At 33.0% G+C, this 72,089-nt stretch overlaps 2 protein-coding genes and 1 long non-coding RNA gene across 8 annotated transcripts; 1 reads left to right on the top strand and 2 right to left on the bottom strand.

Moving 5' to 3' along the window:
- Positions 1 to 1,130: 1,130 nt before the first annotated feature.
- On the bottom strand, positions 1,131 to 6,235 carry LOC130967556 (uncharacterized). 4 transcript variants are annotated; one of them, XR_009081371.1, is made up of 7 exons: positions 5,788 to 6,235; positions 4,468 to 4,561; positions 4,154 to 4,272; positions 3,945 to 4,025; positions 3,315 to 3,459; positions 3,043 to 3,133; positions 1,131 to 2,143 (listed from the first exon to the last, which is right to left on the bottom strand). XR_009081371.1 is itself a non-coding variant. In XM_057892466.1 (7 exons), exons 1-6 carry the CDS (start codon positions 6,073 to 6,075, stop codon positions 3,077 to 3,079), a joined length of 729 nt encoding a protein of 242 aa, XP_057748449.1. In that variant the 5' UTR covers positions 6,076 to 6,235; the 3' UTR covers positions 1,865 to 2,143; positions 3,059 to 3,076. The 4 variants fall into 4 exon arrangements, 2 of the variants coding, with proteins under 2 accessions (XP_057748449.1, XP_057748448.1); XM_057892466.1 differs by having other exon boundaries at positions 1,865 to 2,143; positions 3,059 to 3,133; positions 3,370 to 3,459; XM_057892465.1 differs by having other exon boundaries at positions 1,870 to 2,143; positions 3,370 to 3,459.
- Positions 6,236 to 6,496: 261 nt separating this feature from the next.
- On the top strand, positions 6,497 to 15,019 carry LOC130969365 (DEAD-box ATP-dependent RNA helicase 17). 3 transcript variants are annotated; one of them, XM_057895043.1, is made up of 12 exons: positions 6,497 to 6,821; positions 7,121 to 7,263; positions 9,217 to 9,412; positions 9,583 to 9,655; positions 9,763 to 9,872; positions 10,539 to 10,682; positions 10,950 to 11,058; positions 11,186 to 11,538; positions 11,642 to 11,715; positions 12,097 to 12,401; positions 12,985 to 13,231; positions 14,288 to 15,019. In XM_057895043.1, the coding sequence occupies exons 3-12, from the start codon at positions 9,241 to 9,243 to the stop codon at positions 14,534 to 14,536; spliced, it is 1,836 nt and encodes a 611-aa protein (XP_057751026.1). In that variant the 5' UTR covers positions 6,497 to 6,821; positions 7,121 to 7,263; positions 9,217 to 9,240; the 3' UTR covers positions 14,537 to 15,019. The 3 variants fall into 3 exon arrangements, with proteins under 3 accessions (XP_057751026.1, XP_057751027.1, XP_057751025.1); XM_057895042.1 differs by lacking the exon at positions 6,497 to 6,821 and having other exon boundaries at positions 6,958 to 7,263; XM_057895044.1 differs by lacking the exons at positions 6,497 to 6,821; positions 9,583 to 9,655 and having other exon boundaries at positions 6,957 to 7,263; positions 9,783 to 9,872.
- A 33,128-nt stretch (positions 15,020 to 48,147) lies between these two features.
- LOC130970629 (uncharacterized) lies at positions 48,148 to 49,349 on the bottom strand. The gene is made up of 2 exons (XR_009082081.1): positions 48,990 to 49,349; positions 48,148 to 48,445 (listed from the first exon to the last, which is right to left on the bottom strand). It is a non-coding gene; the product is annotated as an uncharacterized LOC130970629 (long non-coding RNA).
- Positions 49,350 to 72,089: the final 22,740 nt, after the last annotated feature.

Raw genomic sequence — 72,089 nt, 5'->3', positions numbered from 1 at the left:
TAAAAAAAATTAATACACAGATCAGTTTCTAACATTTTTTTCCTGCCGTTCACACGAAAGTTCTTCCTCCATAATTTTTTTGTATTTTTTAGACAAAAATAATAATAAATTTATTCATTAGATATATATATAATCACTCAATAATAATAATAATAATAAAATTATTCTACAAGAAATTCAGTTAAAATTTTTGATATTTTTGTATTTAATACAATCAAAAGATGTCCTATTTTATAAAACATGTGTATCAAAAAAATGTTTTAATTTAAATTTTAAAGCATCATTATTCACCTTACTTGTCTCTAATATCGTATTGTCATCGTTTACATGCACAAAGCTAAGCTAACAATAATAAAGGTTGACATATAATAAAAGTAAAATGGACGAAAAATATTATATCTAACAGAAAAATATTAGAGATTAATCTGTATAATAATTTTTTAATGACTAAAATATCCATTTTTAAAATTATAGGAGATTGATTTAGGTAATTGCTCTTTTGGTTTTATTTTTCAATCCAATCTAATTCAAGTAGCTTCAAATGATTGTTATTCTTCTATCGATTTTGACACCATCAATAAAAAAAGTGATAGAAACAAAGTAATAAACTCATAGTTTTTACCTCGACTCGAAAAATAAGTACAAAATAGTAAGTCATTGAATCGTAAGACGAAACGTAAACGTGACTCGTAAAATATAAAATTATAAATTATAAAAAATAAGATAACAAATTCACAAGTCACAAAGCTCAATCACAAATTAAAACACAAATTTACAACTCACAATTATATACGACATAAAATAAAGTTAAGTAATAAATAAAGCAACTAAACTACTTCAATGAACAACTAATTACGACATAAAAGATCTGCTACCTTTGCTTGTACATTACACCATAATATAAAATTTTCAATCGTCCTTCATAGAGTGTATTCGTTCACTTTGTAGCAGAAGTATTTGGTTTTTGAGGAACTATGTCCAATGCCATAATAACAAATTAACAATTCAAGTTTTCGGTTAAACAAAATTCAGCCAAAAAAAAAAAACCTGCAAAGAAGTGAAGAACAGTTTTGTTGTGACTTGTGAACACAAACCACTAAAATGAACAATCACTAAACAGGAGAGGCAAAAAAGATTTAAGGAAAATCACTAAACAGGGAAGGCGAAGAGCGCAGAAAGCAACAACAATCAACCATGAACACCGGCAGCCAAGGACACAGAGCAACAGCAACACTAAGTTAGCAACCTTTCAATGCAGTCAGAGAGAGTCAAAAAGGCAGAGATACACTCACAGACGGCATCACAACAAGCCTCACAGGTCACGGTAACACAATTTTTCTTCTCCGATTTGGTGATTTCAGAAGGGAGTTCAAAGTTTAGAGGGAGGGAAAGTAATAGATTGAATAAAGTGAAAACTGAAAAGGAGGTTAAATTGTTAGGGTAAACGATTCAAAAAGAATTTGCAGGGGCATTTACCTTCACCTTCTTCACTTCAGATTGGGTTCTAGGGTTTGAATTAGTTGCAATTTGGGGCAAGAAAACCGCTTCTGGAGCTTTCTTGAAACTGGAACACAACCTCGATAGAAACTCGCGATTTCACTGTTTGAGCGTGTTTCCTCGGCAACTCAGCACGGAGTTGCTTCCTGAAAGACGAGAAGCATAAACGAGACGGGAGGAAAAAGCGAAATCGCAGAATCGTGTGTGATTCTACAAGTAGAGTCGCGATTTTAACTACCTTGGATAGAAGCACTACCATGACTAATTTAAAATCTTTAAAAGATAAATTTAATTAAGAAAACCTTTTGGAGACTAATTTGAAGAACGAGTGATATTTCAGAGACTAATTTGACCATTTACTCTATAAAATAAAATAAAATTAAAATGGAATCATTGATACATCATACACACTAGTATAACAATAAAGGTATTTCTTCTTTTCTTTTAACATTAATACACAGCGCAATTAAGCGCAATTTTACACAAGAAAGTACAAATTTAAACAATGATGACTAGCTATAATGCTTAGCGTGTCATCAATAGTTGCATGGGATGTTATTATGTTAATAACGTAGCAATTAGGCTTGGAATTTGGAAGAGTCAGGAGACTGATTGAGGATTTGAAATTACCCGATTATTCCATTACCTGCATCAGATAATCAAGACCCGATTCACCATCCCTATATCTTCTCTTGCAGCAATTTTCAAAAAGATCTACCAAAAGTTTCTAGTGACAGAAAGGAAAACAGGAAAAGAATGTTGGACAAAAAATGGTAAAAGACCTGCCTTATGCTGCCGGTTTAGAAAGAAATGACTGCCTGGTATTGCTTGAAATTTAGAAATCTTAGTGTTCTCTTCACTCTTTAGTATTTTTTTTTTTTTGTACATTAAAGTAAACAATCTTATACTCACATGCAGTGAAGGGAATCATATTCCGAGAAAGACGAAGAACGCCAAGTGGATCTCTATGTTTTACAGTATTAACAAACCATTTTATTTCCCCATAAATGTAAACAATAAAGGTTTCGCTAACAAGTGTTCACTCCTTAAGAATACACAAGTGTAAGAATTTTACTCTTCTTATGGATTTAATTTCATTGAAAACTTAGAACTCTAGCTTTTTCAATCCTAAACACGTTTTGCACCCTTAGGTCACTAGTTAGCAAAATCCAAAACATAATAATAGATAAGCTAATGCAAAATTTTATTGGATAGCTCAATAAAATACTAAAGAGAAGTGCACCAATTCTTTAGAAAGCCACTAACAACACTGCAAAAATTGACATGGGCAAATATTTTTCCTAATATTTGTCTGTTACTATTCTTATCATTTTCTGTAAGCAAATCAATAACAATGTTAGAAATAAAGAAGATATCATATAATCTCTTCAATTTATTGATCTAATAGACAAGAAAATCTTCCCAGTTTAATAAGTAAACGGATTATATGCAATCATCACAGATATGCTTTGATATTCTATGATATATTTAAGATATAATATGATACCTTCTTTAATTATAACACCTAAAAGTGTTTATCATTACCTGGAAAATAGGTTACCTGAACTTTTCACAAACTTCAATCTGTAGATTCTGCTGTATGAGATTGTTGCTCCTCAAATAAACACTGAATTTTCTGCAGTGACCATAAATCACCAGTGCTTAGCCAAAAGAATATAAACCAAACATACAACTAAATATCTTTTCTTCTTTCTTTCTTCTTGTTTTTCCCCGTCTTTTATTCCCTATTTTCTTTTTAAGTTTTTTTATTTCATTTTCTGTCTCAATCCATACTTAACCTTCGTGTTTCTCCTCACCCTGAAGTTCATGCAATTGACTACTGCACATATAATATTGTCTTTACTTTTCTACCTTGACAGAGTTTCCAACTTCCTCTAGTTTCTGCAACAGCAGCAGCTCTCCAGAAGTGGAATCTTGTCTCAATGACTTTGAAGGAGACATCTACAGATGAAAGAAACGAATGACAGAGTGAAGGAAAAAAAGAGGATGGATATAATAAGCAAACAACAAGAACAATGGGAGCTATAATCAACACCCTTTAGCAGGTGTGGTTTGTGGAATGTTTTCACATTCCTGAAAATCTTACCTAAAAAATCTTCCCAAGAAAATGAAAACATTCTGCGAACCACACCCTTTAGTTTTATTGGGTTAAACTTTATCAATGGTTACCGACAAGAAAAAAAGGACCAAAAATAGTGGGGAATTCAAGTTATTTATTACCACAAGCCAGCACACAGTATGGAACAATTGCATGCGTTGAAAAAAAAGAAACCTTTCTTCAACATAGCTATCACCATACATTGAGCTGACATACACCCATGGATCAATGGAGTCCACACCTCATCCACGTTGGATGGATGGTAATGTCAGCATAGAATACGATAATAACTATGTTCAATAATGTTACTCTAGAATAAATAACCTACCATCATATGTGGAACATCTAATGTAGAAACCTGTGTAGAGAACATCTCATTTCTCATGTTTGATAGGCGCATCATTATGGCCTGTAAAGAAATCAAAGGATGCAAAAAGCATTTTCACTTAACCCATGTTATCAACTTATAGTGACACAAAAAACAAGCAAAAGAAAAATTATTTTATCACCGGTGCATGGTTGGGCACTACCAAATACCTTCCTGAAAGCATGTGGATTTGCAACACCCTGGATTTTAACATCATCACTAGGTGGTCTTCGTACACCAATATTTTCAATTCTAAGAGAATAAACACCAAAATGTGACTGCAAATATCCTGCGAATAGATGAAATCAGGCAATAGAAATAACAGAAACGAAAACCATAGCACCCCCCGAAAACGATTGCTGAAGGTCAGAAGGCCTAAAACAAGAAACAGGGCCTACCAAAATAGACAGTTTGAAACTAGAACCACAAATAATGTGGTCAAAAGCTTAGTTGCACACAGAAGAGAACTCCAAATTCTACACACCTTGTTCAACGACAACATCAGCTACATTCTGCAATAAAACATGCTTCTCTTTCTGCAGGACCCCAAAACATGGAAATGGTACTGGCCTCGTAACCTGGACTAAACAAACAAATATATGTATAAAACACATCAAGGGATCAATAAATGCAAACGTAATAAATTGACATGTGATCAAAATCAAGTTTATTCTTTTTTCAGCCTTCCACCATACCTCAAGGTCACGGATTCAAGCTGTGGAAACAGCCACTGATGTAATTATTAGGTTAGGTTGTACACATTACACCCTTTGGGTGCTGCCTTTCCACAAACCCTGCATTAATGCGGGATGCTTGCACTGGGTTTCCCTTTTTTTATTGATGAGTCCAAAAAGACAAACTGCTTGTTTGATTCATGTAATTGATCTCATCTAATATGAAATTGCGAGGTTGTTTCGTTACCAGTGAGACTAATTATACTGCCAAAATCCCAACTATTTACTACGTACTAACCACTACTAACTAGTAGACCACCACTCAGAAAGTACCTACTCCATGCAGAAAGCAAAACCCTTTTCCCTTACCAAAATCCGTGGAGAGTAAAAAAGTGATTATAATTATAACTAAATCTGTCAATTCTGTTGAGACAGTCAAATCTGTTAGTCACAGGCTTTTCAATTCTGTTACTTAGATTCTGTTATCTGTAATAGATGTGTAACTATCATCTCCAATACAAGGATATTTGTACTATGTATTTTCCAACTCAATCATGATAACAGTATTCAGATTATTCTTCATCAATTCTTCACCTCTCTGTTATGTCTGTTATGAAATCCTTCCTTTCAGCTTTTAAAAACTAATAATAATGAAAAGAGAACAAGTAATTTACACTCATTTCCCTTGAAAATTGAGATTAGGAATATGACACCCCATCATTTGTAGCAATATACATTGTCCTCCTTTTATAAGAAGTGACACTGGTCTTCCCTATAAACACTCCAAATTTTAACTTTTAAATCCCTAACAACCTAATTTGCCTCATGAGAATACGATATATAATGCACTCCGAATTAAATTTCCTAAAGATAAAGACTACATGATTACCAAAAATAAATAAATAAAATGAAAATTTGAACTAAAGGTTTTAGAAAGATGTAATTGTAAACTAACTCAATATTCGTCAAAGACAAGATTAGTTGAACAAAACAATCCGATGGATAATTCATTGGATAGTTTTGTCGAATATTTTGGATAATTTTGTGAACTAATCTAGGTATAAAATTAGTTGATTCAAAGTCCAGAAAAATTGGAAGAAAGAAGAAGAAGAAAAGGATTTGAATTAGACCTTGTAAACAATGGAATTAGGAGTGAGGTAGAGCTTTCTGGAGCGTATGTCGGTTCTGAGCACAAACCTCCTAACAGGAAGATAGAGCAACATGAGGAAGCCAATTCCCCATGCCAATATGAGAAGAAGCGAGTAAAGCACCCATTGCACTGTGTTGTATTTCACAAACCTCTCTTCGCTTTCTACAAACGACGCCGCATACAGCACCGCTTCACTCTCACCGCCCTCCAAGTCCAATAACCTCGCCTCTAACCCATCCACTTCGATTACTTCGTTTATCGTCCTCATCTCAACAAAAACGATTCTTGATTACCAAGGAGTGAAGGAACAAAGAAGTGTGAGCTCAAAATTTTAATTGTTTCACAGCTACCCGTCTGCCCCTAGCATTGTACATCATCTAACAAAAAAATTTTAAAAAAATGTATTCTTTAATCGAGTTTTTTTTTTTTCGCAACCAAAGAAAATACAATTTATATTTTAGGATCCCACTAAGAGACAATAAAATATGTATAAGCCCATTTAAAATTAAAGTAAAAAATTAATTCTAATTTTATTATTTCTGTTTACTTTAACACATCACCATATTTTTGCTATTTCTACTTTTTTTTCCCAAATCTCTAATCCTTTTTGTTTCTCCGTTTCTCCCCCTCCCCCCTCCCCGCTCCCCCCACCCACTCAAACCCTCCCAATTCCTTGCAGAGACCCGTGATGGCGCTAGAACCCTGAGTCCCGAGAGAGCACAGTACGCAGGAAGTACCTATTCACTGCATGCGCGACACGCGTTGCTGCCGTGCAGACACGTGACTCGTTGCGACTCCCCCCTCTTTCTCCAAATAGGTCGCGCGCTCTCACTCTCGGCATTTCATTCACTTTCGTCACTCTCGCTCTCACTTCCCTCTCACTCATTCACTCTCAAACTTTCCCTTTCCCTTTCGAAAACAATCACCAGCCACACTTTTTCACCTCCAAGACCCACCAAGCAGCAGCAGCGGGCAATAATCAACTGCGATGCCAAAATTTAAAAAATTAAACAAGTAAGTTATTTAGTTAATGTTAGTAATAATTAATTATTATATATTTATTTTAATATTTTTAATCTGAACTAAAAAGAACATATTTGTGATTTGCGTATAGTAATATTGTTATTCTAATAAAAGTAACCGGTGAAAATTTCTCTACCTTTTGTGTTTAGAATTTTGCTTTTATGTTCTAAAATGTCAAAAACATCCCTGTCTAAACTATAATATTCCAAAGTTGCCCTTTTTTTTATATAACCCTATTTTTTTATCGCGTCTTTCTCCTAACGTGAACTGCAACTGATGAGAGAGACCAGCTGAGGTGTTTCGAGCTGTGAAGCGGTGAAGCCAACCAAACTGCAGTCGTGTCAGTGCTCCCTCCCCGTCGCCGCCGCTAGTGAATGCACCACTGCTTCGGTGCATCAACCGCCCCTTTTTTCGTGCGTGACTTCTCCAAGAGGCAAGTTTTGTGATCTTTTATATTTGTGCTCTTTATGGTGCTATTTGCTTGTGATTTCTGATTTCATGGTTCTCTTGAATTGGCTATTACATTATATTCTTACTTATGGTTCTCTTCAATATCTACAGTAGTAATTGATCTTTGTGTTGAATTCTCTTTTGCCAATATGTTTCATGCAGCACCTTTTGTGACTGAGCATCGAAGTCCTTTTCATGTTCGTTTTTCAACAAAAAAAAAAAATAGAAAAACAGAGAGTTTGTTATTAATATTTGTATGGCTGATATACATAGCATATTTTTATTAAAATGAAAGCTTTTTTTTTAACAATTAAAAAAATGGAACTGTCAATATGATAATCAATGAGGCATAATCAGAAAATTATACTAATACTTGTGTTTGTTGCAGCTTCGATTGTAAACTATAATTGAGAATAAATTCACGAGTTGTATTAGGTCTCGACCAAGCTTTATGCTGTTTTGTCATCTGAGTTGGTATGGCATTGGATAAGGGTTTAGGGTTTTAGAGTTTGTAGAATTGCTTATTGAGTTATTCTAGTTTTGATGATGGTGTGGCTATTGAATCAAATATTGTTTGTTCTTTTACTATTCTCTAGTCAATAATGTACAACTCCTGCAGCACAATTAAAGAATCTAAGAGGGGAGTGTATTACTCTGGCACAATGTTCATTAGCTGTCTGTTAGAATGCTTCAATTGATTTGCTGGGCAGTGACATTTTCATTTATTTTTTGGTTATTATTGGATTCTGAACAATGATAACTGTAGGAATCCTGATTATTATTATTAGGTTAAATTACACAGTTGGTCCCTATACTTTTGGTGAAATTGCAAATTGGTCCTTACACTTTAAAAGTTTCTAATTGGGTCCCTAAAGATAATTAAAATTTGTAATTTAGTCCCCGCCATTCAAAAAGTGTTTGATTTAATAAAATATTCTCAGAATATTCTCTATTTTGAACATGTGACCTGCACATGTTTACAATAGGGACCAATTTGCAACTTTAGTGAAAGTATGGGGACCAACTGTGTAATTTAACCATTTAAAAATGACCAAAAATTTCCTAGACTATCTGAATCCACCCTACCCCTCCCCAGCTCTCTCACTCTCACTTTCTCACTTTTCAAAATGGCACCCCAACCCCAACGCTCTCTGTCTCTCACCTCGACTCACCATCGTCGTGCCTCTCGCCTCCGTCACCACGCCGAATTCACTAATAAATTGAGTTACTATTTTTGTGTTGATTTGTTGCTATTTTTTTCTTAGACATTAAATTGTTCGATTTGAGCATGCTTGGGATTAGAATTGTTCTCTTTCATTTATCGTCGGTGTTCAGTATTGGGATTGGAAGAGAAGAAAAAGTTGTCGGATGAGAGAGGTGAGATGGAGAAAGGAGGCGAGACCCGACTCGTGAGCACAAATGCGGTGGATCCGGCATAGCGATGGTGAACCGAGGTGAGAGATAGAGAGCGGTGGGGTTCGGGTGTCGTTTTAGAAAGTGAGAAAGTGAGAGTGAGAGAGTTGGGGAGGGAAGGGTAGGTTCAGATAGCTTAGGGAGTTTTTGGTCACTTCAAATAATTAAATTACACAGTTGGTACTCATACTTTTACTAAAATTACAAATTGGTCCCTGTTGTCAAACATGTGCAGGTTACATGTTCAAAATAGAGAATATTCTGTTAAATCAAACACTTTTTGAACGGTGGGGACTAAATTGCAAATTTTAATTCTCTTTAGGGATCCAATTATAAACTTTTAAAGTGTAGGGACTAATTTGCAATTTCACTGAAAGTATAAGGACCAACTATGTAATTTAACCTTATTATTATTATTATTATTATTATTATTATTATTATTATTATTATTAAAGTCAAATAATCTATTGCAATATCTGCCATCTCTAATTTTTGTTAAACCCTTGGTGTAATGGTGCTATAGAGTTGAGAATTTGAAAGAAAAAAAATGGGGATGAAGAAGAGCGAAAAAGGCAGCAAGAAAGTGATGGAAAATAAGAATGAGAAGAAAGATGTTGGCAGTGCTGCCAGCAATGCAACCATAGGAAATGACAGCGTTTTTGCTTCTTGCTCCTTCTCTAGCCTTGGCCTTCACCCTTCCTTATGCGATGAACTGCGTGGTATTTCCTCTCTTGCTCTCCTGCTTTCTCTGATTTTTATTTCTTTCATAAATTTTCATTCCTAGTGTCACAGAAGCATGCCTGGTTAGATTGAGCTTAAGAGTAACCTACAATTTCCCCATTTTTTTTGTTCCAAATGGGAAAAGACTTTATATGTTTTTTGTTGTTAGAAAAATTGGGATTCGAGGTTCCAACTCTGGTGCAAGCTCAAGCCATTCCTGTTATTCTCGCTGGCCGTCATGTGTATCCTTTTTTCCTTCTCTCTGGATTTAGAAATCTTCCTTCATCTTCTTTGCTTTAGCACATGCTATATCTTCTTATTTCTGGGTTCCTTAATGATAAAATTTTAGACTTATTAATGCTGCCACAGGCACAGGGAAGACAGTTGCCTACTTAGCTCCACTTATTCATCACTTGCAGAATTATGATACTCGCATACAACGCTCTGATGGAACATTTGGTAAGTCTTTTTTTATACCTATTTGTTCAATTTCTCTCCATTTATTTGTCACAGACAGATAACAATTATGCATGCTTGTTACTGTGTATCATGTCACATTGCCCTGGATTTGAGTATACTGCTATAGCTTGAAAGTTGAAATAATGCTAATGCTTTCAAATGGGAAAAAGGTGAACATAGAAAGTTTCTCTTTTGGTTGGAGCACTATTGTCGCACCTTAAATTCAGACAAGCAAGTTTTATGGGATAAGATTAGACCTTCTAGCATCTATTTTGTATAAAACTCATAATATAAGTCTTTCCCTCCCAGACATGTTGAGAGATTTTAAAGCTACACTACGTCGATAGCTCTCCTTTGGATTGTTTTTGCTCTTATATGGAGGGCTCGTAAGTTTTTGATACTTCACTGAATATAGAGTTTTTGCACCCCCCCCCCCCCCCTTCTTTCCTCCCCAATAATATGTTGTTTGTTACTTCTATTGAGGAGCACATATGTGAAGTTTAATGATAATGCATCATCTGAAAGATTTGTGTTAATTTTTTTTATGGGAATGTTGTACACTTGTACTGACTGTGTTTTCCCCTTTTGTAACACAAAATAGTATTGCATTTCTTTCTTTAATTTAGTCTGAATCAGTTACAGATTTAATTGATTTGTTGGAAATAGCGTTGGTTCTTGTACCGACGCGTGAGCTATGTCTGCAGGTTTATGAAATTCTTCAAAAGCTATTGCATCGATTCCATTGGATTGTTCCCGGGTATGTTATGGGTGGTGAAAATAGATCAAAGGAGAAAGCTAGGCTACGCAAAGGTAGAAATCAAGTATATTTATCAATAACATTTTTAATAGGGAAAAAAAGAACAGCATTCCTATTATCTTTTCATATTTAAGGTTTTGTCCCTTTTTAATCTTTTTCTTTTGTTCATGCGATGGAATAATCAAACTGATAGCAACAACATTATGAAATAAAGCTGTTTCATGATAACATTATTTAAAATATGCTTTAGCTTGTCAGAGGAACAAGGTTGGACATTCACTGTACTTGGTCAAATTTGTAACCTGTGGTTATTATTTTAGGCATATCAATTCTTATAGCAACACCTGGGCGCCTTTTAGATCATTTGAAGAATACATCATCATTCTTGTACACAAAATTGCGCTGGATAATTTTTGATGAAGCTGATAGGTATGGCTTGCATCTATTGATGCTATAGAAATTATCATGTGTTGGCATAGTAAATGTGATAATGATTCTGCATATAGTTTTTTTTTTTTGGCAAGTAAATGTGATAATGATGTATGGTTTTCTGCAGGATTTTGGAATTAGGATTTGGACAAGATATACAGGAAATACTAGATCTTTTGGGTTCAAGGAAAGCAGCAAATGATTACAAGGAGAGTACAGTTCCAAGAAACTCTGAATTTCAAAGGCAGAATTTGCTTTTTTCTGCCACCTTAAATGAGAAAGTGAACCATCTTGCTAAAATAAGTTTACACAATCCAGTGATGATTGGTCTTGAGGGTAAAACAAGAAAACCAGTATCAACAATTGAAAGCATTGATCCTTCAGAGTCTGATGAAGATGATGAAGTCAAGTATTCCAGTAAAATGCCAACAGCTGTAGATTATAAAATCCCCAGACAGTTAATTCAGAGATACGTGAAAGGTATGTGATAATTAGTTTCTTTTTTATCTTTCCTTCACTGCATTTCGCGGTTAATATTCTTAAGATGCTGAGTACCTAATTGGAATACAATTTTGCTAAGCAGTGCCTTGTGGTTCTCGGCTTGCTGTTCTTCTTTCAATTCTAAAGCATCTTTTTGAAAGAGACACTTCACAAAAGGTTAGGCGTCACTTGCTCTAAAGATACTTTCCTTATCTATATTATATGTAGGTTGTTGGAGTTAGAAGATTTTTAACTCTCCGCATTCTCTCTTGCTTTTAGTAGCTGTATTTCTTATCATTGGCAAATATTGACATGACCGTGAACAATTTAATATTTCTGGTGTACTTATGAAGAATTATGTGGATGGGGACAACAAAAGCTTGTCGATATCCCTTGAAAACAGTTGACAAATGGAAGGCATTATTTTTTATTTATGTGACTGGAACTTATATTCGGCATGCATCGATCCTTAACTTTATTTTCCCCTTTTCAATTGAACATGCTGTTATTCAAATATTATGCTTTAAGATTCACATAATTGACCTAGTGATTTTATAGGTTGTGGTATTCTTTTCGACATGTGATGCGGTAGACTTTCACCATTCGCTACTAAGTGAGTTCCACTTCTCGACTGATCCTCAAACAAAAGAAAGGGTCATACAGATGTTTCTTGGATGCCAAACTTTTCGATTGCATGGTAATATGGAACATGAAGACCGGAGATCTACTTTTCAGGCTTTTAAAACTGAGAAATCTGCTTTGCTTTTGTCCACTGATGTTTCTGCTAGAGGCCTGGATTTTCCAAAGGTTCGATGCATCATACAGTATGATTCTCCTGGGGAAGCTACTGAATATGTGCACAGGTATGTATACCTATTTTTTGTTTTGGCTTCTTTTCCCATGTTTTTAGGGGTGGTTATGTGGAAGGCATTTTTTTTTTCTGATTTTAATTCTAGTTTTTTATGCTAATTGCAGTCCAAACAAACCTCCCCGGACCATTTTATATCGATTGTATAACTTTATTTTATTTGATCTTTTATTTAAAAAACAAGTGATCTCCGAGCTTCAATTAGTTAGATCAATGCTGTTAATGGAGAACTTTGTCACTCGTAAATATTCAGGGGCTAACAGCTATGCCACTTTAGCATCTTAAGAATGTCTTATCCATTCCATGAGGGATTTTAAAATCAATTAATATTATGAATAACTAAATGATTGTCATATCATTGTATCCAAATTTGCTGCAATAAATAGCCTAGAAGGACTCACTTTGAAAATGAAAAACATACATGATGTAATATCTATCAGGAAGTGGAATTTGTTTCATGGATATCTCTTCTTCTAGATTCAAAAGGATTCTCCCATGCTGTCTTTTATGTAATGTTAAAGTCTTAAAGCGTGATGTTAAGACTATGATTTCTGATCCTTGATGAATTCATGATGCAGAGTTGGTAGAACTGCTCGTCTGGGTGAAAGGGGAGAGTCCTTATTATTTCTGCAACCAGTTGAAATAGATTATTTACAGGACTTGGAGAAACATGGTGTTTCACTAGCAGAGTATCCTCTTCTCAAAGTGTTGGATAATTTTACATTACACGGACAGAACAAACACGTAAAGAAGTCTGTTTTCATCGACTTGCATCCTTGGGTCCTTTGTCTCCAGAAGGCACTTGAATCATTCATCATTTCCAAGGTGATACACTGCTGATCTTTCTGAGTTCTGGTTTAATATAGATACTCCATTTCCATCTAACTGAATGATACATGAGAAACCTGTATTTTAACATGTTAATCCTATTTTGATTTGGAAAAATGTGCCCAAATTTAACTCTAGAGCCATTATCGTTGTTTGGCTTAGAGTTTTTACAACAATGAAACATTTGGAGTTGCCAGGGTTGGTTTTATGCATATGCTAAGCAAGAGGACTTATGAACCGCCGACAATCTAAATTAATGCCAGATAGGTTTGAGTGAAAGGAAATGGAGGGTCTGACAGGGAAATGGATCATGGTTGTCAAAATCACATGTCAACTCATAATGTTCTATGATTTCTGCTAGGCTCTTCAATCCTAATCACAGCCACCAACTTGGTTTGGTGGAATTGATAAGGGAACTTTTTGAAGTGGTGGGATTGGATGATCCCTGCTGCTGTTGAGTCATTGTTTATGGTGGCAGATTCTGGAGAAAGATCCAACCTACTCCAAAACGATTAGACTTAGATAATGGTAACTATAAACCACTCTTCATCTATTTCCCCATATTTATGTCTCCTCCCAAATCTCTGCAATGGCCTTGTTTCCCTTTGATCATCATTTGTGCTGAATCCCACCAAAAAGGGCCTTTGTGCTGCATCTTAGTTGTTCATGTGAGGTGAGCTGCTCTAGGTAGGATGTTTGATCATTCACTATGCCTCGTTTACCTGGGTGGTTATACATCTAATGTATTAACAGAGGTTAAATTAGACTTGCAGGTTGATCTTATGACTTGTAACAGTAAACATCAATAGAGAAGTTGTACTCTTGATATGTCAACTTGTCAAGTATACAAATACTATTTCTCTCGAAATTGAGCCATTACATTAGTTTGAAATCATGTTACATCTAATAACGAAGAGGGATGATGATTTCCGAAGCGCAATCATCCTTATTCCTCATGATTTCACTGACAATTTTTGTCTACAAATACGATTCTATATAGGGATCTTAGTTTCTGTGTATCATAAGCTAACTGTTGCGTTGTCATTTTTTCAGCCCAAGATGGATGAACTTGCTAGGAAGGGATTTTGCTCTTGGGTCCGTGCTTACACAGCACATCGTGGTGAGCTGAAAAGAATATTTATGATCAAGAAACTTCACTTGGGGCACGTGGCCAAAAGCTTTGCGTTGAAACAACAACCGTCCTTAGTTGGACAATCCTTCCAAAAGCAAAATAAGAAGAGAAAGAGATTTGAGAAGAAAAGTGGGCTATCGAAAAAGAGAAAAGTTGCTAGAGTGACTTAATGAAAACCATGACAATGGCTGATGATGCAGTTTTGATGAAGCAAATGATAATGAAAATGACAACTATGGATGGATACCAACATACTGTGTCAAGCGAATCTGGATCATTATCCCCTAAAGCCATAGGATTCGATACAAAGCTGACACCAAGTGATCCGAGATAAAGTATCGTAAGGAGTCCTTCCTCCATTGGAGCACTGTTCTGTTGTCGACATGAGCTGAACAAAGCTTTATATGCTTGATGTTTGGTACTTCCGTTGTGTATCATTTAACTTGTACTATATAATATACGGTAATTATGTAATTCAACTCATAGTATTGCAGGAAAGTTTGAAAGGTGATGAAATGTATTCTTTTATTGGATCAATTTGGGATAAATTCCAAGAACTCAACAAGAATGAGACTGATCATGGGACTACAAACTGCTTTCTGGAAATGTAAGCTATATAGGATTAAGTATTATTTTGGCCTCTAATAAAGGTTGAAATCTAATGTTTCAAATGTTCTATTTCAATTTCAAAATGTTTCAAACGGATTTATTGTTATTTTACCGTTAAATTTGATTCGAATAATTAACAAAAAAGTTTACATTAGTAATTATTGGTGGGTTAATTTTACTTCGTTACTAAAATCAAACATTAAATGTTAATTTTTTTATGTTAAATTTAACTGTAGACAATATTGAATTCATTTAAAATTTTTTTGAATTAAAATATTGTAGATCAAATAAGAATCTGACTCAAATATTAGAACCTAAAATAATACTTTATTTATATATATTTTTTCTCACACTAATACCTTGTGTTAGATTATTTGGGATTTGGACATTTGTCATTTGGTGTAATTTTTTGGCCAAAAAATTCTGATATGAAAATACTTTTGGAGTTATGCCCGAGATAGGACCGGAGGGTGTTATGTCTGGGTGTGGTGATCTTGGTCTTCTCATTCATCGCTAAAAGATTTAATATAATTTTTTGTTTGAATTCAACTTATCTTGCATGGAGTGAGTTTTTTTAAATTGTAAAATTTTTTTTTTTTTGCTAATAACAAGATGATTTTTAGGTGTTTTTTTTAATTATAAATATTTTTTTTGCTAATAGCAAGATGCTTTTTAGGTGTTTTTTTAATTAAAAACGCAACGTTTCAGTTGCAAAAAGTTAGAAGAAAGTATTTTTTTTTTTTGCAAAAGAGACTATGCACAATGTTAGAAGCAGTTGATCTGATACCAATGATTCGCAGAGAGAGAAGCACTCTTTAGCAGATTAATTTAACAATTTTAGTTTCTAGTTGTATGTGAAATAGTAATAATATAATATTATTTGTAACTAAAGTTGACTATTTTATAGTGAAGAATAGATAAAAACATTTTTTTTCTTTCTATATAAAATAGATAACCCAACAGATGAGAGACATTCATACTTTCTTTTTTCTCATCATTGTGTTTTTTACCAATTCTTTCTTTTAACTTCAATGTCTCGGATTTTTAGTTTTGATAGGTGTAAAAATTTTTGTCGGAGTAATAGAAGGCAATGTGAGTTTATTATTAGTATATTTTGATGGTGACGTTATATTATATATAGCTAAAGGTGTAAAATTTATTTGTAGAAATCTGATAAATCTATATTATATATTTTTTAATTAAAAAGAGTAGAATTTATTAACTTGCACATATTTTTTGTGAATTTATGTTTTTGTGAATTTTCTCCTAGTTATGCTTAATTAATTGAAACATGGTTTTTAGGTCTTTAGAATCATCAAATAAATTCTACTTTTATTCTATTCAATTTTTTGGTATGTTTGTTTACGTTGTGTGAAGTTTAGGAGACAAGAACTTGGAAAGATGGAAGAAAAGCATATAAAAATAAAGATTTCATGAAAAAATAAAGAATAGGCAAAGCTGCTGAGATGCGTACGCATGAGGTGCGTATGCACCACATTTAGCGCGTGCCTCATTTAAAATGGCACGTGACTTGCAATTTGGGACCATTTGGCCCATTTCAAACCACTTTAAAGTCATATTTGAAATAAGTCTTGAGGGAGACACACAACACACTCATTTTTTCTTTTTCTTTTTTTTTTTAGGGTTTAGGACCTTGAATTCTAGACAGAGAAGTTCCAACTTTTTTCTAGAATTCAAGGGTTTCTTGTGAATTTATCTCTTGTTTTTAGGTTTTAGTTTGTTTTATTGTAGTTCTTAGTTTATAATATCTTATTTTGTTATTGTAGTTTCTTAGAATTTCTTGTTACTTTCTCTAGTTTGCTATTTTAGTTTATGAACTCTAGTTGAATTTTTAATTCTCTTTAATGAATTTGATGTTTTATGCTTTATTCTTGCTTACTTAAGATGTTATTGTTGCTTTCTTGAATTTGATAATTGAAGATTTTATAAATTCTTATAATTTATAAAGTTTTATGTTTATGCACTCTAGGCGTGTTTCATAAAATACTTAAACTAGTGATAGAATAGATTTTGCATTCTTGACTTGGGTTAAAAACTTGGGTGAACTTGAGTCATTAATGTCCAAGTTGATTGATAATGTAAATATATTAAATAATCTTATTTCCGCTAATGCTAATCTTTTACTAATTCAAGTCTTAGGCATTTTTCTCCTCTTTTTTCAATCATATATTGACTTAATTGCTTGAGGATAAGTAATAATTCAAGTTTCATATTGTGATGCATGAGCATCTTGTATCTATTTTTTTCTTGTTTTCTAGTCATTTTTCAGTTAGAATTTATTAAATTTTATTTTATTTTAGTACAAAAATCCTCTTTGGATGCTACTTTGATTGTTTCAGTGTTTTTATTTCAGGTAAAATTCGGAGAAATTTGGCAAAGTTTTGTGTAAAAAAAAGAAGATTGGAAGCTGCCTCTCTGGGTGCTAGCACCAGTAAGCCTCACAAACCAGAAACGTTGCTGCCTCTTTGGGCGCTAAACGCCCAACCAGCGTTTAGCGCTAGGCGTCCGGATCGCACTTGCACTCTTGGAGCATCTCTAGTTGGATTTATCTTTTATTAGTTATCTTATCTGTTATTTTTATAATTTTTATTTACAAACAATATCTTTTAGTTTTAGGATTTAATATTGTATTTTAGTTTCAAATGAAATTAGGTTAGATATAAAAGGGAAAAGATTCACCCTTCAGGGGGATCTTCGCACTTCCGCACGTAACACTTTTCAAAACCTTGTTTTCTCTATAAGTCATGAGGCACCAAACCTCCTTGGTTAAGTTTAGGAGCTCTGTTTATTTTTATGGATTAAGACTATTGTTTTTCTATTTTAATTAATGTATTCATTCAGTTTTAAGGATTACTTTCGTTCTTCATTTTATGAATTTGGGTGGAACGAAAGTATGATCCTTAATCTAGATGCGTTCTTGTGACCCTTGGAAGAGGTCTCTCACCTGGACACAGCTTGAAAGTAAACTCCTCCTAAATTGCTAATTACTTGGACTAATCTAGATACGTGACATATAATCCGTTTAGCTTTGGGTAATTAGGGTTTTTGTGGCCGTAAACTAGATTTGAACTTAACCATCTAATCGAAATCAAGTGACCAAAATATTGGCGGTTGATGAAGATTAGAGAAGACTAAATTACTAAGACATTAGAGTTTAGTCAACTACAGTTTGCCATGAAATAAATATTGCATGATTAAAAATAATTGGTAAGAAAACTTAATCCAGAAAAGTAAACATCTCCGATACTTTAACTGTTTCTCTTATTGATTTCTCACCAATTCTCTTATTTGCTTTCTTTATTCTCTGATTCACCGTTTAATGCTTTTGAAAATCACAAAACCAACTTTTCTGTCTACCTAAATAAACCAATCATTTGACTATTGTTGCTCAATCCATCAGTTCTCGTGGGATCGACCCTCACTTACCTGAGGTATTATTTGGACGACCAGGTGTACTTGCCAATTCAGTTGTGGACATTCTCAAATTCTGCACCAACAACACTGTATGAAAAGTAAACAACAATGACAGTGAAAAATAGTTCTTAGCCAACAATGACATGCTGGGAGAAAATGACAAAGGAAACGAAATCACAGACTCAAAAGATCATGCTTCAATAAACACGGTAGCAAGTTAACATTCCTTTGACGTGCCATCTTTTATGTGTGCTTTGAACCTTGAAGTTATATACGCACTAAAATTTATTGAGTTTGCAAACCTATGTATGTGTCTATTTTTTTTGTTATGACAATTTTACTCTCAAATTTTTAATTTCACTTATACATTTTAATTTTCAATGTTGAATTAAGAATCCAATTAAAGTGTGTTTTTTAAAAAATCTTAGTTATTTCAATACAATAAGTTTCACATGTTTTTCCAGCCGTTGTTAATAAGATTTTTTTACACCAAAAATTAAAAAGAAGTAACTTACGTTATTTTGATTGATATTGTAAGTGCTTGAATAAAAACATCTACAAATCAGTGATATTTTAATTCTGAATTAGATTAGATTTGATTTAGTTTCGTTTTGAATTAGTTTAAATTATGAATTAGTTTTTTTTAGGGTTAGTATAAAATAGAAAAGAGACACATGCTTTTCTTGCTTCAGCCATTTTCAATTCATTGTTGGGATTTTTCTTTAGCACCATGAGCTACTAATATCTTTTGTTAAAGTTAGGAGCTCTGTTCATCTTTTTATGGATTATTAATCTAAGTGTTTTACTTTATTTGAGGTTTATGATTTATTCATGATTGAATTTTTGTTCTTCATCCCTAAAGATTTAGAATTGTTAGAAAATATTCTAACTCCGTTTTGGATTCTAAATATTATTTTGGAAAAAATAATATCAAAATTTGTAAAATTCAACAAAATAATAAATAATTAATTAACAACTAATAAATAAATTAAATGAGAGCAAAATAAAATTAGAAATTTAAATTTTATAATTTAGAGAAGTAAAAATCTTTAAGATGCGAATTAAAACGCTTATCTTAAAAATTTTGGCACAAAATTGGGTGAACAGGCTAAAACAAGCGAACCGGATCCAAATGGGCCCAAGCCCCCATATATATACCCATATTTAATGAGTTTTCAGTGATCATTTCCCCCATTTGATGAGAGAGGGCTGAAATTCAGAGAAGGGAGAAGAGAGGAGAAAATCTAATCCTATCTCCACCTTCAAACCTCCATAACTTTTGCTACGAAACTCTGATTGATGAGCCATTTGTGGCTACATGAAACTTGTCTCCTCTTCTTTAATTATATTTTGATAGTTTGGTAAGTAACTTGAAATGTTAGACCCAGTTTCTCATTTAAAACTGAAATCGCATTTTTGGTTTGGGTGTTGAGGATTTTTGGTGATTTTGATGTTATAGGGATTCTCTAGCTTATGTTCTTAGTGGTATCTATCACTAATTTTAGTGGGTAAAAATAAGAAACCCTCTTTCCTCTTGGTTTATGATGAGTGAATATTTTGTACCCTTTTAAGTACCATTTTCTTAGTGTTTTTGAGCATATTTTATCAAGTTTTATTATGTTTTAGTATGTTTTAGTGCAAAAGTCATAATTTGGATGCTACTTTGAGTTTTTGTATTTTTCGTATGATTTTAGGTGATTTTTGGGTGAAATTGGCAAGTTTTGGCAAAGTCTGATTCAGAGGCAAAGAAAGGATAGCAGATGTTATCAAATTCTGATCTCTGTGCATTCCAACGAGCATATTTTGAGCTATAGATGCTCAATCAATGCGTTCTCAACGGCGTTGAAAAGCTAACTTTCAGGGCTTTCTAAAAATATATAATAGTTTATACTTTTCTTTTGGAATCACTGCCCAAAATGGGCGTTGAACACCCACCTTTGGTGTTCAACGCCCAAGAAGGACCAGCCTCCAAGTTAAACGCCCAAGACTGGAGTTCAACGCCCATAGAGGAGCAAGACTAGCGTTGAATGTCCAAGAATAGAGTTCAACGCCACCCAGGGAGCAAGAAAAAGCACGCTCACCCCCCTAATGGGCGTTCAACGCCCAAAAGCCCAAGTTGAATGCCAGGCATACGAAGCACATGACCAAAGTGGGCCCAAAGTGGATTTTAGCACTTCTTAACTTATTTTATTTTTTTTTTGTAATTTTAATTAAGAAAAATATCTTTTAGATTTAGTCTTATACTCTTATAGTTTTTCTTATAAATTAGGGACTTCTTTCCTCCTGAGGATCATGCCTCCCAAGAGGGAAGAAGTACAGACACATTACATTACACCTACTTATCTGTTTTCTTTGTAAAGCATGAGCAACTAAACCTCCTAAGTTAAGGATAGGAGCTCTGCTCATCCCCATGGATTAATATTATTATTTTTCTATTCTAATATATGTTTGATTCCATTCTATAATGTATTATCGTTCTTCATCTTTATAAATCTGGGGTGGAACGATAGTATGACCCCTTATTCTACATGAGCTCTTGCGAAGCCTTAGCCGGATAGTATTGAGCTACAACTTGAGAATATATCACATATTCTAACAAGTTATCTGGGCTAATTGGGATACGTGACATGAAATCTCATTAGTCATGGGTAACAGAGGTCTCTGTAGCATTAAGACTAGAATAATGAGCATCATTCTTCGATCCAGAAGATCTGACCTTGTCTATGGCATTTTGAGTAGGATCACCAGAGATTGAATTGCGTGAGCTTCACCCTCGTTCATATTGAATGACCATTAGCATCAGCGTTTGATGTGGATCAGAGGAGATTAATGACTACTAGCCCCGGCTTTAATCACTTACAGCCTTGCCATTAAATGAATCACTCATTGTTAAAGTAGTCAGTAACAAGTATTAATCCGGAAGAACAAACATCTGCAAGGCCTTAACTAATTTTCCATCATTGTTTCTACACCAGTTCGGTATTACTTTCTGTATTATTCTGTTTTATGCGCCTAAAACAACCACTACCTGTTCTATTCGCCTGACTAAGTTCAGCAAGATAACTATTGCTTGCTCAACCCAACAATCCTCGTGGGATCGATCCTCACTCACCTGAGGTATTACTTGGACGACCCGGTGCACTTGCCGATTCAGTTGTGTGAGTTCAAATTTCATGCACCAAGTTTTTGGTACCGTTGCCAAGGATTATTCGAGATTGACAAACTACCGGTTATCTTACTACTTAGATCAGGTATTTTTATTTGTTTTTGTTTAATTATCTTTCTCTTGATTTTCGAACATTGTTCTTGTTTTCTTTCTTTTTGTTCGAATTTTTTAGGTGTTTTGTATTGTTTGATTTCAAAATTTTAAGTTTGGTGTCTTGTTGTGTTTCTCTCTCTCCACTTTTTCAAAATTAGTGTTAGTTTAATTTCAAAATTTTTAAGTTTGGTGTCTTTTGGTGTTTTTTTTTTAAATTTAATTTTGTTTATCTTTCTCTTTTTCATATTTGAATTTTCTCGTTATCTTATTTTGATTTAATTTTAAATTTAAAGTTTGATGTCTTTTTTTTTTCTTTTTCTTTTTGAATTCAACAGTTTTTAAAACTTTTTCTTTTTAAAAATTTGAAATTTTAGAGTAATTTTTGCATCATTATCTTATTTTGATTTAATTTTAAATTTTAGAAGTTTGATGTTCTCTTTTTTTCTTTCTTTTTGAATTTAAAAAATTTTTAAAATCCTTTCCTTTGAATTTTTTAAATTTCTTAATTTTTATCTTATCTTGATTCAAAATTTTAAGTTTGGTGAGTTCCATTAGTGATCTTTTGTTTAATTTAATTTTCTTTAATCATATTTTGCTTATCTTTTTTGATCTTTAATCTTTATCTTATCTTGAGTAATTGGAAGCTTGGCTTGGTGGAACCTTGAAAAAGAAAAGTTTGGAAGTTTAGAATTGCAATATTAAGGTACGGGTGGTAGGTTTGAGTAGGCATTATGTAAGAGTATGTGAAAATCTAGGTTACTTGCCTCTAGGATAAGTTGAATGGTTTGATTGTTAATATGTTTGAATAATGATTAGTATGAGTATTGAGTTGGTTGATGTGTTTTGGGATGAAATTGAAAATAAAAATAATGAATTTTTGATGAATTGAGATGTGCCATATGATATTGTTGCAATTGGATATTATGATGTATGTTGGTGCTATGTTGCTTGAAAATGAGTATGTATATTGAGTTTCATTTGAGAGTCGAATGTATGAATATAGTAATTTGTCAAATTGGGTCAGAGGTCGTGATAGGGTGAGAAAATTTTCTATATGGTAAGTTGAGGTAAGTGGTGTGGATTGTTGTATGAGATTGTGATGATTAATTATTGGTTGATTGAGAAATTAGATGTATGAATGTTATATGTTGTTGATGGAATGAGTTAAATAAATAGGAAGTGGGTTGGTTTGGGCTTGAGAGAATTGAGTATTTATGAATGAGTATTTGGGATGTGTATGAGTGGTTTTGGAATGGTCCATAATTGAATTGAATTGAGAAATTCATAAATTTGAGAGGTTATGAGAATTTGGTAAAAACAGATTTTTAACTAATTTCGATGGGTCATAACTTGGCGCTTGGAGTTTGAAATTGAGAGGAAGTTGTTTTAAATTAAATCTTGTTAAAAGACCTTTAAAACCATATAGAGATGAGGAAAAACAGAATTTTGTAGAGGAGGTTATGAAAGTTTGAAAATGGGTGTGAAAAATTGAATTTTCTGCAACATATCAGCTTTTCTGAAAAACTGCATTCATGCGTACGCGGAGATGTCACACAACGCAAGGTTACTAGCTCTGCCCAGCACATCTCACATATGCGGCACTGGTTCACGTACGCGACTTTGTCATTTTTGATGCTAATGCGTATGCGACTTTTGAAAAATTTACATTCATGCGTACGCATAGCACCCTGTTTTGCTAAAAATATTTATTTTACCTATTTTAACCATTTCAATTGGATGTTTTACTTCCGTGACCCTATTTGAGATTCAATAACTATTTTCCATGATTGGGAATGAATCTTATGCCTCTAAACTGTTTTCGTAACGTTTTAAACTTCTGTAAATTAAAAAATGAGTATAGAGGATAATGAGAATGAGATCATACGATTTAATGATGAGATTGAGTTGTAAACTTATGCATTGATATTCTTGTATATAGAAAGAAAAAAGAAAAATGAGAAAAAGAAAAGAAAAGAAAAAAAAAAGAGAAAAATAATATGGAAAAGAAAAAATAGAAAAAGAAGAAAAAAGAAAGAAATAAAAAGGGGGCAAAATGCCCCAAAGTAAAGTCCAATAAAGATCAATGCACAAGTGTTGTGAAATGAAAAGAAAATGCATGAGTATGTGAAAAAGTGATAAAAATGGGTAGTTAGGTTAGAGCTTAATTGTATAGGATGTCATAGGCTAGGTGGGAAGTTTAAACTTATCAAAGATTCAAATTTTAAGCTCACTTGACCAAATATGCATCCTACCTTGACCCTAGCCCCATTACAACCTATGAAAAGACCTCATGATATATGTATGCATGCATGAAATATTTGTTGATTGTTAAAAGAAAAACAAATCTTGAAAAGCATGATTAGGAGAGAATTGAGTGAATCAACCATAAACACTTGAGTGAATAGAGTGCAAACACATCTGGTGAGGGTTTGATGCTCAATTACATGTTTCCACCTACAATCATCACTTTTCAGGCAAGTTTGTAAAAATATTTAATAACTCAATTCAATTGTGGATTAGACTTGCTAGTCCTTAGCCCTTGTGCATATATGCTTCTTGGGGATTGATTTATTTTGACCAAGCAATTGCATTCATGTAGATAGTTGCATATAGGTAGATTGCATTTAGTTAGTTTCCATTGAATAAATGCCATGCCCCTTACTTCATTCTTGGTTTAAGCATGAGGACATGCTTGGTTTAAGTGTGGGGAGGTTGATAAACCCCATTTGTAGGGTTTATCTTGTGCTTGATTTAGGGGATTTTATAACCTTTTACCCACATTTATTCAATGAAATAGCGTGGTTTTATAACTTCTCCCTTAATTGTGCTTAAGAGTGAAAACATGCTTTTTAGGTCTTAAAATAGCTAAATTTAATTCACCTTGATTCCATTAGATGCCTTGATATGTTTGTTAAGTGATTTCAGATTTAGGAGGCAAAGATTGGATCAAGGGAATGAAGGAAAAGCATGTAAAAATGGAGAACTCACGAAAAAGTGTAGGAATCGCAAAAGCTGTCAAGCCGATCTCTTTGCACTTAATCGACCATAACTTGAGCTACAGAGGTCCAAATGATGCGGTTTTAGTTGGGTATACATCTTGTATTTGGTTTGCCTATCTGAATAACTGTATCTATTTGCTATTTGATCTAATTGCTCTATCTGTACTCTCTATTTGTGTGTTCTTTGTATAGTCTTGTATGTGTTTGCACAATTGAGAGATCTCTTATACTGACGGTGGTGACGTTGAGGGTTGTTCTTGATGAGAGGTGATGATTTGAGAATTCTAGAAAGGACTGAGAATGAACTAATAATCTTGTATGTGTTTGTACAATTGAGAGATCCCTTATGCCGACGCACTTATGTTTACTATTGAGTGTGAACAATTGGCAAATTGTCTTTCAGTTGAATTTCAAATCTTTCCACAAGCTTCTAGTATAATATTCCTTCTTTTATATATATATATATATATATATATATATATATATAATCCAGCTTGAGTCGTAGCACCAAACCATAATTGAATAATGACCTAAGCATAATGCAATGAATGCTAGGTGTTATAGAATTAGCTTGAAAACTCTTTCTCACTATTTTTTATTTAACTAGAAATAGTTTTTCAAAGAGTGTACGACACATATTGATTTTCAATTGCTCTAATTTAAATAAGTGACATAAAATTCGGATTAGAAAACTCTTGGGAATCATTCTTTCTTTTAAGTTTCAATTATTTAGGAATAATCTTGAATCATATTTGAAATTGAATCAGAATTGTGCTTCACCTCTTTTCTTAAGTAATTGACTAAGGAATTAGCAATTAATTAGGTTAAAGAGAAATTGAATTACCAAGGAATTGGTATTTAACTATTTGTGATTTGTTATGATTAATCTTTGCATACCTCAAATAAATAAACACAAAGATTATTTTTCTATAGAGTGAATATCTCTAAAACCTTAACATTCTTACCATTATTGTTTATACTCACTATTTTGCTATTTGTCTTGCCCTTGTTCACATTTAATTTCCTAATCTCTCCATTTTTTATTTGTCTAATTAGAATAATCAATTAATCATTGTTGCTTATTCTTTTAATCCTCGTGAAAATGATAACTCACTCACCATGATATTACTTAATACGATTCGGTATACTTACCGAGTTGTAGTTTTGCACAATTCCGCATCAGGAATGTTGTTAGGAGGGATAATATCGATATTTTTCTTATTGGTACAACTCCATTAGTGTAGCAGTGGCTATAAGTAATAGTGTATGGAGACCTCCTAGGACATTTCATCTTTTCTGTGTCAAACATATTACGTTAAACTTCTTACAAAGAGTCAAGACACTATATTTGCAAAAACTCATCATAAATTTGGGTAAACATATTTTTCAGTATACTCGGCCATGTACACTGCTAGAAAGAAGGTGGGATCTATGCTTTGCGAGAAAAAGAATTGGGATTTATACAAGGTTTAGGGGATAGGAGACAGCTACACGTAGCATGCATGATGCACGCATGTCACCCTCCCATGCTTCTCGCAGGTAAAAAGAAGTCCTTTGTAAGGAAAGCAAAGCTCCTAGCTAGCCCCAAGACGTGTGTCTCTCCCCAGCTTCTTGCCCTCAGCGTGTTGATAGCGTCGAATCCTCGTCCACTGCGAGAAATTTTAGAGTACCAAACATATGTTTAACCCCAGTGCAGCCCACTCACTTGTACATCACCAAAACTAAACCAATATAAAAAATAATTTTTAGAGTCTTTTCCTTGGATCATATTTTCTCTATACATTAAATCATTCGTAATTTTAAAACTTTGCAAGACAATCAAGAGCTTAAGTACTTTTAATTGCATATTTTTTGATTTTGTTCCGACTCAGTATTTTTTTTTTTTTACAGTGGTTTTATTTTGATGTTCATTGTTCATGTCTTCTTGGATGCATTTGATTTTGAAAATAGAACAAAATAAGATAAGATACTAAAAACAGGATACAAAAAATATATATATGAAAATTAATATTTTTAAATTTTGTTTAGTAGTGAACTGAATATAAGATAGAACAAATAATAAAAAGTTTAATTGATCTTTATTTTTTTTTCTTCATACAAAATTTAGAATAAAAAATAAAATAATAAAAAATAAAACTATAAAAATGTAATAGTAATAATAAAATAAAAAATAAAAAAATAAATTGTGTCTTTATTTAATATTTTTATATATTTTTTATTAAAAAATATAAAATATATTAATTTAATATTTTAAAATATAATATTTTTATTTATATTTCACTTGTTAAATATAATTTTATATTTTTGTATTCATATTTTAAAATCCTGTTTTTATAAATAAGTGCAATCCTTAAGTATAAAAATAGACAATTTTTTGTGATTCAGCCAATTTGTACTAGCATTTCACTTGCACCTGTCACACTAACAAGTAATATCTGATGGGTAGAAAACTTCTTATCATAAGTAAGCTAAAGAGCTTATATTTTTATTTTGTATATTTATCTTTATTTTTCTGTGACAAGATTTTGTAAAAACAAATAATAAAATTCTACAATCTTAGAAATACTGAAATAGAACAAACTAAAACCAAACTAGTTTGAAATGTGTATAAATATGGGCTACTGTTAAAAATAAATCTATTCTGCTTTATGCATGTTAATAGCTATTAAAATCTTCCAATTGTCAGCATTATTACATTATATTGACATTGATTTAATTAAGAATAGCTAACGGTGGTATAAAATAATTATTATTGTGAAAATTATAACATAGAATATTATGATACATAATAGAACATAAAATACTATCATATATAATAGAGTATAGAATATTATTAATTAGTGGGATATGAATTTTTATAATCTATTTTTACTAATTAGTAAAGGAATTAGATAAATAATATTTTATTATTATTTAATTTAAAATTTTTATTTATAACTAAATTCTAAAAAAAAATTCTAACACACTAAGAATATCACATAACAGAGAATACAACACATAATTATTTATCTAAAATAGTCATTTAACTCTTTTAAAAAGAATATTATGTATACAATATTAGTCCGAATGTATTATATTATATTGAGTGATATATATTGAGAATTAATAACAAGATTTTTTACTCTCTCTTATAATTTTTTAGTTCTATTTCTATCTATCTATCTTAATTTCATAACAAATGAGATGTGCGCTACGTAGTCTTAGACTTTGTGGTGGTGAGGGTCACAGTCGAAGTCGATGCCCGCATTGTGGGAGAGCTAGTGTTAGTAGCTCAGCTCTGAATGAGTAGTTCTCAACTCGGCTCGTGTTGGAGTTTCGTGACATCCAATCTCCCCATGGACACTCCTACCAGAATCAACAGAAGTTTTCGGCATAGAGTTCTCAGAATAAAACTGCGGTAGACGCTTCGCATCCAATGATAGTCGACTAGAAACAACTTGAGGCACCGGCGCCTGTACAAGGTTCTGGCTAGAGAATAAATTACTCACTCACTGAGATGATTCAGGACCTTGAACCTAATCAATAATGTGCCGATATTTCTAGTAATTATGACAATGAATAATGCGGTGTCTATGTCGATATATATTTCTCATGCATGGTAGAAGGATGACTGTATGGTTGTATGATAGGCTGGCTCGAAGGTTGTGCATATTCATGAGTATGGTGGGTATGGTGGGTATGAATATGATTGTGAATATGGTAGGTATAGATACGGTGGGTATACATGTGGTTGTGGTTGTGATGGTTATTCTTGCTAAGATGGTTGTTCTTGCTGAGGTGGGTGTTGTTGCTGAGGTAGTTGTTCTTGTTGATGTGGTTGCTCTTGTTGTGGTTGTTGCTCTTGATTGGTATGTTTAGAAAGTCACAGGTGATCACTGAATTTACCAATATACCAGTCCATGTATTGGCCAGATGGTTAATAGTGGTCGACTTGTATACCAGTCAATATGCATGCAGGACTCTTTAACCATTGAGAGATCCATTTTTCGTTCTCTACGCCCCAATTCTTGTTCTTTGGACCCGTCAGGACGATGTTATGGGACGCTTCGAGATTCATAGGTTCGACAGGAGGGTCTTGATGAAAGCTAAACTGTCTTCTGCCCCTATCAGTCAGATCCACTCCACAGCCTTTAAGCATATTAAAGGCACAGTTACACTCCATAAATCTGCACCACTGTTGATGTTATATGGAATAAGATGTGGCATAATCCGGTTGGGACTATGTGAGTCCCACACAAACTATAAAAACATATCAAATCTGAAAGGTATAAATGCGTGATTTTTTAATTTAATTTAATATAAGAAAAAGTCTAAATGACAAAACACGTATCCTATCTAGAGAAAGATTGTCCAACCTTCTCTTGATATCAGCGGTTGTCCACTTTTTATATTCCTCGATATTAAGTTGATAATCATTTCACCTGACATATTGTAACAACCTGTATTTTTATAAAAATTTGGATATAACCTCCCCTAAAAGTGGACTTAACCATCCTTAAGGGTTCTTCAATTCAGAACTCATTTAAACCATCAACCACAATATCATCAAATTAAATCATAACTTATTGGTAATATCAGTTACTACATCAAAAATTCCTAAATCCACATCTTAGCTAAATTTTACCTGCGAGCGAGTGAAAAGATAGTATCTATCGGCAGCAGTCCTATTGACGGCATCCGTATCCAGGCCTACACAAGGAGCAACGCCAAAGGACCATCCATATCTTTATAATCATACCTTGATACCCGACATAAGGATTGATACATGTGTGTAAGGCAAGCTGAACCCCAACTAAACTTCTGGATCTGAGAAAAATCACGCAACAATGGCAAATACTTCCAGTGCGTAGTGAATCTAGACTTATCACTAAATAACATCGTTCCAAATAGACACATTATGTGAAATTTCACATAAATTTCCCTACTTACTCGGTCAGTCAAATGTTAGGGCCACTTTAGGGTGCGGAACCATGCCAGCTTGATTTCACTTCCTCTATGATCATTCGGGTTAGGAACACTACCAAATTGGGTCATGCACTTGTTCTCCAATCCACTTGTGCTATGGTCAATTGATCCAGTCACTGGCAAGCCATGAGTTCGGTGACCGAAAATCATGGCGACATCCTCCAAGATAGTCGTGCACTTGCCATGTGGAAGATGAAACGTGTGCGTCTTAGGATGTCACCTTTCAACCGGTGCGTCTATAGTCTGATTGTGAGACAAGATCCTCCCAATCTGAGATATATGATAGAACCCGCTCTCTCTTAGTTGTTCCTCCACCCAAACATCATATATGTCTACTTGGTATAAGTGTCTCGTATGCAAATTTCTTGAACTTTGAAGACAAAAGTAATAACTAGCCATTAATAACCAAACTAGTCAATAATTACTATTGCTAAATTAATACTCGATTTAGTAACAAATATAGTTAATAATTACTAAATTACTAAAAATTCAAATAATTTATAATTACTAACTGAATTACTAATTATTAAGCACAACAGTAAACACAAAAGTTACTTACATATATAGAATGTTAAAGATATTTTGACATATGTTCGTCAGCACGTGTGATGTCACGTTTTTTCATCTTTATTTTTAATTTTACAGTAAAAAAAATATACAAACCGTTACTTATATTTTTTTTTGTTTTTTACTAAAAACATTAATAATAATAACTCTAAATCTATTTATTAAAAACATATCCTAACTCCCAAGTATTGATAATTATCCAATTTAAATTTGTTTTCTTATTTCCAATAAATATTGCAAAGAGCCTAAAATTAGTAAACATAGCTAAAATTTAATAAAATAATTCTATTTTTCAATAAATAATTAAAATAAGAAAACCTAACAGCATATATTAATAATTAAAAATAATTTAATTTTATTATTAAAAACTAAATTCACTACCATATAAATTAACTAGAAATATAAACTAATTAAAACCGAAACATCTAAAATTCTGTATAAAAAAATTCTAAAAAAATCTATAGTCATTAAATAATAATCAAAGCTAATATATTTTAGTCAAATTTTAACCCGAAAACCTAAATTACTAAAAAATTATACACTAACAAGTATTAAATAAATAAATTTTTTTAAATCAATTATTTAAAATAAAATAAAATTACTAAATAATTATGTTTTTTAAAAAATTATTTAAAATATAGCTAAAATTACTAAAAAGGTCTGTTTTTCAAAAAAAAGTTAAAACAAAACAAAAATTACTAAAACGGACCGTTTTTCAAAAGTAAAATTATATAAAATGAAACTAAGATTAAAGAAATTTCAGTTTTCTAAAAAAAATTAATTAATCTAAAACTAAAATTAAAAACAATATACTAACATCCAATTAATATTATACACTAACAACAATTTACTAACAATAACAACCAATACTACTATTATAACTATAACAAAGAAAATATATTCTCTAACTACTCCTAATCAACTAACAAGTAATTTATTTATCTACTAAACAAAAGATAATTTAAAAAAATTATATACTTTTAGTTTTTAGAACTTTTAATTCAAAAAATTAGGATTAATCCTAACTAACTACTAATAAAACATATAAAATATATACTTTTTTCTACATGTGAGGCTGCCGTTTTTTTTATTGCTGAAGGAGAAAAAATCAACTTTCAACTTTTAAATTTATTTTTCAAAATGGATGGAACAATAGAGATGGAAATAGAAACCGGAGAAAAAAGAATGAACAAGGAAGAGGAGGGTTGGCTTTAAGGTTAACGTGTGGAAGAAAGAGGAAGTTGCCATGTGTCAACCATATAGGACAAAACACTGGTGACGTTTTGAACAAACGTCAACACCGTTTTTTACTTAACGGCGTCGACGTTTTTGCCGCTAATACTGATGACTTTCATAGCGCCGTTAATCTTACTTGTTGAGCCATTTTGGTGGCTAACACTATTTTTAGTCCAATATTAAAAAAATTCTCAAAAAAAAAACTAAATCTTTGTGTTTTTCACACATATCATAAAAAAAAAAATATATATATATATATATATATATATATATATATATATATATATATATATATATATATATATATATATATTGTTACCCTTGAGTAATGCTTTTGGCCTGTGTTATTAGTTATTACCCTTTAGCATTTTGTATAACATTAAACCAAATCACATATTTGTATCATATCAGATTTTGATGAAGTTCATTCAAACACAATATACTGTAATATAATACTTTAGTGATTAGAAAGAAATAGCATGGAATGAGGAAGAAAAGGAGGAGACAATAGTGAAATAACAGTAAATTAAGATTGTGAATAAGAATAGGAATAAGGACAAAATTGAAAAAAAAATTGATTAATCGTTGATGGTTAAAAAGATTAACAGATAAAATTAAAATTTATTTAAATGTTAGGAATAAAATTGAATCAAATTAAATTTAGGAATAATTTTAAAAAATTTTAAAAACATTAGAAAAAAAATATAATTTATCTTTAATTTTTTTTACCAAAAAACAAAATTTAATCTACTTTGAAATTAAGCAACGAAATTTTAAATAGAATTCACACATAATTTTGATATATTATAGTATATATCAACAAAAAGCTCACATAATTTTAATGGGAAAAAAAAGTAGAAAAGAAAAACAAAACTTAAAAGGTAGTTTGCTTTGTTCAAATATAGAAAAATTAAATGTATGACTTGTCCAAGATCTATTTTAGGGGAGAGGGGTGACTTGGTGCTATTTTTACAATAATTTAATTTTGGCGCATTAACAGTATAAAATATTTTATATAATTATTTAATTATATCTATTTTTTTTAGATGATTATATAATTAATATAAAAAATAATTATTTTTTGTGATGTATCATTATATAATTAAATACATATATACAATTATTTTACTTTTATAATGTATTAAAATTGAATATACCGCGTATAATATTTCTTAAATTTTAATATGGTCAATGTATACTTTTAGAAATAAAGAGAAGCCGAGTTGAATTATGGTAAATTTCAAGGGAGAAAATATAAGTTGCCTGTGTTTTTTCGTTTTTGGACAAGCTTTCTTGTTTTTGGTCTGGGGACAAGCTTGTATTTCAAGATTTGGAGTTGTACCCTTTATTTTTTTGCCAGAACTTGTAGATTTTTAGTTTTGGACAGAGCACTGAGAGCAGTTATTAACTTATTATACCCTTTTTGGGGCTGAAGGTTATTATGACTCTTTTTTTGGAGAGGATACCCTTTTATTTCTCTCCTTTGGACAATATGTTGGGCTCAACAGAAGCACTACAAGAAAATGTTACATCAAGGTTCAGGACCGAAAAACATGAATTGTGTAACAATCAACAAAACATGAATTGTATCTTGTTCAAAAAACAAAATGAATTGTGTGTACAGCGTCAACAAAAGAAAAAACAGAATTGTTATCTTAGGTTTGGTTTGGTCATGATAACAAAAAATGAGTTGGTTAATAAAATTTTCTAAAGAGGTATTTATATTTTTAAAATGTATAAGTTATTCATTTTGTTTTTAGTAAATAAAAAAGACCGTAGACTTGTTTTTGTAGCTTTTTTAAGAGATAAGTATGCATTTAAGTTTTAAGAGATAAATTTAATTTTTATATTAATATTTATTATACTATTTTTAAATTTTAAATATTATTTTACCAAATATACTTATTGTTCTTTATACTTATTGAAATTATATTTAATTTAATTTACTAAATATAAATACTGTAACTTTAAAATTTTTTTTTTATAAGTGAACTAATAAACTAACCACTAAATCAATTAAATTTAATTTTTTATAACCTATTTTAAAGAAAAAAGGTAAAATTTTTACCAAACCGAAGCCTAATATACTACACCCATATTCGAAACTTCGCGAATGCCCAAATAGTTCGTTATAAGATATAACCAAAAATCCTTCTTTATAAGACATGTCAATTAGGTTCATTATACATTTCATGAAATATTTACATATAATTTATCCACGTAAAATCTAACAATCGAACCTAGTTTTTTAAAAAAAAATAACTGAAGCTTTATTGACATCTTTCTCAACTTAAAAAAAAAAAATAAAGGGTATAAGTTTTACTAATCATATAAACTTTTTTATTTTTGGTCCTTTCAAATTTTATTTTCTAGAACCCAAATCAGGAAAGAAGATTTACAGGAACAAAAAGAGATCTCCTATTTTTTGATGATTGAACATTTATTAATGCACAAAAAAATTAAATGTCTCCTCCCTGCCATTGCCCTGTTGGTTGTTTTCTTGGACAACCGTGCAAGTAACCTAAACTGATGCAGTCCTTCAACTCTGCGAAAGAAAGGACCAAGCTAGAAGCATCAATTTGTAAATCTAAGCAACCCTATTATTGAAGTCGTGGTTCAAGGGATTTTAATCCATATAAGATCCCTTTCCAGTTCTAGATTTCTGACATTGTAGTTAAATCATTAGATCCACCTAATTAATTGTTTGTCCATATAGCACATGGTTCTGTGGTGTTTTGTTGGGGACAATAATTGAACATGTTCATGTGACCAAATCATACATGCAACGTATGTGTTCTTGTTATTGATACCCAATGTCTTTTCTAGCTTCGAAACAAAATTCAAGTTGGCCTCCAATTTCAACTTTATCAATATGCCAGGCAAATTCAGTGTAAAAATTAAATACTATTGTGTGTATTTGGATTAGTATTTTCAAATGAATATTAGTATTAATGTGCTTTTGAAAAATTAATTTTGATCGAAATTGGATTGATGTTCAAAGAAGTTAATTCTGGATTTACACAATGAAATGACAAACCAAACACAAACATTGTCACTCTCAAAGTGATTTTTGTTTTTTTCTTTTCAAATCACTTACCATCCTTATTCTAGAATATTGTAAAGATAATTTGAAATACAAATAACATATAATAAATAAGTGATATATCAATTAAGAAAGGATAATATCCATTTTTTAATCTTAAATTATGAAATATAGATGAACTATGGGGTAAAATTTTTTTGGTCGAAATTGTCTGAGCATTTGAGAGATTTTGTAGTAGAAATTTCCGTAAAACAAATAATAATTTAAATTAATTGTGTATGTATAAATGAACAAATAAAACCATTTAACACGTGTATTTAATTACATGACGTCATATAGGTAAAAATAATTATTTTTTACATTGAGTGCATACATGATTATTTAAAAAACGAATATAATTAAATGACTATATAAAATAGTTTACGCTTAGTGTATCAAAATTAAACCTTATATATATATATATATATATATATATATATATATATATATAATTATTTAGAATAAATAAATAAACAAAAACATATTTTTGTCCCTTAACTTTCTATTAAAGTTTTAGAATAAATAAATCTTCACTGAAATATCTCTAAACCTTTAATAAAACTAAAATTAGCTCCGATTACATTAATTGAATTCTTACTAATAAAATTTGAATTTGATAGTTCAATAAAGAAACATAAATAAATAAATGGACAACACTAAATAACTTTTGATCGTCGGTTGATTGTAGTTCCGTTTTTTACGCATTCTTGTTGTGAAACAGATTAAAGGAATATAAATGGTAAGAGATTAGATAGCAAGTCTCGAATAATAATAATAATAATAATAATAATAATAATAATAATAATAATAATATGGAATCACAGAATAGCAGCATAGTTCAGAACATGTGGGACTCAATAGTATTAGCAAAAATTGTATTTTAATGTACAATACCAACCACTGTATTTTTTATCTGTATTATACAAATTATTTTTAAGATATATATTAATGATTTGATAATTAATTTTTTATATACATATAGCATATTTTCGTAAATACATTTTGAATATGCACACGTAAATATTTAACTACTAATTTTTATCTCAATTGGAAGTCACATCTTGATAAAAAAGAGTTAAACATTACTGTATAGATTATTTCTAAGAGTATTTTTTTTTATCTTTGACCATTAATCTAATCCAATACAGTAGTGACGGAACTTAAAACAAAATTTTGGGGATCAGTTTGAGAATAGTTGTCAAGATGTTTTGATATAGACCCCATTTAAAATAAATTCGTCTAATCTTATTTCTCTGATTTTGATAATATTGTCAAATTTAAAGTCGTTTCCCAAGATTTCGTTCCAAAAAATTAAAGTCAAACTCATCATATGTAACTTTTTGAACTTTTGAAAGTTGTATCTTACTTTTTTCGTGATTCATTAAAGTAGAAGAACTATCTACATGTGTTGATATTGTAAAAATTATATATTCTCCTTCTTAAATATTAGCCTTCCTCTTAAAAACTGCATCAATTCTTTGATTTTTCATTATTATTTTATATAAAAATTTGAATATATATCCTGTAAAATATGTAAAGAAGAAGTTTGAAGGACAAATATTAAAATTTATGATATTTATTAAATTTTTTTTATCAATTTATATAAATACAATAATATTAATATTTATTGAATATTCTATTATTTTTTATCATATAAAAAATTAAATTAAATAACAATAAAATATAAAATAATATTAAATTAAATAAATAAAAAATATACAATTTTTTATATTTAAACTTAAAAATAAAAAGAATGTTATTTATTAAACTTATTGAATGCTTTAAATTATAATAAAATATTTAAAGCAATTGAATTATTTTTTACCTTTTGATAAAGTACTACTAATTTTTTTTTATAAAAAGTTTAGTGACATAGCCCCCTTGTCTGGATTTAGATAACGTACATTCAATCCTTTTGAATTTCTCAATTTTTTGTTTGGCTACAAGACTATCTTTTTTTCTCTCTAATTCCTATTCAATTCAAGCAATAAATTATAATTTTTGAGTTCAATAAAACTTTTTTTTTTCTTTCTACCCACTTTGTCCGTCATTCACATATAGAAGATGAGATACAATAAACAATAATACAACATAACATTAATATAATTTTCTCTCTAATAATATAATAACTCACTAGAAAGAGAAATAACAATACAACAATAATATATATCTCTAATCTCTATTAATTCTCTAATAGAAAAAAATAAAACTCTCACATTAAACTCATATTAATTTATAAACTTCACTTGAATTATACATCATTCATGAGTCTCCATTTATAGATAAATAATTATAACTAATTTTAATATCTAAGATACTTAATTGCTAAGATATTTTATAATCGGTAGTGAAAAATATAAAATTCTAATTTCACATGTCTACTTAGATTTAGTTGTGATATTCTATTCAATTTGATCATGTTCAAAGTCTTTCTACTTAAGCCAATAATTTTAACCATACATACATCTCCTAACTTCTTGATTTTTATATTCATTCTTAAATTTATTTTTTCCAAATTTAATTTGTAAAACTTATACAATTTCTGTCCTTCATACTATTAGTTTCTTGAATAAATAATCTTATTGTTCTTGTATGGATACTTGGAGGGAGAGTTCAGTCTCTGAAAATCTACGCCGAATTGTTATTTTCGGTGTCGACCTTCAAGCTTTGTGATAATCCGAACTTTTATTCTAAGAGAATGTCCAATCGCATAGTGCTTTGAGAAAAAAACAGGGGGAGTGTACCTGCAAAGACACTCCGAAGTTTAAGTTAGTATTGAGAATTCAATGTGTCTTTTAAGATGGAAAATCATACCTTTTATGGGTGGCCTGTGCAAGTCAGTTATGCTCTTGCTTTATTGCCTGCATTGAAGAGCAATAACTAGGTTGGACATTTCACATTTAGAAAGCAGTCCGTTGAGCCGAGTTGTAACATAAATAGTCGATTAATGGCATTATTGTCGATCAATAATTGTAAGGCCGAATTATAACACCAACTTTCTGAATAATAACGTGAATAATGTCAAATTATGAATGATAATGTCGATTTATGATGTTGAATTTGTAACAACCGGATCACTTATTATTCATGAATATTTTAGCAATTTCTAAAAATTTTATTGATAATTAATAAGTATAGTTTAATTTCTAACATAGTCAATTGCTCCCAAATTTTTGGTAAAAAAAATTCTAAACTAAAGTGTTAGGCTTTTGGACCCTGAAATTGAAGTTTCATAAGCACAAACTAAAATAGATATAGGTCCGCTATGACCGCCCACTTTGTTTCGTCTCTATTGGAGACTATCTCTTTCACCAAAATTACCGAAAATTTGAACCTCTTCCAAAAATGGAAATTACACAAATGGACTGTTAACAAAATACTAATATTTAGAATTTGATTCTCTTAAATTTAGATTTCACTTTAGAGAATAAAAGATAATCTCTTATAATTTATTTTATAAATGAAACAAAAAAATAAAAAAATATTTAAAAATGACACATCACATTTTATCTTTTTAAGTTAAAATTCAAATTTAAAAAATTTAAATTTAATATTTAAAATTTTCGGTAGTGTTTGTTTTCTTAGAATAAAAAAAAATATAAAAAAGGTAGTATTTGCTTTAGGACCATTTAGATTAACTCGGAGGAGTAATCACTTGGAAATAATATGTTAGTTCTTGTAGTTACTTTCCGTTTTGAAAAGTTAATTTTATTTATTAGTTATTTTCAGAAATTAAATTACAATGATTTAATGAAATTTTATTTTTGCCATGAAAGTTGAGAAATGAGAATAAATTATGCACAACACATAGAAATGAAAACTATTATATAAAAGTGTCAACATTTCCTAAATTCAAATTTTAATTAAAAAGTAATTAACTAATAATAATTAATAAGAATAAAATCTGTTAAAGGCATTTTTGTCCCTATATATATATATATATATATATATATATATATATATATATATATATATAATTGTTTAGAATAAATAAATAAACAAAAAAATATTTTTGTCCCTTAACTTTCTATTAAAGTTTTAGAATAAATAAATCTTTACTGAAATATCTCTAAACCTTTAGTAAAACTAAAATTAGCTCCGATTATATTAATTAAATTCTTACTAATAAAATTTGAATTTGATAGTTCAATAAAGAAACATAAATAAATAAATGGACAACACTAAATAAGTTTTGATCGTCGGTTGATTGTAGTTCCGTTTTCTACGCATTCTTGTTGTGAAACAGATTAAAGGAAAATAAATGATAAGAGATTAGATACCCAAGCCTCGAAGAATAATAATAATAGTAATAATATGGAATCACAGAATAGCAGCATAGTTCAGAACAGTGTGGGACTCAATAGTATTAGCAAAAATTGTATTTTAATGTACAATACCAACCACTGTATTTTTTTATGTGTATTATACAAATTATTTTTAAGATTTATTTTATATTTTAATATATATTCTATATAAATAATTGATTTAATAATTAATTTTTTATATACATATAACATATTTTCGTAAGTAAATTTTGAATATGCGCACATAAATATTTAACTATTAATTTTATCTCAATTGGAATTCACATCTTGGTAAAAAACAGTTAAACATTACTGTATAGATTATTTCTAAGAGTATTTTTTTTTATCTTTGATCATTAATCTAATCCAATACATAAAAGTAGTGGCAAAACTTGAAACAAAATTTTGGAGGGTCAGATAGAGAATAATTATCAAGATGTTTTTGATATTGACCCCATTTAAAATAAATTTGTCTAATCTTATTTCTCTGGTATTGATGATATTGCCAAATTTAAAGCCGTTTTCCAAGATTTCGTTCTAAAAAATTAAGGTCAAACTCATCAGATGTAACTTTTTGAACTTTTGAAGGTTATATCTCACTTTTTTCATTATTCATTAAAGTAGAAGAACTATCTACATGTATTGATATTGTAAAAGTTATATGTTCTCCTTCTTAAATATTAGTATTTCTCTTAAAAAATGCATCAATTCTTTGATTTTTCATTATTATTTTATATAAAAATTTGAATATATATCCTGTAAAATATATAAAGAAGAAGTTTGAAGAACAAATATTAAAATTTATGATATTTATTGAATTTTTTTATCAATTTATACAAATACAATAATATTAATACTTATTGAATATTCTATTATTTTTTATCATATAAAAAATTAAATTAAATAACAGTAAAATATAAAATAATATTAAATTAAATAAATAAAAATATACAATTTTTTATATTTAAACTTAAAGATAAAAAGAATGTTACTTATTAAACTTATTGAATACTTTAAGTCATAATAAAATATTTAAGCCAATTAAATTATTTTTTATCTTTTAATAAAATACTACTAATTTTTTTATAAAAAATTTAGGAACCATGACTCCCTTGTCTGGATTTAGATAACGTACATTCAATCCTTTTGAATTTCTCAATTTTTTGTTTGGCTACAAGACTATCTTTTTTTCTCTCTAATTCCTATTCAATTCAAGCAATAAATTATAATTTTTGAGTTCAATAAAACTTCTTTTTTCTTTCTACCAACTTTGTCCGTCATTCACATATAGAAGATGAGATACAATAAACAATAATACAACATAACATTAATATAATTTTCTCTCTAATAATATAATAACTCACTAGAAAGAGAAATAACAATACAACAATAATATATATCCCTACTCTCTATTAATTCTCTAATAGAAAAAAAAAATAAAACTCTCACATTAAACTCATATTAATTTATAAACTTCACTTGAATTATACATCATTCATGAGTCTCCATTTATAGATAAATAATTATAACTAATTTTAATATCTAAGATACTTAATTGCTAAGATATTTTATAATCGGTAGTGAAAAATATAAAATTCTAATTTCATATGTCTACTTAGATTTAGTTGTGATATTCTATTCAATTTGATCATGTTCGAAGTCTTTCTACTTAAGCCAATAATTTTAACCATACATACATCTCCTAACTTCTTGATTTTTATATTCATTCTTAAATTTATTTTTTCCAAATTTAATTTGTAAAACTTATACAATTTCTGTCCTTCATACTATTAGTTTCTTGAATAAATAATCTTATTATTCTTGTATGGATATCTAGAGGGAGAGTTCGGTCTCTGAAAATCTACGCCGAATTGTTATTTTCGGTGTCGACCTTCGAGCTTTGTGATAATCTGAACTTTTATTCCAAGAAGATGTCCAATCGCATAGAGCTTTGAGAAAGAAATAGGAGGGAGTGTACCTGCAAAGGCACTCCGAAATTTAAATTAGTATTAAGAATTCAATGTGTCTTTTAAGATAGAAAATCATACCTTTTATGGGTGGCCTGTGCAAGTCGGTTATGCTCTTGCTTTATTGCCTGCATTGAAGAGCAATAACTAGGTTGGACATTTCATATTTGGAAAGCAGTCCGTTGAGCCGAGTTGTAACGTAAATGGCTGATTAATGGCGTTATTGCCGATCAATAATTGTAATGCCGAATTATAACGCCAATTTTCTGAATAATAACGTGAATAATGTCGAGTTATGAATGATAATGCCGATTTATGATGTTGGATTTGTAACGGCCGGATCACTTATTATTCATGAATATTTTAGCAATTTCTAAAAATTTTATTGATAATTAATAAGTATAGTTTAATTTCTAACATAGTCAACTGCTCCCAAATTTTTGGTAAAAAAAATTCTAAACTAAAGTGTTAGGCTTTTGGACCCTGAAATTGAAGTTTCATAAGCATAAACTAAAATAGAGAAATATTTAAAAATGACACATCACATTTTATCTTTTTAAGTCAAAATTCAAAATTTAAAAATTTAAATTTAATATTTAAAATTTTCGGTAGTGTTTGTTTTCTTAGAATAAAAAAAATATAAAAAAGGTAGTATTTGCTTTAGGACCATTTAGATTAACTCGGAGGAGGAGTAATCACTTGGAAATAATATGTTAGTTCTTGTAGTTATTTTCCGTTTTGAAAAGTTAATTTTATTTATTAGTTATTTTCAGAAATTAAATTACAATGATTTAATGAAATTTTATTTTTGCCATGAAAGTTGAGAAATGAGAATAAATTATGCACAACACATAGAAATAAAAACTATTATATAAAAGTGTCAACATGTCCTAAATTCAAATTTTAATTAAAAAGTAATTAACTAATAATAATTAATAAGAATAAAATCTGTTAAAGGCATTTAACAATTACAAATATATTCCTATAAATATTTGTTATGAACCAAACATGTTTAATTTTTTTTTTGGGAATATCATAACAATTCCAAAGTATTTTTTAGTGACAAAGAGACTAGATTCTTACAACATTTAAATATAATATTCCAAAGCATATATAATGTTTATGGTAATATTAGTCTTGAAAATATATTTTCTAAACTTGAAACAAATGAGTTGATAACTAACTAATAAAGTAACTGTTTAGAATGGTAAAAATAATTAATCTTTTGAGATCATTAATGAGTGATGCTATATCACTTATATTACCTCTGGTTTGAAATAAATGTCGTTTGTGTTTCTTTTTATTATTATTATTATTATTATTAAAAATTCAACAAGTGCATACACAAATTATATTTAAAGCACTGTATTGGACCTTTTATATTTACTAGCTAGTTAGAGAGATTATTCATTAAGAATAATAATTAAGAGTCCTAATTCATCTTTTTAATTATCTTTTTAATACTTAAAAGAGTAAAAAATTTAAATATATATGCTATTTTTTAAAACATAAAAAATTCAAATTTTATTATTTAGAAATTAAAAAAATAATTAAAAAGATGAGTTATGACTCTCAATAATTTTTCTTTAAGAATAAATGTGTTAAGAAAATTTGTTACTGCCCATTATTTAATTGATGCATCCGTCTTCTTGTTTCTATCTTTTCTTTTTAATTTCTTTTTAATTTTCCCTAAAGATGCTTTCAATTAATTTAAAATATTTCAATACATAATTGTATCAATTTTATTTTTAATGAACAACGGAAAACATTATTTTATTTAAAACTTACAAAGATGTTAGGAGAATAATTTAGATGCTATATCATTACTCTTTTATTTAATTTGTGGTAGTGATGTTATTAAAAATTCCCTTCACTAATTCTTTAACCTTTTTTCCTGCATTTCTAACCCACTAAGCCTAAGTTATTATGCCAACTTTTTTATTCTTGATTATGCTAGAATAGTAAGTTGACCAAAGTTAATCTGATGAGCACGAGTAATCATTGATAAATTACTTTCACTAAGACAAATTATCGATTACAACCTAACATTAACGCGTACGGTTGTTACTTTTTTATTCTATATATATATATATATATATATATATATATATATATATATGTTGAGGCATGGATCGTTTTAATCGTTTTGTTATATTAACAAATAAATGTATTTAAAACTAATTTATTTCCAGATAAATTAATGTGCTTTTTTTCTACATGCCAAATATAAATATATTAATTATTAATATATTAAAAAATGTCGAAAGGATTTATCTCAACATAAAATCAAGGTAATACTAGATTTTAAGCTCAAAGTATTTTAACGAGGATTTTTTATTTGAATTATTTAAATATTTTATCACACGTTGGGCATTGAGACCAAAAAAAAAAAAAAAGATCCCAAGTATTGAGCACCTAGGATAAGGAACAACGAAACTGTTATACATCCGAAACATGTAAAAAAAGGCTGAGATGGGTGGAGTTTATCTGGGATATGGTACAGAAGATCTTTTACCCTCACGACGCGGGATAAATACCATGGTAGCTATATATAGGGTGCAACCGAAATCAACATTTATTTGGAGAATATTGGTAATTAGAAAAGTTTCGTTACATTTTTCTTAAAATTTCTGTGTGAAGTAAAGTCGACAATACGTGTATTCAAGGGACATCAATCGATTAAGTGCAACGTAATATATAGTTGGAGTATTGAATTTTAAAATTGGTTTGTCTATATCTTATTTTAAATAATTAATTAGTTAATATATTAGGATATTTTGATTTAGTTAATTTTAATTGACATATTATAATATTTTAATTTAATTAATTTTAGTTGACATATTAAAATATTTTGATTTAATTAGTTAAAAGACGTGTTAGAATAATAACATTTTAAATTAGTTCAATTTAACTAATTAGTTGACATATTAGAATAATTTGATTTAAGTAGTTAAAAGACATGTTAAAATATTAATATTTTAGATTATTTTAATTTAATTAATTAGTTGTCATGCTATGATAATTGAATTTAATTAATTAGAAGAGCAACAGTTAAAAGATAACATTAGAAGATGATTAATTAATGATTTAGAATGAGATGAAATTCTTTTTTTTACTTGATTACTTAATTATATTAAGATATGATTAATTAATTCTTTTATATTATTATATTCATAATTAGAGTATTTTTTATTTAAATACTTAATTATAATATTTAATTTCATTAAATACTAGAAATACATAAATTAGATAATGTTAATTTTTATAATTTAGTTATTGTGATCATTCTAATACACAATTACAAAAAACTAATCAACTATATTATTACAGACATTTTGATTACTCTTGCTATATTGGACACACAATTGAGTTAAAAAATTTTATGTTTGACAATGCTTTGTTTTTTGTATTTGTTGAGCGGTGGAGTCTCGAGACTTATAGGTTTCACCTTTCGTGGGGCGAGGTCACCATTACACTACAAGATGTGGTTTATCATCTTGATTTTGCATAGATGGTGAGCGAAATGGAGGTTGCACTAGAAATCACTACAAGAAAAACACCCATTCAGGTACACTTGAAAAGTGTAGCCAAAAGTGAAAAAAAATGATGCCTTAGGCTACGGCTACGCTTTTTGGGCTACGGCTACGCTTTTTGGGGTGATTCCTATTCAGCCGTTGCCTATTCTCAAAGGCTACGCTTTTCTGCACCAAGGGCTACGCTTTTGGCGTTTAGGAATAGGCTACGCTTTTCAAGTGATGCTGTCCAGGACCAAAGGCTACGCTTTTCAGCTTTCATTCTTCCAGAATAGGCTACACTTTTTAACGCTACTGCATTACTTATAAAGCGTAGCCACATTGTATACCATGGCTACTTTTTATAAGCGTAGCCTTAGGTCCCTCTTTTTTTTTTTATATATACTATAGCTACTGTATATAAGTGTAGCCTTAGGTCTTGGTTTTTTTTTTTGGTATACTATAACTACTGTATATAAGTGAAAACCAGTGAAAGCGGAGATATAGGCTATGAAACGAGGTAACGATTGAACAGGAATCTCCAGGAAAGGAACTAAAAGAGAAAGAGATAGACTGAGATCCAGACATCGCCTAAGAGGAATAAAGTTGGAGTTGTGCATCTCTGTCTTGTCTTGAAAGCCCGCCCTACAGATAGGAGTTCCTATCTCTACTGCCTATCCAACCCGAAGATTCTTATTCGTGGTGGAGTGCTTCGAGTAAGATCCGACCCACTTGTGATCCTGGATGCTGTGGAGGATTTGAAAAAAGCTTCTTGCTCTAAAAAGAAGACTTGTTTGTTGTCAATCGCTGGTTGGGTTTACCAAAAAAGAAAGACTTATGTAGTGGTCGGCCTTCCTACACGCACGCGCCCGCCAGAATGCCTCCTTGGTTCCGGACGAAGCCAAGCGACTTCTGGCATCACCGAAAGGATCGAAACCACATTCGTAGGCCGACAATTTTTCTGGATAGGTCCAACTATTGGAAGCAAAGGGAAAAGGAACACCGAGTGGGCGTAAGCTCTTCGAGCTTCCCTTCATTCGCTTCGCGGGAGCCGCACAACACATAGCTGGCAATTCAGTCAGCTCTGAATCTGAATTCAATGATTGCAAGTCCAAGTCCATCCAAGATCAGCTGTTCAATGAAACTCTGCCTTTAAGGCATGAAGCTGTGGTGTGGGATGGGATCGAACTCCGGTTCAATTATTCTCGCTAGCAATCTCTTAGGCTTATCCTTTCAAAAAGGAATCATCAAGCCGGTACTAATCTAACTCTTAGGGGAGCCTTTGTTAGATTGCCGTTGCCATAGCAGCAGGAGAGAAGTCTAACTTCAAACCTCCAAGAAGCCTGGGGAAAAAAGCCATGGATTCTCTTATTCTTCCTTCACGATCTTTCTGCTATAGGCCTAATCTGGTCAGAATGTGGAGGTAGGATCAGCCATAAGAAGGCAGAAAAGGCTGTAACTAAGGATGAAAAACTAAACTCTAGAGTTTCCCCAGGAATGGAAAAATACTGCTACATAGCCGCCCTTCCTAAGATGTCTTCTGTATTACTTTCTTGTGCAAAAATCATTCCCTCAGAAATAGGATCGTAACCTTCAAGTTACCAAGCCAAAAGAAAATGAAAATTTCACAACCGAGATCGCAAGCATGGATCAAAGACGGCACAGAAGCAGGTTCTGAAAGACAACCAGCCATTGAGAATCACCTCAACTCCTCCTCCCCTACTGATTTAAGGTTGTTGGAGTCTGGTAGCTAGGTAGCTGGGGAGTTAGGAAGCAAGTGTGAAAGCATCTCTTCTTTTTTCTATTTCCAGAGGTAGTTCAAAGAGAGGGGATCTGCCACCACTGACTCAGATTTTTTTGTAATCGATGTAGCTTCGTCGTCTGTCTCGGGATCGGTAGTGCCCAATCCTGCCCTCCAGCTGAGTCAATAGCAGGGCATTCTCTAGCAGCTCAAAGAGCACATTCTACAACAATCCCAGTTATACTTAACACAATTAACAAAGCGGGATAGGTTACGTAGTGTAGTAGCTCGAACGTAAGCATTGGAGAGAAGTAGGCATGGTGGCCAACCAAGGCAGTGAAATCGAGACAATCAATCGGGAGTGGTTTTAGTTAGGAGTCCGGGGCTGGATTGAATCCGAAGTTTAGGTTTAGAGTTGGATTAGCCGCAAAGAGGGCGGAAAGAAGAAGAGCTCAAGGCCGCCACTTAATTCGATTCGCTACCTCTCTCTGATTAGCGATAGGGGCTGTCAGCCAACAACAACGCATCTTCATCTTTTCGAAAGCCTAGACCCATTCTTCTGGATCTTAATTAGTCCTAGGTGCAAGGCCTCTTCCATAAAGAAAAGACCTCTCCTCCATTTTGTTGATAGAAAGAGGATAAGCGTTCTCGCTAGCAATCTCTTAGGCTTATCCTTTCAAAAAGGAATCATCAAGCCCTATGATGAACCCTAAGAAAGAGTTCCGTGCGCCTAATAGGAATGGTTTTTGAGACTTTACTTTCTTCTCACAGGTCGGAGACAAGAAGTTTTTACCACCAGAAATCCAGCCTTTACCATAGCATAGGTCAAATGATCAGTTATCAAATAGCATCTTTCTAGCTTGCATATTTGTGGAACTCAATCTCATTTAGAAAGGTTCTCTCTATCTTTCAGCAACTGAACGGGAAGTGGTTTAGGAAAGGACTTTAGAATCAATCGGATGCGCTCGCCCCATTCACTATTTCTTGAAGCTCGATCTCTCCCCAACAGTTTCACCAGCCATATCTACACATAAAGAGAGCTAGTTTCCCACCTAGGTGAACCCGAAGCTAGAGCACAGGTAGAGACAGTGGATTCTGCCGCTCCGCGAGCAAGGAGTGCCACGCACGAGCGAAGCGAAAACAAATTCTTTGGAGAATCTCTTCATTATACGCGACAAACTTCACCAACGGGACTGGGAAACCATCAAGAATTTGCAAGAAAAGATGGCTGTCAAAAGGCATTCGCATCTTCTTTCAATTCAATCTTGAGAGATGAAACTTGGTGGTCCACTAGGGCTTACTAATTTTTAGGCCCCCTACCCGAACTAAGGCAGGTGGGCTGTAGTTCAGGGACCTCTTAGCAACCTCATCGTAGAGTTTCCACATTAAACCCAGATTGGGACCAAGCAAGAACACTTTTCAACTATGTATGTTGACGGATAACTCTCGTATAACCTTTCGCTTAATACTAAAAATCTATAATTGAAGCATATGAGGCTGCATTAATCGGGGATACACGACAGAAGGAATTTTTTTTTATTTGTAAACTTCACCTTCAGCAAGCGTCGGTTTTTTTCCATTTTGGGGAAGGTTCAAGTATACGTCACGTTGCAATACAGATAATTGAAAGAGTGCGTCTTCTCCAGCCGAACAGAACATCTTTCTTAATTGATTGACGCCGAGCCCTTCGCCCTTCAAGAAAGCTATAGCTATGAAAGAAAGCTTAGGCAAAAGCATCTCGATCTAGTAAAATAGCAAAAAAACTTGGGGGAAATCTTCCTGAATAGCTAAAGCCAAAGAAAGACCAGTAATGACATACTATACTATTTCCTTCTCGCGAACCACGGGAGCGCCTAGCACCTAGAGGAGCAAAGCTCAATTATATATATATATATATATATATATATATATATATATATATATATATATATATATATATATATATATATATATATATATAATTATCTAATAATTATCAATACAACATAATAATTAATATGATTACATGCATAATAATTCTGCATTTTTATTTAAATGAGTTGAATATTATAAAATAAAAATAAATATATAATTATACTAAATAATTTCTTTAAATAATATCAAAATAACCATAATATCACTTAAAATTTACTACTAATAATATCAAAGCTGACACTTCTGTTTCTGACTGTGAAAGTAGAGAACTTAAAATGAATATACAAATATACAAGCGAAACAAATTTGCAGCACATGACAAGTATTTACAATTTCTTTTGAATTCCGGAGACAAGTCATCACAGTTTGAAGACCAGCATCACCAAATGTATCTGCACTACTACTTCCAAATGATATACTAGCAGCATTGCGCTCCTTCTTTGCCTTCCGAATATGCAAAGCTTCAAGATGGCTATGAAGTATTTTATTCTGAAGGAGGTTGATGACATCAATCACACAAGTAATTTGAAAGAAACCAATGCAATAAAATATAAATAATAAAAACAGTTCACACTATGTGGGCTTGCCACAAGGAAGAAACAGTGTTACTACCTGCTATCAAATACAGTTTATGGACATTCTGTTTAAAATTGCATTACAATGTGACCCATTATTTCTTTTATATTTTGAGTTGAAGATAAAGAGAAAATACAGAGTTAGGAAGAAGAGGTCATTCAATCACCGACAGTGGCACAGACTGCACATTGACAGTGATTAACTAGACTTGCTAACTGTAACTGATCTTAGGTTGCAAACTGCAACCAACACTCACCAAAGATACCAAATAAATTAACAGTCTTGTAAATAATGAATTCCTCATATACACATCAATGGACCACAATTTTTTAATGTGTTGGGTAGACAACAGTTTAATACTAGACAATAAGAGCAAGTTAGGACACAATAATTCAACAAGAACACTGAAGGATAACTGAATAAGGCATCAGTGAAACTAAACGGGTGAAAAGAAAACCTGCTCATTTATTTCATCATATTTCTTCTCAGCGTCATTTCTTGCCTTCTCAAGCAATTTCTTCCACTCTTCCCACTTAGCCTTCAGTTGACTCTGCAAAACACAAATATGCAAACAGGGTGAATTATCGGTACATCTATCCAGAAAATCAAACAAGCCAAAATTTCAGTAAATGGGAAAGAATATATAAAGTAAGTAGACAAAGTGTAAAACAAACTGACAAATGCAACAGTAACTCACGTGGCTTATAGGGAAATCCCAGTGCAAGAAGAAATGAAAAATCCAACTGAACTAGCACTATCAAAGAATCACTAGACACACTGCAAGTTTCACACTGCTAGTATAGCATGAACAAAAACAGCATCCATTTCACCCTGTGTCTTGTTCTTAGTGTCTTGTCTTGTCCTGTTCTCAGAAACAAACGTAACCTAACAACTGACCTAAGGGTGATCGGATCACCGGTGTCAACCACCATTTTTGAAGGAGTTAGTAATCAATTTGGTAAGGTTGCTAACCCATTTGTCCCATCAGACTTGATGCAACCTCTTAGCTTAGTCTTAACCACAATAACCCAACTAGACTTACATGATCCCTGATAAGGCAAATAGTATACCTGTCGTACATTTACTTTAATGATATTGTAGTCCTTATACTTTTGTATTTCTTGTCGTGAACTTGGATCATACCATTTATATTTAAACACGCACACCTTGTACGTAGTGCAAAAAAAATTCTAATTGAATTATATTGTATGACACACCATACTAATAAGAATGACCACTGCCTGCATCCCCACGAACCCAGACTCCGGTGTTATCTATTTTCTTTTCCATTGACCATTGTAAATAATGGAATTGATATCCATTAACATTGTGAATTGGAAGCTTGTGCCCTTATTCATTGGGTCTTAAATAAGTGCAACTAGTTTCCAATCTGTTATGTTAGATAGAGAGACACTAATGTATTCTCGGAACCAAGATGAAAAATTGTTTAGTGATGTACCAGGATTTGTTTTCTGGAATAACCTATGATACAATATGATAAATAATGAAACTTTAGTATACTGAAGTTTTGGTTAGATGGAAAGTTATTATCTTACTAATTGTTATGTTTACGAAAACTTAAAAAATACCTCAGGTAGGGTAAAATCTAGTTACATTTAAGCAATACATGCAGATATGCGGCATCGATTTTCCTTTTCTCTAACCAATATTCACCATTCGCACCCATTGCAACTCCCTCCGAAACAATATTGGATAGGTTGTTCCAGTTGACGAGGATTCTCCCCTCTCGTCGCTCCTTTCAACCTTTGTTCTACGTGATTCAACATGAGGATCAAAATAGAAAAAGCAAAATGCAAATATTTCTTTAGCTAGGAATGCTTTGCAGATGCTTTCCTCGATCCGAGCTCTGTTATTCACGGTACGCTTGAAAGATCTAATCATCATCTCAAAGGGTTACATCCACCTAAATTGGACTAGCCTACACACTCTTGCTTTGTATGACAGGTGGATTGCTAAGTATTCCATAACATCAAAAAATCCTGGAGATAATATCCTCTCTAACTTACAAATTATGATGGGAATATTCTTCTCCATGACTGTGAGATTATTAACGCTAAGTTTTGTAGCACATAACTCCCTAAGGAACTCACTTATTTTGGTGAGGGGTTTCCAGATGTTGGTAGGAAGTTCTCTAAATACGACAGGAAGTAATAACTCCATAAAGACATGACAATCATGACTCTTCAACTAGCAAGCCTATCCTGTGAGAAGTTTGCATACCTACCTAAGTTAGAGGCGTAACCATCAAGAAACCTCACTTGCAAACCACTCAACCTCACCGATGCCTCTTCTTGTTCAATTTTATTCTTCCTAAACGAGTCCTTGTTGTGCCAAAAAGGATAATTAATATCGAGGAAGCTTTGATGACAATCAAACTACAAATTCTTACTCCATTCGTTAGTCAAAATTCCTTCGTATCCTCTATACAAATGAGACTCGACATTCTATCCTGAGTGGACCAACCTGATAACATCCCATATGCAGAAAAGTTATTAATGGTCCACATCAGTGTATCATGCAGTTAGAAGTTTATCCTTATTGAAATATGATACATTTCTACACCATGAATCCATGACTCCATCAATTCATCTACCAAAGGTTGCAAGAAAATATCATTTTGGCCTTTGGGTTACTTGGACCAAGTATGATACAAGTTAAGAACATGCATGGGTCCTTCATGTACATTTTGGGAGGTAGGTTATAAGGAGTCACCACAACAGGTAAATAAGAGTACGCGTTACCAAAATTAGAGTTCGGTGCAAATCCGTCAGAGCACAAAGCTAATCTGACGTTTCTAGGGTCGCTCACAAACATAGAGTAGACCCGATCAAAGTTCTTCCAAGCATCATCGTGTGACTTGTACATCATAAAACTGCCATCTTTCTTGTTGTTACTATGCCAAGTCATGTGAGGGGCCAAACTCATCAATGCATACAATCGTTTTAGCCTAGGAATTAGGGGGCAAGTAGTACATCCATTTGTTTGGAACTTTCTTGGCATGTTGTTTACCAATCCATTCTCTCTTGACTTGAAACCTTAGTGCATCACAAAATCTACAAGTAGTTAGATCCATGTTCCCCTTGTAATACAACATATAACCATTCAAACAACAATTAATTTTCACCTAATTTAGATCTAACTTCGAAACTAACTTCTTTGATTCGTAGTGGCTCCAAAGAATGTTAGTAGTCCCACTGATGAACGGATATTTTATACACTTTTTGACATCATTTTCATATAGTTTTTAGTAGTTTTTGTTTAGTTTTTATTGAGTTTTATTAAGTTTTAGTGTTAAAATCATATTTTTGGATTTTTCTATGAGTTTTTATGCATTTGGACAATTTCAGGTAATTTCTAGCTGAAATTGAGGAGCTGGTGCAGAAGTCTGATTCAGAGATAGAGAAAGCACTACAGATGCTGTCTGGATCTGACCTGCCTGCATTTGGAAGAACTTTTTTGGAGCTACAGAAGTTTAAATGGAGCGATCTAAACGGCTATGAAAAGCTTATTTATAGAGCTTTCCAGCAATATATAATAGTACATACTTTGCTTTGGATTAGAAGGCCCAAAACTGGCATCCAACGCCAGCTACCTGCCCCCTTTCAGGCATCTAGCACCCAAAGAGCAGAGACCAATGTATAAACGCCCAAAGAGGACTCCCTAGCTGGTGTTCCACCCCCAAGAAACCTCATAGCACCTGGATCTCATCAAAGCTCAGCCCAAACACTCACCAAGTGGGCTTCAGAAGTGGATTTTAGCATTAGATAGACTATTTTACCCTTACTAGGCATCTATTTAGTATTTAAAGTGTATTTTACAGACCTCTTAGATAGGAATGCACACTATTCAGCCCTATTTTCATTTTACTTTGTGTTTTTACTTTCAGTATGAGTTTCTAAACCTCCTAAATTGAGGGGAGGAGCTCTGCTGAGTCCTATGAATTAATAAAAGTACTACTGTTTCTCTTCGATCCGTGTTTGATTAATTCTAAGATGTATCTTCGTACTTCATCATGGTGAATAAGATGATATAACCAATTAGCTCTATTAATCACATTAATATGAACGTGCCTGACAAACACCCTCGTCTACTTGGGTCAGAATGCGTCTTTCACCGGACAAGGACGACCAACAGCTTGAATATACATCTCTCAGATAGCTAATCCATGACTTTGTTGGGGACTTCTCAAGACATCTGTTCAGCCAATTTCTGGGGAGATTAGGGTCTCTGTGGTAGAGGCTAGAACCCAAAGATGCAGCATTCTCTGATCTGGAAGATCTGACCTTGTCTTTGGCATTTTGAGTAGGATCATAAAGGAGAATGGACTGTATGCACTTCACCCTCAAGTAGAGAGGGATCCATGCTAAACCTGGGGTTCAGATTCAGAGGAGTATTGGCAGCTATTCAAACCAGTGTCAATCACATACAATCTGCCATTGAAGATATCACTCACAAGCAAAGTAAGCATTAGTATGATGGTGGCCTTGAGCGGGTTAGGAATTTTCACAAAATAGATTTTTGTTGCAAGTATATTCCAAACCCAACCATTGATCATCAATCAAATTATAATCCTAAAGATGTCACAAATCAAAGAAAATAATAACCGAGAGTATTTAGACTCTCGGGTCGTCTTTCCTAGGAACTAATGCCAAAGAGTGCATAATTTTGGTTGCAAGAGGTAAAGGGGTTGTTTTCAATGATTGAAAGCAAGCAATAAAGGAATTAAAGAACAAGACAAAATTAAAATTAATAAACTAATGAAAGAACAAAAGAACTATGTATGTAATATAGACAAGTAAAGCTATAAAGTAATGGAAAAATAGTTCAAAACATAAATGAAACCTTGACTTGGAATGAGTTATGGAATCCCTTCCTTGTCACAACCACAACTATGATAATTATGATGGATTAATCTCACTAAGTCAACCCTTAACATCGAAGGATAAGTCAAGTGAGCATAATTGTTATTAATCCACAAATCCTAGTTAACTTACCAAAGTAATTGGTAAAAAGCTAGCGTTAGTGGAAATAATAACAACTAACAACCCAAGAATCATCACTAAATATTGGACATTATGACTCTAGTAATCTATAAACTCATTTTCTCCAAGCCAAGGGGTGAAAATTATCCCATAATCAAAATTGGCATTTCATCAAACGAGGGCACAAACATAAAACATGGCAAACTTGGTAAATTAATGAAAGCTAGGAACCAAAAATGCTTAGAATCAATAAAAGCAACTCAATAAACATGCAATAATCATCAAACATCAAATTATCCAACTAGAAATAAAAAATTGCAAAACTATATATATATATTGACAAGAGAGATGAAAATAAAAGAAAGTGTAGAACAAGTGGTATAATAAAAGAGAGAATTAAAGAAATACTTACAATAAAATTGCTAGAATCCAAAATCAAACTTGAAGTATAAAATGCTACAAAACCTAATTAAGAACCCTAAGAGAGAATTTCCTAATCTACACTACTCCTACTCCTACTATGTATTTTTCCTATTTTAAGATGGCTCTCTTCATATGGCATGAAGTTCTCTTCATATAGCACTTGATTTCAGCCTCCAAGCCTTCAGAAATGGGCCGAGAAAGCCCCAAAATCGCGAGCCACATGACTTTTACAAGAAGTCACGCGATGGTACCTGTGTGTATGCACACTTTGCTAAATTTCTACTTGTGCGTACGCATAGAGGGTTGTGCGTATGCACGCATGCTGATTTTCTTTTTGTACGTACGCATGTATGGTTGTGCACACGCACGCATGGCTGTGCTCTTCTCCTTTGTTTTCTTCATGCTTTCTCCTAATTGCATGCTCCTCTTCCATTCCCAGCAAGCCATTCCTACCTTATTCATCTGAAACCACTCACAAATAACATCAAGGTACCAAATAGAAGGTAATTGGAACAAAATAAGCTAAATTAGGCACAATAGAGCATGTTTTCATAATTAAGCACAATTTAGGGAGAGAACACAAAATTATGCTATTTGGATGAATAAATGTGGGTTTATGTGATGAAATCTACTCAAATCAAACCAAAATATATCGTCAAATATGGATTCATCATAGTACCAGAGTTAATTCAAAAAGACAAAAAAACTCCAACTCTCAACTCTATTCCTATCATTTAATCCAGTTGGTTTTACCCCTTTCACACATTACTCTTACAACTCCATATATGACATATAATCATTCAAAGTTTATCCAACAACCTTCTGATTCCACGTAACTAAGATCTGCAAGATAACCATAACTTGCTTTAAACCACAATCCTCATGGGATCGACCCTGACTCGCTCAGGTATTACTTGGGCGACCCAGTGCACTTGCTGGTACTGCCCGTACGGAAGTGTGAGATTTGCGTACGCGCACCAAGTTTTTGGCACCGTTGCCGGGGATTGTTGAGTTTGGACAAACTGACGGATTATATTGCTTCCTAGATCAGGTAATTTTTATTTTTATTTTGAGTTTTTTAATTTTTGTTTTCTTCTTTTAATTTAAAAAAAAAACAATAAAGAAAAAACTTTTTCAAAAATATTTTTTTTTCATTGTTTGATCTTTGATTATCTTTGAGTCTTTTCTGTTTTTGGTTTTTCAATTACAAAAATTTTAAAACGCTTTTCAAAAACTTTTTTCATGCAGTTTATTTTCAAGCATCCTTAGCTTTCTGTTTAAGAGTCTTTGACTTTTGCAAGAGTATAACTTTGATTTGAGTCTTTTATTTTTATTTTCTTCTTCTTCTTCAAATTTTTGAAGAAAATAAAAGCTTTTCAAAAATAATTTTTATTTTATTTGTTTTATTTTTGTTCTTAGTTTGAGTCTTTTTTTTTTCTTGTTAAAATTTTCGTCCCCTATAAGTCTTTCTTTCTAAAAATTTTCAAAAATAATTTTTCTTTGGTTTAATCTTATGTCAAGTCTTTAATTTTGGTGTTTTCTTGTTATTTTTCTTTTTGATTTTCGAAAATTTAGTTTTGGTTTTCTAAAAATTTTATCTTTGGTGTTCTTTTTATGTTTTTGTGTTCTTTGAATCTTTGAATTTTGTTCTTTATGTTCTTGTGAGTCTTCAACGTGTTCTTGAATCTTGTTTGTGTTTTGATCTTAAAATTTTTAATATTGGTGTCCCTTTTGTGTTTTCCTCCAAAATTTTCGAAAATCGAGGGTGCTAGATCTAAAATTTTAAATTTTGTGTCTTTTGTGTGTTTTTCTCTTTCATAATTAAATTCAAAAATAAAAAATATCTTTTCTATTTTTATTTTAACTAAATTTTCGAATTTTTTTTCATTAAAATCCAGATTTCAATTTTAAAATTTTTATCTTATCTTATCTTAGTTGTCAAGTTTTCAAAAATAAAAATCATATCCTTTTAAAAAAAAACTTATCTTTTTCAAAATCTTATCATCTTTTTCAAAATTTAAAATTCTTATCTTATCTTTTTCAAATTTTTAAAATCAGATCTTTTTCAAAATCAAATTTCAAAATCTTATCTTTTTTCTAATTTTAAATTTCAATTTCAAATCTTTTCTTTTCTTATCTTCTATTTTATTTTAAATTAAAATCTTTTCTTAATTAATATCTTATCTTCTCTCTCTTCTTTTTCAAAACCTCCTAACTAACTCTTCTCTTCCTTAATTTTCGAAAATAATATCTCCTTTTTCTCTCTTTCTTATTTTTCAGAACCTCTTAACTAACTCTTCCCTCTCTTAATTTTCAAAAACTTCTTTCTCTTCTCTCTCTTGTATTTTCAAAAATTTAACATTTAAATTTTAAAATTCCTTTTAAATTAATAATTTAATTTTCAAAAATTAATTAAATTAATAAATAAATAAAAAACAAAAATATTTTAATTCTTATTTGCTTTTTCTATTTATACTTCTTCTCTTCTCACTTCTATTTATTTGAATTATTCCCTCTCTCTCATCTTCTACCTACACTTCTTTATCTTCTTTTCTTTCTTCTTTACATATAACTAGATACGCTTTGATCCAAGTGGCACAAAAAGCTTTCTTCTTTACTTTTTTTATTCCTTCATCTTCTTCTTTCTTCACATCTGACTCTAAGGAGGAGCTTCTTGCCTATTGGCGTAGAGCGTCTTCTTCTTTTCTTCTTTTTTATTTTCTTCTTGTTTATGACCAAGAACAGGGATAAAGAACCCCTCTTGATTCCTGATCCTGAACCTGAAAAGACTCTGAAGAGGCGTTTACAACAAGCTAAAGCATAACACTCCGGAAGAGACCTTTCAAAAAGTTTTGAACAAGAAACAGAGGACATGGCCAAACCTCAATAGGAGCCTAGAAAGGTCCTTGGTGACTTCACCATGCCTACCTCTGACTTTTATGGTAGAAGCATTGATGTACCTGCCATTGGAGCTAACAATTTTGAGCTTAAGCCTCAATTAATCTCTCTTCTGCAGCAGAACTTCAATTTCCATGGACTTCCACTAGAAGATCCACATCAGTTCCTAGCAGATTTTTTACAGATCTATAATACTATAAAGACTAATAGAGTTAATCCTGAAGTCTACAAGCTATGCTCTTTCCCTTTGCTTTAAGAGACAGAGCTAAATTCTGATTGGATGCCCAACCTAGAGAGAGAGTCTTGACGCTTGGAAAAAGCTAGTTAATTCTTTTCTGCCTAAGTTCATTCCTACTCAAAAGATGAGCAAGATTAGAGTGGAAGTTCAAACCTTCAAATAAAGAGAAGGTGAATCCCTCTATGAAGCTTGGGAAAGATACAAGAAACTGATAAGAAGATGTCCTTCTGACATGCTCTCAGAGTGGTCCATCATAGGCGTGTTCTATTATGGTTTATATGAGATGTCCAAAATTTCATTGGAAAGCTCTGTAGGTGGATCCCTCCACTTGAAGAAAACACCTGCAGAAGCAAGAGAACTCATTGAAATAGTTGCTAACAACCAGTTCATGTACACTTCTGAAAGGAATCCTATAAACTATGGAACCTCTCAGAAGAAAGGAGTTCATGAAGTTGAGACTCTGAATGCCATCCTGGCTTAGAATAAGATCTTGACCCAACAGGTCAACATGATCTCTCAACATCTAACTGGGATACAAACTGCAACTGGCAGTAATCAGGAGGCTTCTCTTGAAGAAGAAGCGTATGATCCTGAGCAATCCACCATGGAGGAGGTGAATTACATGGGAGAACCCTATGGAAATACTTACAACCCTTCATAGAGGAATCATCCTAACCTCTCATGGAAAGATCAATAGAAACCTCAGCACGGTTTCAATCAAGGTGGTAGGAACCAAAATAGGTTCAACAACAAACCACCATTCCCATCTTCTCAAGGGAACATGGAAACCTCCAAGCAGAGCCTCTCTGACTTAGCCATTATGGTTTCCAGCAACACTAAGACCACCCATAGTTTCATTAATGAAACAAGGTCCTCAATTAGAAACTTAGAGGTACAGGTTAGTCAACTGAGCAAGAGGATCCCCAAGACTCCTCCAGACACTCTTCCTAGTAACACTGAGGTGAATCCAAGAGAAGAGTGCAGGGCCATAACCATGGAGGCAGAGGCTGAATTAGAGGAAAATGGGAAGGCGTTGAACGCCAGTGAAGAAGCCTTCACTAGGCGTTCAACGTCCACAATGGCAGCAAGCCTGGCGTTAAACGCCAGTGAGGAAGCTCTCATTGGGAGTTCAACGCCTATCCTAGCAGAAAAGCTGGCGTTGAACACCAGCCAGGGAGCACTGGCTGGGTGTTCAATGCCCAAACAGAAAAGTTTTCTGGCGTTGAACGCTAGTAAGGAACCCCTCACTGGGTGTTCAACGCCCACTCACCCAGGGAAGCTGGCATTGAACGCCAATAAGGACATCCCTGCTGGGCGTTCAACCCCCAGAATGCTAGAAGGTTTGGCGTTTAATGCCAGCCAGCGTGGACAACAAGGGCGTTCAACGCCCAATAAGCTAACAAAGCTGACATTGAATGCCAGTCAAAGCACACCCTTTGAGTGCCTAAATCTCACTTAAGAACCCTCTAGCCCAGAACCAAAAGAAACCATAAAGACCATTGAGGTTCCTTTGAATACACTTCTGCAGTGCATAAGTTTTGATGACTACTCATTCTCTGATGAGGATGAAGACACTAGGGAGGAGCAAGTTGCTCGTTTCCTAGGAGCTCTTATGAGGCTAAATGCCAAACTATTTGGTATAATGCCTCTGGAGGAAGAACCTCCACTACTTACCAAAGAACTCCATGCTTTGGTTCAGCAAGAGCTACTTCAGAAGCTTCTAGATCCTAGACGCTTTCTGATTCCTTACACCATAGGCACTATGACCTTTGAAAAGGCTCAGTGTGACCTAGGGTCAAGCATTAACCTCATGCCACTCTCTGTAATAGAGAAGTTGGGAATCCTTGAGATACAAGCTGTACACATCTCTTTAGAGATGGCAGACAAGACCATGAAGAAGCCATATGGCTTAGTGGAGGATGTCTTGGTTAAAGTTGAAAACCACCACAACCTTGCAAACTTCATAGTCTTGGACATAGAAGAGGATGAGGATGACTGTGTCATTCTTGGAAGACCTTTCCTAGCCACAGCCAATGCTATCATTGATGTGGCTAAGGGTGAACTAACCTTAAAGTTAGGGGAGGATCACATCTTATTCAAGATGCCTCATCCTAATTCTCCCTCTAAAAGAGAGATAACTGTGCAACACTTAGTGTGCCAACCTTCTCTTTCTATGTAAAGCTTTTTTAGAGCCCCCAGACATCAATTCTAAGTTTGATGTTGGGCATCCCTCAACAAGCTCTAAGCACAAAGGTATTAAAAATAAAGTACCTAAAGGCTGGAGGGACAAGAAAGTTCCTATTGAAGGCTTCTCACCTGACCTGAGAGTTGTCTTCACTAAGAATCTAATCTTACCATATACAGTGAGCAGTGTCCTATCTCTAGAGCATGTAGAGCTCATTCATGAGAGGAACGGTAGAAAATTCACTTTCAGAGGCAAAAATCTGAGCCCATACTCACCTCCGTAAAGAGCTAACCGTCAAGCTAATGACGATAAAAGAGCGCTTGTTGGGAGGCAACCTAACTTTACTCAACCATATTTATTTTTATTTTGTTTTTCTTTTAGTTTAGATTCATGATCATATGCAACATCCAGTCAAGAGACAGAATTTACAGTAGTGAAAATAGAACACTCCGGAAAGAGTGTTAAAGTTGAACGCCAGTGAGGAAGCCCTCACTGGGCGTTCAACGCCCTAAGAGGGGAGCATTGCTGGCGTTGAACGCTAGCCAGGGAGCAGCCCCTGGGTGTTCAAACACCAGTGCAAAGAAGCAGGGATCTGGAATTTCCTAGCCTCTCAGAAATTATGGGTCCCACAGAATCTTCACCAACCCTACCTACCCCACTTACTTTCCCACTTCTCCATACACACTTCCCCAAAAACCCTAGCCCAATCACATCCTTTTTATTTTCCCAAACCATCATAACTCCCACCTACCCCCACCCACTTCAAAATTGAATTTCCCATCCTATGGCTGAAACTTAACCCTCCCTACTCCTATACACACACCTCTCATACCTTTTCCACCTCACAAGGCCGAGCCCTCTCTTTCCCTCTCCCTCTCTCGATTTTCTTCTTTTTCTTCTCCATTCTTCTATTTTTGCTCGAGGACGAGCAAAGTTTTAAGTTTGGTATTGGAAAAGCATAGCTTTTTTTCTTTTCATTACCATTCATGGCACCCAAGGTTGGAGACTCCTCTGGAAAGAAGAAAGGAAAGCAGCAGCCAATCTCTCTGAATCTTGAGAGATGGAGAGATTCATCACTAAAGCTCACCAAGACCACTTCTATGTAGTAGTGGCTCATAAGAAAGTGATCTCTGAGGTCCCTTTCATGCTCAAGAAGAATGAGTATCCGGAAATTTGAAAAGAGATCCGGGGAAGAGGTTGGAAAGTCCTAACCAATCCCATTTAAGATGTTGGGATTCTCATGGTGCAAGAGTTCTATGCTAATGCATGGGTTACCAAAAACCATGACACTAGTGTGAACCCAAATCCAAGGAAATAGGATCACCATGGTCCGAGGAAGAATCTTAGATTTCAGGCCGAAAAGTGTGAGGTTGGCATTCAACTTGCCTCTATTACAAGGAGATCCTCATCCTTACACTAGGAGAGTAAACTTTGATTAGAGATTGGATCAAGTGCTCTCAGATATTTGTGTAGAAGGCGCACAGTGGAAAAGGATTCCCAAGGTAAGCCCATTCAGTTAAGAAGGGTTGACCTAAAGCCCAGAGCTTGAGGATGGTTGGAGTTCATTCAAAGATCCATCATCCCTACTAGCAACCGGTCAGAAGTGACTGTTAATAGATTGCATCATGATTGGAACTGAGGTGGAAGTACATGAGGTGATTCCTCAAGAATTATACATGGTAGCTGAGAAGCTTCACACCAATGCTAGGTTGGCATTCCCATACCTCATATGTCACTTATGCAATTCAGCTGGAATTGTCATAAATAGAGATGTCTCTATTGGGGAGGATAAGCCCATCACTAAGAAGTGAATGGTGCAAACTAGAGAGCATGTACAAGAGCCTGTACAACCGCTTCAGTATGAAATCTCTGAGATGCCTCAAGGGATGTATTTTCTCCCCAAAGCTATTGGGATCATTGGCAAACTTCTCTTGGAAAATTGAGCACTAACATGGAGAAATTGAGGATGGAGCATCAAGGACATGCCACCACCCTCAATGAAATAAGAGAAGACCAAAGGGCTATGAGGGAAGAGCAGCAAAGGCAAAGGGATGACATAGAAGTGATCAAGCAGCACTTTGGATACTCAAGGAGGAGCACTAGAAGCCACCATTAAAGGTGGACTCGTTCTCTTTTATTCCTTTCCTTTATTATTTTTTTTGTTTTTTGTCTATTTTATTTTCTATTCTCTTGTTCTAAGTTGCATGATCACTTGCATTCGATGTCTTAAAGCTGTAAAATGTCCCATATATCTATCACCTTACTTAAAATAAAAATTTTATTTGAAAAGAACTGAGAGATGCATGAATTTCAAGTTTAAAATAAGATTAGTTTAATTAGTTTGATGTTGTGTCATTTGCTTTTGTTGTCTAAATGTATGATTAAATAGTGCATATTTGAAGTTGTAACTTTAGAATGTAGGCTCTTGAAAGAATAAAGAAAAAAGAAAAATATTATTGATAATCTAAAAAATCTAAAAATTGATTCTTGAAGCAAGAAAAAGCAGCAAAAAGCAAAAGAAAAAGCATGTTGCAAAAGAAAAATATATATGCATGTGGAAAAAAGAAAAACAATGGCAAAAAAGAAAAAGAAAAAGAAAATAAAAGCAGAAAAATCCATTACTGCCCAACAATACAGGAAAAGGAGGGCAAATTGAAAAAGCCAACAACCTTTTAAACCAAAAGGCAAGGGTAAAAGGACCTAAGGCTTTGAGCATTAATGGATAGGAGGGCCCAAAGGAATAAAAGCCTGGCTTAAGCGGCTAAACCAAGCTGTCTCTAACCATGTGCTTGTGGCGTGAAGGTGTCAAGTGAAAAAGCTTGAGACTAAGCGGTTAAAGTCATGGTCCAAAGCAAAAAGAGTGTGCTTAAGAACTATGGACACCTTTATCTACAGACTCTAGCAAAGCTGAGTCATAATTTGAAAAGGTTCACCCAGTTAAAGTGTCTGTGGCATGAATGTATCCGATGGTAATACTGGAAAACAGAGTGCTTAGGGTCACGGCCATGACTCAAAAAGCTTTGTTCAAGAATAAAAATAAGCTTAACAAAGAAAGTCAATAATATCATCTAGATTCTAAGTTCCTAAGGATGCCAACATCTCTGAGTTTCAATGGATAGTGAGATGCTAAAACTATCAGAAGCAAAAAGCTACTAAGTCCCGCTCATCTAATTGTAACTAAGCTTCATTCGAAACTTAGAGATTTATTGTATGTTAATTTTCTTTTCTATCCTACTGTGTTTTTAGTTGCTTGGGGACAAGCAACGGTTTAAGTTTGGTGTTGTGATGAGTGGATATTTTATACATTTTTTTGGTATCATTTTCATATAATTTTTAGTAGTTTTCGTTTAGTTTTTATTGAGTTTTATTAGGTTTTTGTGTTAAAATCACATTTTTGGATTCTACTATCAGTTTTTGTGCTTTTGGACAATTTCAGGTATTTTCTGGCTGAAATTGAGGTGTTGGAGCAGAAGTTTGATTCAGTGACAGAGAAAGCACTATAGATGCTGTTCGGATCTGACTTGCCTGCATTCCGAAGAGCTTTTCTTGAACTATAAAAGTCCAAATGGAGTGCTCTTAATGGATATGGAAATCTTACTTCTAGAGATTTCCAGAAATATATAATAGGTCATTCTTTGCTTTGGATTAGAAGGCCCAACTATGTCGTCCAATGCCAGCTACCTTCCCCTTTCCAGGCATGCAGTGCCGAAAGAGCAGAGACAATTGTACAAAAAGCCAGAGAGGACCCCCTAGCTGGCGTTCCATGCCCAAGGAGCCTCATAGCATGTGGATCTCATCAAAGCTCAGCCCAAACACTCACCAAGTGGGCTCCAGAAGTAGATTTTAGCACTAGATAGATTATTTTACCCTTACTAGTCATCTATTTAGTATTTAAAATGTATTTTACAGACCTCTTAAAGAGGAACGCACAATATTCAGCCCTATTTTCGTTTTACTTTGTGTTTTTACTTTCAGCATGTGTTTCTAAACCTCCTAGGTTGAGGGGAGGAGCCCTGCTGAGTCCTATGAATTAATAAAAGTACTACTATTTCTCTTCTATCCGTGTTTGATTAATTCTAAGATGTATATTCGTACTTCATCATGGTGAATAGGATAATCTAACCAATTAGCTCTATTCATCACATTAAGACGAATGTGCCTAACAAACACCCGCGTCTACTTGGGTCAGAATGCGTCTTTCACCGGACAAGGACGACCAACAACTTGAATATACATCTCTTAGACGGCTAATCTACGACTTCGTTGGGGACTTCTCAAGACATCAGTTCAGCCAATTTTTAGGGAGGTTGGGGTCTCTGTGGTAGAGGCTAGAACCCAAAGATGTAGCATTCTCTGATCTAGAAGATCCGACCTTGTCTGTGGCGTTTTGTGTAGGATCATAAAGGAGAATGGACTGTACGCGCTTCACCCTCAAGTAGAGACGGATCCATACTAAACCTGGGGTTCAGATCCAGAGCAGTATTGGTAGTTGCTCAAACTAGTGTCAATCACATACAGCCTGCCATTGAAGAAATCACTCACAAGCAAAGAGAGCAGTCGTACCAGAGTTAATTCAGAAAGACAAAACAACTCCAACTCTCAACTCTATTCCTATCATTTAATCCAATTGGTTTTACCCCTTTCACACATTACTCTTACAACTCCATATATGACATATAATTATTCAAAGTTTATCCAACAACCTTCTGATTCCGCCTGACTAAGATCTGTAAGATAACCATAGCTTGCTTCAAACCATAATCCTCGTGGGATCGACCCTAACTCGCTCAGGTATTACTTAGATGATCCAGTGCACTTGCTGGTACTGCCTGTACGGAAGTGTGGGGTTTATGTACGCGCACTACCCGCCAAGTACCAATTCTCTATAAAGGGTGGCCCACTTATCAAAGGACTCTTGTGTATGATTTGACTCAGACTTAATACTCATCATTCTAACACATGCAGACAATGTCGAATGAATGCACCCTTTAAACAAAGGTTTTGTGGCAGTTTCCAATAGATGATAAAATCTCTTTGCCTCTAAGTTGGGCTTTTATTCATCATCTTCCATATTGAGAACAATAGTTGCATCAAACACCAACTCGTTGTATCTCTCTTGGTTACTGGTGCACGAAATTGTGATCTTTGACAATGGAACCAAAAACTTGGTACACGCGATCATAATCTCAACACTTTCCTCACAATTCCGCACAACTAACCAGCAAGTACACTGGGTCATCCAAGTAATACCTTACGTGAGTAAGGGTCGATTCCACGGAGATTGTCGGCTTCAAGCAAGCTATGGTCATCTTGTAAATCTCAGTCAGGCGGATTCAAATGGTTATAGGATTTTGATAACTAAAAGATAAATAAACATATAATAAAGATAGAGATACTTATGTAATTCATTGGTGGGAATTTCAGATAAGCGTATGAAGATGCGTCATTCCTTCTGAATCTCTGCTTTTCTACTGTCTTCATTCAATCATTCATACTCCTTTCCATGGCAAGCTGTATGTTAGGGATCACCATTGTTAATGGCTACCTCCCGCCCTATCATGAAAATGGTCCTCTATGGTTTCTGTACAGCTAATCAACTATCAAATTTCTCGTCTCGGATGAAAAATACCAGGCACAGCTACCGCATGGCTAATCAGCTGTTGGTTCTCGATCGTGTCGGAATAAGATCCAATGATCCTTTTGCGCACTGTCACTGCGCCCCAAAGAAGCAAGTTTGAAGCTCGTCACACTCATCCCTTCCCAGATCCTACTCGGAATACCACAGACAAGGTTTAGACTTTCCGAATTTTTTCAGAATGTTGCCAATTATTTCTAGCCTATAGCACGAAGGTTCTAATCTCAGATTCAGATGCCCCATTGTCAGAGGGGAAATGATGTGAATCATTGAATAGAGTCCCAAGAGATATGCATTCAAGCTTGTTTTCATATAGAACGGAAGTGTTTGTCAGGCACGCGTTCATAAGTGAGAATGGTGATGGGTGTCACTTGATCATCACATTCATCATGTTCTTGTGTGCGAATGAATATCTTGGAATAAGAATAAGCTTGAATTGAATAGAAGAACAATAGTACTTTGCATTAATACTCGAGGAATAGCAGAGCTCCACACCTTAATCTATAAGGTGTAGAAACTCTACCGTTTAAAATACATAAGTGATGAAGGTCCAGGCATGGCCGAATGGCCAGCCTCCATAACATGATCAAAGATGATCTAAGGATAATCCAAAGATTCTAAGATAATCCATAGATTCTAAGATAATCCAAAGATAATCCTAAGATGAAAATTTACAATAGTAAAAGGTCCTATTTATACTAGATTAGTTGCTAGGGTTTATAGAAATAAATAAATGATGCAGAAATCTACTTCCAGGCACACTTGGTGTGTGCTTGGGCTGAGCATTGAAGCTTTCATGTGTAGAGACTTTTCTTGGAGTTAAACGCCAACTTTTATGCCAGTTTGGGCGTTTAACTCCATCTTGTATCCTGTTTCTGGCGTTTAACGCCATAATAGGGCAAGAAGTTAGCGTTTGAACGCCAGTTTGCGTCATCAAACCTCGGGCAAAGTATAAACTATTATATATTGCTGGAAAGCCCTAGACGTCTACTTTTCAACGCGATTAAGAGCGTGCCATTTAGTCTTTTGTTGCTTCAGAAAATCCATTTCGAGTGTAGGGAGGTCAGAATCCAACAGCATCAGCAGTCCTTTTTCAGCCTTTGAATCAGATTTTTGCTCAGGTCCCTCAATTTCAGCCAGAAAATACCTGAAATCATAGAAAAACACACAAACTCATAGTAAAGTCCAGAAATGTGAATTTTTCTTAAAAACTAATAAAAATATACTAAAAAGTAGCTAGATTCTACTAAAAACTACCTAAAAACAATGCCAAAAAGCATATAAATTATCCACTCATCACAAAATCAAACTTAAATTGTTGCTTGTCCCCAAGCAACTGAAAATCAAATAGGATAAAAAGAAGAGAATATACTATAAATCCCACAATCTCAATGAAATTTAGTTCTAATTAGATGAGCGGGGCTAGTAGCTTTTTGCTTCTGAACAGTTTTGGCATCTCACTTTATCCTTTGAAATTCAGAATGATTGGCATCTAGATAGTGTTATTGATTCTCCTAGTTTAATATGTTGATTCTTGAACACAGCTACTTTATGAGTCTTGGCCATGGCCCTAAGCACTTTTTTTTCCATTATTACCACCGGATACATAAATGCCACAGAGACATAACTGGGTGATCCTTTTCAGATTGTGACTCAGCTTCGCTAAAGTCCCCAATTAGAGGTGTCCAGAGTTCTTAAGCACACTCTTTTGCTTTGGATCACGACTTTAACCACTCAGTCTCAAGCTTTCACTTGGACCTTCATGACACAAGCACATGGTTACGGACAGCTTGATTTAGCCACTTAGGCCTGGATTTTATTTCCTTAGGTCCTCCTATCCATTAATGCTCAGAGCCTTGGATCCTTTTTACCTTTACCTTTTGGTTTAAAGGGCTATTGGCTTTTTCTGCTTGCTTTTTCTTTTTCTTTCTTTTTCTTTTAATTTTGACAACTTTTTTTTCACTACTTTTTTTTGCTTCAAGAATCAATTTCATGATTTTTCAGATTATCAATAACATTTCTCTTTGTTCATCATTCTTTCAAGAGCCAACAATTTTAACATTCATAAACCTCACTATAAAAAATATGCACTGTTCAGGCATTCATTCAGAAAATAAAAAGTATTGCCACCACATCAAAATAATTAAACTAATTTCAAGATAAAATTTGAAATTCAAGTACTTCTTGTTCTTTTGTAATTAGGCACATTTTTCATTTAAGAAAGGTGAAGGATTCATGGAATTATTCATGGCTTTAAGACATAGACATTAGACACTGATGATCATATAGTGAAGACACAAACATAGATAACACATAAGGCATAAAATCGAAAAACAGAAAAATAAGAACAAGGAAATCAAGAAATGGGTCCACCTTAGTGATGGCGGCTAGTTCTTCCTTGCTTTTGTTGCTCTTCCCTCATGGCTATTTGATCTTCTCTAATCTCATGGAGAATGATGGAGTGCTCTTGCCTTCCCTTTCCTCTTTCTAGAGGTTTCTCCGGCCATAGGTGCCATAAATGGTTATGGAAAAACAAAAAGCAATGCTTTTACCACACCAAACTTAAAAGGTTTGATCGTCCTCGAGCAAAAGAAGAAAGAAAAAAGGGGAAGAAGAAGAAAATAAAGGATATAGAGAGAGATAGGTTCAGCAAATGGGGTAGGAGAGTGTTTGTGATGTATGAAAATGAAGGAGTGAAGAGGGGTATTTATAGAGAAAAAGAGGGAGAGTGGCCAAATGAAATTGGGTGGGTTTGGGAGGGAAAAGTGTTTGGATTTGAAAAGTGAGGTAGGTGGGGGGTTTTGGGAGAAGAGGGATGGAGGTGATTGGTGAAGAGAATATAGGGAGAAGATAGGATTTGATAGGTTAGTGGTGTTTTTGGTAGAGTATTATAGAGATGTGTGAGGTGGAGAGAGAGAGAGGTGGGGTAGGTAGGGATCCTATGGGGTCCACAGATCCTGAGGTGTTAAGGATTTTTCATCCCTGCACCATTTAGGCCTGTAAACACCCTCTGTATGCAATACTGGCATTTAACGCCAGACTGCTGCCTGTTTCTGGCGTTGAATGCCAGCTTTTATACCTTTTCTGTCGTTTAACGCCACGCTGTAGCCTGTTTCTGGTGTTAAACGCTAGTCTGGTGCTTCTTTCTGGCGTTAAACGCCCAGAATGGTGCCAAACTGGGCGTTTAACGCCCAGAATGGTGCCAAACTGGGCGTTTAACGCCCATTCTGCTACTCTTACTGGCGTTTAGACGCCAGTAAGCTCATCCTCCAGGGTGTGCTATTTCTAATGCTGTTTTTGATTTTGCTTTGATTTTTGCAGTTTTTTTTGTGACTTCACATGATCATCAACCTAAAGAAAACATAAAATAATAATGGAAAATGGAATTTTAACATAGATAAATAAAAATTGGGTTGCCTCCCAATAAGCGCTTCTTTAATGTCAATAGCTTGACAGTGGGCTCTCATGGAGCCTCACAGATAATCAGAGCATGGTTGTGGCCTCTCAACACCAAACTTAGAGTTTAGTTGTAACCCCTCAACACCAAACTTAGAGTTTTGTTATGGCCTCCCAACACCAAACTTAGAGTTTGAATGTGAGGGTTTTATTTGACTCTGTATTGAGAGAAGCTTTTCATGCTTCTTCTCCATGTGTACAGAAGGAGAACCTTAAGTCTTGAATACAAGGTAGTCCTCATTCAATTGAAGAACCAACTCTCCTCTGTCAACATCAATAACAGCTTTTGCTGTGGCTAGAAAAGGTATGCCAAGGATGATGGCTTCATCCTCATCCTTCCCAGTGTCTATGATTATGAAATCAGCAGGGATGTAAAGGCCTTCAACCTTCACTAGCACGTCCTCTACTAGTCCATAAGCCTGTTTCATTGATTTGTCTGCCATCTCTAGTGAGATTCTTGCAGCTTGTACCTCAAAGATTCCTAGTTTCTCCATTACAGAGAGTGGCATAAGGTTAATACCTGACCCTAGGTCACACAGAGCCTTCTCAAAGGTCATGGTGCCTATGGTACATGGTATTAAAAATTTACCAGGATCCTGTTTCTTTTGTGGTAAAGTTTGCTGAACCCATGTATTCAGTTCATTAATGAGCAATGGAGGTTCATCCTCCCAAGTCTCATTACCAAATAGCTTGGCATTCAGCTTCATGATTGCTCCTAAATATTGGGCAACTTGCCCTTCAGTAATGTCTTCATCTTCTTCAGAAGATGAATAGTCATCAGAGCTCATAAATGGTAAAAGAAAGTTCAATGGAATCTCTATGGTTTCTGTATGAGCCTCAGATTCCTTTGGTTCCTCATTGGGGTACTCCTTAATGGCCAGTGGACATTCCCTGAGGCCTTCCTCATTGGGAATCACTGACTTTTCACTCTCTCCAGGTTCGGCCATGTTGGTCACAGTTATTGCCTTGCACTCTCTTTTGAGATTCTCTTCTGTATTGCTTGGGAGAGTGCTAGGAGGAGTTTCAGTAACCTTTTTACTCAGCTGACCCACTTGTGCCTCCAAGTTTCTGATGGAGAACCTTATTTCATTCATGAAACTGAGAGTGGCCTTAGATAGATCAGAGACTATATTTGCTAAGCTAGATGGATTCTGCTCAGAATTCTCTGTCTGTTGCTGAGAGGATGATGGAAAAGGCTTGTCATTGCTAAACCTGTTTCTTCCACCATTATTATTGTTAAAGCCTTGTTGAGGCTTTTGTTGATCCTTCCATGAGAAATTTGGATGATTTCTCCATAAGGGATTATAGGTGTTTCCATAGGCTTCACCTATGTAATTCACCTCTGCCATTGCAGGGTTCTCAGGATCATAAGCTTCTTCTTCAGAAGATGCTTCTTTAGTACTGTTGGATGCATTTTACAATCCATTCAGACTATGAAAAATCATATTGACTTTTTGAGTCAACATTTTATTCTAAGCCAATATGGAATTCAGAGCATCAATTTCAAGAACTCCCTTCGTCTGAGGCGTCCCATTACTCACAGGATTCCTTTCAGAGGTGTACATGAACTGGTTATTTGCAACCATTTCAATGAGTTCTTGAGCTTCTGCAGGCATTTTCTTCAGGTGAATAGATCCACGTGCAGAATGGTCCAATGACATCTTAGACAATTCAGACAGACCATCATAGAATATATCTAGGATGGTCCATTCTGAGAGCATGTCAGAAGGACACTTTTTGGTCAGTTACTTGTATCTTTCCCAAGCTTCATAGAGGGATTCACCTTCTTTCTGCCTGAAGGTTTGAACATCCACTCTAAGCTTGCTCAACTTTTGAGGAGGAAAGAATTTGGCTAAGAAAGCCGTGACCAGCTTATCCCAAGAGTTCAGGCTATCTCTAGGTTGAGAGTCCAACCATATTCTAGCTATGTCTCTTACAGCAAAAGGGAAAAGCATAAGCTTATAGACCTCGGGATCAACTTCATTGGTCTTAACAGTATCACAGATCTGCAAGAATTCAGTTAATAACTGAAAAGGGTCTTCTGATGGAAGTCCATAAAACTTGCAATTCTGTTGCATCAGAGAAACTAATTGAGGTTTAAGCTCGAAATTGTTTGCTCCAATGGCAGGGATTGAGATGCTTCTTCCATGGAAGTTGGAAGTTGGTGTAGTAAAATCACCAAGCACCTTCCTTGCATTGTTATTGTTGTTGGGTTTGGCCATTACTTCTTTTTTGAGATTCTCTGTAAGGTTTTCTCTGGATTGTTGTGCTTTAGCTTCTCTTAGCTTTTTCTTCAGAGTCCTTTCAGGTTCAGGGTCAGCTTCAACAAAAATGTTCTTGTCCTTGTTCTTGCTCATATGAAAAAGAAGAGGAATCCTCTATGTCACAGTATAGAGATTCCTTTATGTGAGTAGAAGAAGAGAAGACGAGAAGAATGTGGTAGAAAGAAAATAAAGAGAATTCGAACACAGAGAGGGAGAGAGAGTTCGAATTTTAAGAAAGAGAGAAGTGTTAGTAAATAAATAAATAAATATAAAGAGATGAGAGAGAAGAGAAATTTGAAAATTAAATAAAAAAGAAATAAAATAAAATTAGAATTTAAAATAATTAGTTAATTAAAAAGAATTTTGAAAAAGTTGTTAGTGGTTTTTGAAAATTGAGAAGTGAAAAAGTAGTTAGGTGGTTTTGAAAAAGATAAGAAATAGTAAGTTTTGAAAAGATAAGAAGTTAGAAAAAGATTTTGAAATTAAAATTTGAAAAAGATTTGATTTTGAAAAGATATTATTGAAAAGATATGATTGAAAAAAGTTTGATTTTTAAAAAGATATGATTGAAAAGATATAGTTGAAAAAGATTTGATTTTTTTAAAATTGATGACTTAACTAACAAGAAATTAAAAGATATGATTCTAAAATTCAAATATTGAACATTTCTTAACAAGAAAGTAACAAACTTGAAATTTTTTGAATCAAATCCTTAATTGTTAGCAAGGTTTTCGAAAATATGAAATAAAAATAAGAAAAAGATTTTGAAAATCAATTTTTAAAATTTTTTTTCGAAAAACATAAAAATGAAAAATATTTGATTTTTGAAAAAGTTTTGAAACGATAGGATTTTTTAAATTGAAATTTTGACTTGACTAACAAGAAACAACTAAATTTTAAAAATTTTTTACTCAGTCAACCCAAAATTTTGAAATTTATGAGAGAAATAAGGGAAATATATTTTTTTATTTTTAAATTTTTAATGAGGAGAGAGAAAAACACAAAAATGACTCAAAATATGAAAATTTTGGATCAAAACCAATGATGCATGCAAGAACATTTTGAATGTCAAGATGAACACCAAGAACATTTTGAAGATCATGATGAACATCAAGAACATATTTTTTTGAAAATTTTTAAGAAAAGAAAGACATGCAAGACACCAAACTTAGAAATTTTTAAGCTTTTGACTCTAAAAATTCGAAAATGCATATGAAAAACAAGAAAAGACACAAAATAAGAAAATTTTAAGATCAAACAAGGAGACTTATCAAGAACAACTTGAAGATCATGAAGAACACCATGCATGAGTTTTCGAAAAAGTTTTTAGGAAAAATTAAAAACATGCAATTGACACCAAACTTAAAATTCGACACTAGACTCAAACAAGAAACACAAAATATTTTTTGTTTTATGATTTTATAATTTTTTGTATTTTTTTTCAAAAATTATTTT

The sequence above is a fragment of the Arachis stenosperma genome, chromosome 3, assembly GCF_014773155.1.
Source record: "Arachis stenosperma cultivar V10309 chromosome 3, arast.V10309.gnm1.PFL2, whole genome shotgun sequence".
NCBI lineage: Eukaryota > Viridiplantae > Streptophyta > Magnoliopsida > Fabales > Fabaceae > Arachis > Arachis stenosperma.
The sequence above is the reverse complement of the archived record's forward strand: the minus strand, read 5'-3'. Positions and strand labels throughout refer to the sequence as shown.

Bases quoted from the DNA above. Each gene is read 5' to 3' on its own strand.
- LOC130967556 (XM_057892466.1), bottom strand. From the start codon at position 6,075: ATGAGGACGATAAACGAAGTAATCGAAGTGGATGGGTTAGAGGCGAGG. The intron at 4,026-4,153 runs GTATTTGGTAGT...ATTTCTTTACAG, and splicing joins ATCCACATGCTTTCAGGAAG to GCCATAATGATGCGCCTATC. The intron at 3,134-3,369 runs GTAGAAAAGTAA...TGGTCACTGCAG, and splicing joins AAGTTGGAAACTCTGTCAAG to AAAATTCAGTGTTTATTTGA.
- LOC130969365 (XM_057895043.1), top strand. From the start codon at position 9,241: ATGGGGATGAAGAAGAGCGAAAAAGGCAGCAAGAAAGTGATGGAAAAT. The intron at 11,059-11,185 runs GTATGGCTTGCA...GGTTTTCTGCAG, and splicing joins ATTTTTGATGAAGCTGATAG to GATTTTGGAATTAGGATTTG. The intron at 11,539-11,641 runs GTATGTGATAAT...TTTGCTAAGCAG, and splicing joins AATTCAGAGATACGTGAAAG to TGCCTTGTGGTTCTCGGCTT.